This window comes from Pseudophryne corroboree, unplaced genomic scaffold, assembly GCF_028390025.1.
Source record: "Pseudophryne corroboree isolate aPseCor3 unplaced genomic scaffold, aPseCor3.hap2 scaffold_1399, whole genome shotgun sequence".
Taxonomy (NCBI): Eukaryota; Metazoa; Chordata; class Amphibia; order Anura; family Myobatrachidae; genus Pseudophryne; species Pseudophryne corroboree.
In genome coordinates this window covers 1-64648 of record NW_026968025.1, presented here as the reverse complement: position 1 = coordinate 64648, position 64648 = coordinate 1, and the positions used below count along the sequence as shown (strand labels likewise).

The window sequence follows — 64648 nt, the reverse complement described above, 5'->3', positions numbered from 1 at the left end:
CTAACTCTGATTACATCAGAGAAGGCCAGGTACCCTACACCATAAGAGGGGGTTTGCAATTTTGACTTGTCTACTTAAATATCACCAAAATCTGATCACAAGGTCAATTACGTCCCTGGGTGGGATTGAACCACCAACCTTTTGATTAATAGCTGAACACACTAACCGATTGCGCCACAGAGACACTTTGCAAAAAGTATATACTGACAAAGACTAATAAGCATTCATCTAGAACGTTTCCTAGAAAAACTTTAAAAAGTCAATAATCTGGAGAGTGTTTGTAAGATATTTCTTCCAGCAACCAATGAAGAAACACATTGGTACTTTCGCATGATGAGTGAGTGCTTCAGGATCTCTTGCACTTACATGTGCAGCAGAGTACTGCAATGGAAGCATGCTGGGTCCATAACCCAGAGGTAGGCAGATTGAAACTATCCTTTGCTATATGCATTTTTTTTTTGTTCATTAAAGTAATCCAAAACTGGGATTGATATTTTAGCTTTTATTTTTACTTAAAGTACAATAACTTTTACCATTTTAATTTGTTTTAATAGTATATTGACAGTATTGTTTTCTTTCAAAAATCCACTTAATTTTCTTTACCCTATTATTAAAATGGTAATTGACAAAAACAAACTACATTGTCACCAGAAGAGCAATACAAAATGTACAAGTGATATATTAAAATCATCTTTCCAGCTTGAATTTCAATGATGCATTGGGGCAACGATTTTGTGAGAAACATCTTCACCCTTAAATAAAGATTTTCTTAATTCCTTACCTGTGTGCTAATTAGATATCACCTTGTTTTCACATTAAACAGACTTCCACATGAGAAAGCAGCAAGGATGCAGTGGCGTTAATGTTTCCTGGTGTCAACCTGTATTATTTCAGTAGATATTGAAATGAGGATGCATCTTGCTGCCTTTCCAATGAAGCAAGTTTAATTTAGTAATAGGTGAAAAACCATCCCTACAAATATGTTAATCAGATACTTGGCTTTGTGGACACTTTTCAGAGAACAAATTAGTTAGCATAAAAATAAAGCCAGAAAATGAAGAGCTGTTTAATCACTCAATTGGATTTTTCTGCCAGCATATTTCTTTTTCTCTGCAACCCACTGCTAAATTGTGCTTCCTAGCTGTTTTTATAAAATCACTGAATCAAATCTAACTCTGATTACATCAGAGAAGGCCAGGTACCCTACACCATAACAGGGGGTTTGAAATTTTGACTTGTCTACTTAAAGATCACCAAAATCTGATAACAATGTCAATTAAGTCCCTGGGTGGGATTGAACCACCAACCTTTTGGTTAATAGCCTTACACACTAACTGATTGCGCCACAGTGACACTTTGCAAAAGTACATACTGACAAAGGCTAATAAGCATTCATCTAGAACGATTCCTAGAAACATTTTAAAAAGTCAATAATGTGGAGAGTTTTTGTATGATGTTTCTTCCATCAACCAATGAAGAAACACATTGGTACTTTCCCATGATGAGTGAGTGCTTCAGGATCTCTTGCACTTACATGTGCAGCAGAGTACTGTAATGGAAGCATGCTGGGTCCATAACCCAGAGGTAGGCAGATTGAAACTATCCTCTGCTATATGTATTTTTTTTTTGTTAATTAAAGTAATCCAAAACTGGGATTGATATTTTTGCTCTTTTATTTTTACTTAAAGTACAATAACTTTTACCATTTTAATTTGTTTTAATAGTATATTGACAGTATTGTTTTCTTTCAAAAATCCAATTAATTTTCTTTACCCGATTATTAAAATGGTAATTGACAAAAGCAAACTACATTGTCACCAGAAGAGCAATACAAAATGTACAAGTGATATATTAAAATCATCTTTCCAGCTTGAATTTCAATGATGCATTGGGGCAACGATTTTGTGAGAAACATCTTCACCCTTAAATAAAGATTTTCTTAATTCCTTACCTGTGTGCTAATTAGATATCACCTTGTTTTCACATTAAACAGACTTCCACATGAGAAAGCAGCAAGGATGCAGTGGCGTTAATGTTTCCTGGTGTCAACCTGTATTATTTCAGTAGATATTGAAATGAGGATGCATCTTGCTGCCTTTCCAATGAAGCAAGTTTAATTTAGTAATAGGTGAAAAACCATCCCTACAAAGATGTTAATCAGATACTTGGCTTTGTGGACACTTTTCAGAGAACAAATTTGTTAGCATAAAAATAAAGCCAGAAAATGAAGAGCTGTTTAATCAGTCAATTGGATTTTTTTGCCAGCATATTTCTTTTTCTCTGCAACCCACTGCTAAATTGTGCTTCCTAGCTGTTTTTATAAAATCACTGAATCAAATCTAACTCTGATTACATCAGAGAAGGCCAGGTACCCTACACCATAACAGGGGTTTTCGAAATTTTGACTTGTCTACTTAAATATCACCAAAATCTGATCACAAGGTCAATTACGTCCCTGGGTGGGATTGAACCACCAACCTTTTGATTAATAGCTGAACACACTAACCGATTGCGCCACAGAGACACTTTGCAAAAAGTACATACTGACAAAGACTAATAAGCATTCATCTAGAACGTTTCCTAGAAAAACTTTAAATAGTCAATAATCTGGAGAGTTTTTGTAAGATGTTTCTTCCATCAACCAATGAAGAAACACATTGGTACTTTCCCATGATGAGTGAGTGCTTCAGGATCTCTTGCACTTACATGTGCAGCAGAGTACTGTAATGGAAGCATGCTGGGTCCATAACCCAGAGGTAGGCAGATTGAAACTATCCTCTGCTATATGCATTTTTTTTTGTTAATTAAAGTAATCCAAAACTGGGATTGATATTTTTGCTCTTTTATTTTTACTTAAAGTACAATAACTTTTACCATTTTAATTTGTTTTAATAGTATATTGACAGTATTGTTTTCTTTCAAAAATCCAATTAATTTTCTTTACCCGATTATTAAAATGGTAATTGACAAAAACAAACTACATTGTCACCAGAAGAGCAATACAAAATGTACAAGTGATATATTAAAATCATCTTTCCAGCTTGAATTTCAATGATGCATTGGGGCAACGATTTTGTGAGAAACATCTTCACCCTTAAATAAAGATTTTCTTAATTCCTTACCTGTGTGCTAATTAGATATCACCTTGTTTTCACATTAAACAGACTTCCACATGAGAAAGCAGCAAGGATGCAGTGGCGTTAATGTTTCCTGGTGTCAACCTGTATTATTTCAGTAGATATTGAAATGAGGATGCATCTTGCTGCCTTTCCAATGAAGCAAGTTTAATTTAGTAATAGGTGAAAAACCATCCCTACAAATATGTTAATCAGATACTTGGCTTTGTGGACACTTTTCAGAGAACAAATTAGTTAGCATAAAAATAAAGCCAGAAAATGAAGAGCTGTTTAATCACTCAATTGGATTTTTCTGCCAGCATATTTCTTTTTCTCTGCAACCCACTGCTAAATTGTGCTTCCTAGCTGTTTTTATAAAATCACTGAATCAAATCTAACTCTGATTACATCAGAGAAGGCCAGGTACCCTACACCATAACAGGGGGTTTGAAATTTTGACTTGTCTACTTAAAGATCACCAAAATCTGATAACAAGGTCAATTAAGTCCCTGGGTGGGATTGAACCACCAACCTTTTGGTTAATAGCCTTACACACTAACTGATTGCGCCACAGCGACACTTTGCAAAAGTACATACTGACAAAGGCTAATAAGCATTCATCTAGAACGATTCCTAGAAACATTTTAAAAAGTCAATAATGTGGAGAGTTTTTGTATGATGTTTCTTCCATCAACCAATGAAGAAACACATTGGTACTTTCCCATGATGAGTGAGTGCTTCAGGATCTCTTGCACTTACATGTGCAGCAGAGTACTGTAATGGAAGCATGCTGGGTCCATAACCCAGAGGTAGGCAGATTGAAACTATCCTCTGCTATATGCATTTTTTTTTGTTAATTAAAGTAATCCAAAACTGGGATTGATATTTTTGCTCTTTTATTTTTACTTAAAGTACAATAACTTTTACCATTTTAATTTGTTTTAATAGTATATTGACAGTATTGTTTTCTTTCAAAAATCCAATTAATTTTCTTTACCCGATTATTAAAATGGTAATTGACAAAAGCAAACTACATTGTCACCAGAAGAGCAATACAAAATGTACAAGTGATATATTAAAATCATCTTTCCAGCTTGAATTTCAATGATGCATTGGGGCAACGATTTTGTGAGAAACATCTTCACCCTTAAATAAAGATTTTCTTAATTCCTTACCTGTGTGCTAATTAGATATCACCTTGTTTTCACATTAAACAGACTTCCACATGAGAAAGCAGCAAGGATGCAGTGGCGTTAATGTTTCCTGGTGTCAACCTGTATTATTTCAGTAGATATTGAAATGAGGATGCATCTTGCTGCCTTTCCAATGAAGCAAGTTTAATTTAGTAATAGGTGAAAAACCATCCCTACAAAGATGTTAATCAGATACTTGGCTTTGTGGACACTTTTCAGAGAACAAATTTGTTAGCATAAAAATAAAGCCAGAAAATGAAGAGCTGTTTAATCAGTCAATTGGATTTTTTTGCCAGCATATTTCTTTTTCTCTGCAACCCACTGCTAAATTGTGCTTCCTAGCTGTTTTTATAAAATCACTGAATCAAATCTAACTCTGATTACATCAGAGAAGGCCAGGTACCCTACACCATAACAGGGGTTTTCGAAATTTTGACTTGTCTACTTAAATATCACCAAAATCTGATCATAAGGTCAATTACGTCCCTGGGTGGGATTGAACCACCAACCTTTTGATTAATAGCTGAACACACTAACCGATTGCGCCACAGAGACACTTTGCAAAAAGTACATACTGACAAAGACTAATAAGCATTCATCTAGAACGTTTCCTAGAAAAACTTTAAATAGTCAATAATCTGGAGAGTTTTTGTAAGATGTTTCTTCCATCAACCAATGAAGAAACACATTGGTACTTTCCCATGATGAGTGAGTGCTTCAGGATCTCTTGCACTTACATGTGCAGCAGAGTACTGTAATGGAAGCATGCTGGGTCCATAACCCAGAGGTAGGCAGATTGAAACTATCCTCTGCTATATGCATTTTTTTTGTTAATTAAAGTAATCCAAAACTGGGATTGATATTTTTGCTCTTTTATTTTTACTTAAAGTACAATAACTTTTACCATTTTAATTTGTTTTAATAGTATATTGACAGTATTGTTTTCTTTCAAAAATCCAATTAATTTTCTTTACCCGATTATTAAAATGGTAATTGACAAAAACAAACTACATTGTCACCAGAAGAGCAATACAAAATGTACAAGTGATATATTAAAATCATCTTTCCAGCTTGAATTTCAATGATGCATTGGGGCAACGATTTTGTGAGAAACATCTTCACCCTTAAATAAAGATTTTCTTAATTCCTTACCTGTGTGCTAATTAGATATCACCTTGTTTTCACATTAAACAGACTTCCACATGAGAAAGCAGCAAGGATGCAGTGGCGTTAATGTTTCCTGGTGTCAACCTGTATTATTTCAGTAGATATTGAAATGAGGATGCATCTTGCTGCCTTTCCAATGAAGCAAGTTTAATTTAGTAATAGGTGAAAAACCATCCCTACAAATATGTTAATCAGATACTTGGCTTTGTGGACACTTTTCAGAGAACAAATTAGTTAGCATAAAAATAAAGCCAGAAAATGAAGAGCTGTTTAATCACTCAATTGGATTTTTCTGCCAGCATATTTCTTTTTCTCTGCAACCCACTGCTAAATTGTGCTTCCTAGCTTTTTTTATAAAATCACTGAATCAAATCTAACTCTGATTACATCAGAGAAGGCCAGGTACCCTACACCATAACAGGGGGTTTGAAATTTTGACTTGTCTACTTAAAGATCACCAAAATCTGATAACAAGGTCAATTAAGTCCCTGGGTGGGATTGAACCACCAACCTTTTGGTTAATAGCCTTACACACTAACTGATTGCGCCACAGCGACACTTTGCAAAAGTACATACTGACAAAGGCTAATAAGCATTCATCTAGAACGATTCCTAGAAACATTTTAAAAAGTCAATAATGTGGAGAGTTTTTGTATGATGTTTCTTCCATCAACCAATGAAGAAACACATTGGTACTTTCCCATGATTAATGAGTGCTTCAGGATCTCTTGCACTTACATGTGCAGCAGAGTACTGTAATGGAAGCATGCTGGGTCCATAACCCAGAGGTAGGCAGATTGAAACTATCCTCTGCTATATGCATTTTTTTTTGTTAATTAAAGTAATCCAAAACTGGGATTGATATTTTTGCTCTTTTATTTTTACTTAAAGTACAATAACTTTTACCATTTTAATTTGTTTTAATAGTATATTGACAGTATTGTTTTCTTTCAAAAATCCAATTAATTTTCTTTACCCGATTATTAAAATGGTAATTGACAAAAGCAAACTACATTGTCACCAGAAGAGCAATACAAAATGTACAAGTGATATATTAAAATCATCTTTCCAGCTTGAATTTCAATGATGCATTGGGGCAACGATTTTGTGAGAAACATCTTCACCCTTAAATAAAGATTTTCTTAATTCCTTACCTGTGTGCTAATTAGATATCACCTTGTTTTCACATTAAACAGACTTCCACATGAGAAAGCAGCAAGGATGCAGTGGCGTTAATGTTTCCTGGTGTCAACCTGTATTATTTCAGTAGATATTGAAATGAGGATGCATCTTGCTGCCTTTCCAATGAAGCAAGTTTAATTTAGTAATAGGTGAAAAACCATCCCTACAAAGATGTTAATCAGATACTTGGCTTTGTGGACACTTTTCAGAGAACAAATTAGTTAGCATAAAAATAAAGCCAGAAAATGAAGAGCTGTTTAATCACTCAATTGGATTTTTCTGCCAGCATATTTCTTTTTCTCTGCAACCCACTGCTAAATTGTGCTTCCTAGCTGTTTTTATAAAATTACTGAATCAAATCTAACTCTGATTACATCAGAGAAGGCCAGGTACCCTACACCATAACAGGGGGTTTGAAATTTTGACTTGTCTACTTAAAGATCACCAAAATCTGATAACAAGGTCAATTAAGTCCCTGGGTGGGATTGAACCACCAACCTTTTGGTTAATAGCCTTACACACTAACTGATTGCGCCACAGCGACACTTTGCAAAAGTACATACTGACAAAGGCTAATAAGCATTCATCTAGAACGATTCCTAGAAACATTTTAAAAAGTCAATAATGTGGAGAGTTTTTGTAAGATGTTTCTTCCATCAACCAATGAAGAAACACATTGGTACTTTCCCATGATGAGTGAGTGCTTCAGGATCTCTTGCACTTACATGTGCAGCAGAGTACTGTAATGGAAGCATGCTGGGTCCATAACCCAGAGGTAGGCAGATTGAAACTATCCTCTGCTATATGCAATTTTTTTTGTTAATTAAAGTAATCCAAAACTGGGATTGATATTTTTGCTCTTTTATTTTTACTTAAAGTACAATAACTTTTACCATTTTAATTTGTTTTAATAGTATATTGACAGTATTGTTTTCTTTCAAAAATCCAATTAATTTTCTTTACCCGATTATTAAAATGGTAATTGACAAAAACAAACTACATTGTCACCAGAAGAGCAATACAAAATGTACAAGTGATATATTAAAATCATCTTTCCAGCTTGAATTTCAATGATGCATTGGGGCAACGATTTTGTGAGAAACATCTTCACCCTTAAATAAAGATTTTCTTAATTCCTTACCTGTGTGCTAATTAGATATCACCTTGTTTTCACATTAAACAGACTTCCACATGAGAAAACAGCAAAGATGCAGTGGCGTTAATGTTTCCTGGTGTCAACCTGTATTATTTCCGTAGATATTGAAATGAGGATGCATCTTGCTGCCTTTCCAATCAAGCAAGTTTAATTTAGTAATAGGTGAAAAACCATCCCTACAAAGATGTTAATCAGATACTTGGCTTTGTGGACACTTTTCAGAGAACAAATTTGTTATCATAAAAATAAAGCCAGAAAATGAAGAGCTGTTTAATCACTCAATTGGATTTTTCTGCCAGCATTTTTCTTTTTCTCTGCAACCCACTGCTAAATTGTGCTTCCTAGCTGATTTTTTATAAAATCAATTAAACAAATCTAACTCTGATTACATCAGAGAAGGCCAGGTACCCTACACCATAAGAGGGGGTTTGCAATTTTGACTTGTCTACTTAAATATCACCAAAATCTGATCACAAGGTCAATTACGTCCCTGGGTGGGATTGAACCACCAACCTTTTGATTAATAGCTGAACACACTAACCGATTGCGCCACAGAGACACTTTGCAAAAAGTACATACTGACAAAGACTAATAAGCATTCATCTAGAACGTTTCCTAGAAAAACTTTAAAAAGTCAATAATCTGGAGAGTTTTTGTAAGATGTTTCTTCCAGCAACCAATGAAGAAACACATTGGTACTTTCGCATGATGAGTGAGTGCTTCAGGATCTCTTGCACTTACATGTGCAGCAGAGTACTGCAATGGAAGCATGCTGGGCCTATAACCCAGAGGTAGGCAGATTGAAACTATCCTTTGCTATATGCATTTTTTTTGTTCATTAAAGTAATCCAAAACTGGGATTGATATTTTAGCTTTTATTTTTACTTAAAGTACAATAACTTTTACCATTTTAATTTGTTTTAATAGTATATTGACAGTATTGTTTTCTTTCAAAAATCAACTTAATTTTCTTTACCCTATTATTAAAATGGTAATTGACAAAAACAAACTACATTGTCACCAGAAGAGCAATACAAAATGTACAAGTGATATATTAAAATCATCTTTCCAGCTTGAATTTCAATGATGCATTGGGGCAACGATTTTGTGAGAAACATCTTCACCCTTAAATAAAGATTTTCTTAATTCCTTACCTGTGTGCTAATTAGATATCACCTTGTTTTCACATTAAACAGACTTCCACATGAGAAAGCAGCAAGGATGCAGTAGCGTTAATGTTTCCTGGTGTCAACCTGTATTATTTCAGTAGATATTGAAATGAGGATGCATCTTGCTGCCTTTCCAATGAAGCAAGTTTAATTTAGTAATAGGTGAAAAACCATCCCTACAAATATGTTAATCAGATACTTGGCTTTGTGGACTCTTTTCAGAGAACAAATTAGTTAGCATAAAAATAAAGCCAGAAAATGAAGAGCTGTTTAATCACTCAATTGGATTTTTCTGCCAGCATATTTCTTTTTCTCTGCAACCCACTGCTAAATTGTGCTTCCTAGCTGTTTTTATAAAATCACTGAATCAAATCTAACTCTGATTACATCAGAGAAGGCCAGGTACCCTACACCATAACAGGGGGTTTGAAATTTTGACTTGTCTACTTAAAGATCACCAAAATCTGATAACAAGGTCAATTAAGTCCCTGGGTGGGATTGAACCACCAACCTTTTGGTTAATAGCCTTACACACTAACTGATTGCGCCACAGCGACACTTTGCAAAAGTATATACTGACAAAGGCTAATAAGCATTCATCTAGAACGATTCCTAGAAACATTTTAAAAAGTCAATAATGTGGAGAGTTTTTGTAAGATGTTTCTTCCATCAACCAATGAAGAAACACATTGGTACTTTCCCATGATGAGTGAGTGCTTCAGGATCTCTTGCACTTACATGTGCAGCAGAGTACTGTAATGGAAGCATGCTGGGTCCATAACCCAGAGGTAGGCAGATTGAAACTATCCTCTGCTATATGCATTTTTTTTGTTAATTAAAGTAATCCAAAACTGGGATTGATATTTTTGCTCTTTTATTTTTACTTAAAGTACAATAACTTTTACCATTTTAATTTGTTTTAATAGTATATTGACAGTATTGTTTTCTTTCAAAAATCCAATTAATTTTCTTTACCCGATTATTAAAATGGTAATTGACAAAAACAAACTACATTGTCACCAGAAGAGCAATACAAAATGTACAAGTGATATATTAAAATCATCTTTCCAGCTTGAATTTCAATGATGCATTGGGGCAACGATTTTGTGAGAAACATCTTCACCCTTAAATAAAGATTTTCTTAATTCCTTACCTGTGTGCTAATTAGATATCACCTTGTTTTCACATTAAACAGACTTCCACATGAGAAAACAGCAAAGATGCAGTGGCGTTAATGTTTCCTGGTGTCAACCTGTATTATTTCCGTAGATATTGAAATGAGGATGCATCTTGCTGCCTTTCCAATGAAGCAAGTTTAATTTAGTAATAGGTGAAAAACAATCCCTACAAAGATGTTAATCAGATACTTGGCTTTGTGGACACTTTTCAGAGAACAAATTTGTTATCATAAAAATAAAGCCAGAAAATGAAGAGCTGTTTAATCACTCAATTGGATTTTTCTGCCAGCATTTTTCTTTTTCTCTGCAACCCACTGCTAAATTGTGCTTCCTAGCTGTTTTTTTTATAAAATCACTTAATCAAATCTAACTCTGATTACATCAGAGAAGGCCAGGTACCCTACACCATAAGAGGGGGTTTGCAATTTTGACTTGTCTACTTAAATATCACCAAAATCTGATCACAAGGTCAATTACGTCCCTGGGTGGGATTGAACCACCAACCTTTTGATTAATAGCTGAACACACTAACCGATTGCGCCACAGAGACACTTTGCAAAAAGTATATACTGACAAAGACTAATAAGCATTCATCTAGAACGTTTCCTAGAAAAACTTTAAAAAGTCAATAATCTGGAGAGTGTTTGTAAGATATTTCTTCCAGCAACCAATGAAGAAACACATTGGTACTTTCGCATGATGAGTGAGTGCTTCAGGATCTCTTGCACTTACATGTGCAGCAGAGTACTGCAATGGAAGCATGCTGGGTCCATAACCCAGAGGTAGGCAGATTGAAACTATCCTTTGCTATATGCATTTTTTTTTTGTTCATTAAAGTAATCCAAAACTGGGATTGATATTTTAGCTTTTATTTTTACTTAAAGTACAATAACTTTTACCATTTTAATTTGTTTTAATAGTATATTGACAGTATTGTTTTCTTTCAAAAATCCACTTAATTTTCTTTACCCTATTATTAAAATGGTAATTGACAAAAACAAACTACATTGTCACCAGAAGAGCAATACAAAATGTACAAGTGATATATTAAAATCATCTTTCCAGCTTGAATTTCAATGATGCATTGGGGCAACGATTTTGTGAGAAACATCTTCACCCTTAAATAAAGATTTTCTTAATTCCTTACCTGTGTGCTAATTAGATATCACCTTGTTTTCACATTAAACAGACTTCCACATGAGAAAGCAGCAAGGATGCAGTGGCGTTAATGTTTCCTGGTGTCAACCTGTATTATTTCAGTAGATATTGAAATGAGGATGCATCTTGCTGCCTTTCCAATGAAGCAAGTTTAATTTAGTAATAGGTGAAAAACCATCCCTACAAATATGTTAATCAGATACTTGGCTTTGTGGACACTTTTCAGAGAACAAATTAGTTAGCATAAAAATAAAGCCAGAAAATGAAGAGCTGTTTAATCACTCAATTGGATTTTTCTGCCAGCATATTTCTTTTTCTCTGCAACCCACTGCTAAATTGTGCTTCCTAGCTGTTTTTATAAAATCACTGAATCAAATCTAACTCTGATTACATCAGAGAAGGCCAGGTACCCTACACCATAACAGGGGGTTTGAAATTTTGACTTGTCTACTTAAAGATCACCAAAATCTGATAACAATGTCAATTAAGTCCCTGGGTGGGATTGAACCACCAACCTTTTGGTTAATAGCCTTACACACTAACTGATTGCGCCACAGTGACACTTTGCAAAAGTACATACTGACAAAGGCTAATAAGCATTCATCTAGAACGATTCCTAGAAACATTTTAAAAAGTCAATAATGTGGAGAGTTTTTGTATGATGTTTCTTCCATCAACCAATGAAGAAACACATTGGTACTTTCCCATGATGAGTGAGTGCTTCAGGATCTCTTGCACTTACATGTGCAGCAGAGTACTGTAATGGAAGCATGCTGGGTCCATAACCCAGAGGTAGGCAGATTGAAACTATCCTCTGCTATATGTATTTTTTTTTTGTTAATTAAAGTAATCCAAAACTGGGATTGATATTTTTGCTCTTTTATTTTTACTTAAAGTACAATAACTTTTACCATTTTAATTTGTTTTAATAGTATATTGACAGTATTGTTTTCTTTCAAAAATCCAATTAATTTTCTTTACCCGATTATTAAAATGGTAATTGACAAAAGCAAACTACATTGTCACCAGAAGAGCAATACAAAATGTACAAGTGATATATTAAAATCATCTTTCCAGCTTGAATTTCAATGATGCATTGGGGCAACGATTTTGTGAGAAACATCTTCACCCTTAAATAAAGATTTTCTTAATTCCTTACCTGTGTGCTAATTAGATATCACCTTGTTTTCACATTAAACAGACTTCCACATGAGAAAGCAGCAAGGATGCAGTGGCGTTAATGTTTCCTGGTGTCAACCTGTATTATTTCAGTAGATATTGAAATGAGGATGCATCTTGCTGCCTTTCCAATGAAGCAAGTTTAATTTAGTAATAGGTGAAAAACCATCCCTACAAAGATGTTAATCAGATACTTGGCTTTGTGGACACTTTTCAGAGAACAAATTTGTTAGCATAAAAATAAAGCCAGAAAATGAAGAGCTGTTTAATCAGTCAATTGGATTTTTTTGCCAGCATATTTCTTTTTCTCTGCAACCCACTGCTAAATTGTGCTTCCTAGCTGTTTTTATAAAATCACTGAATCAAATCTAACTCTGATTACATCAGAGAAGGCCAGGTACCCTACACCATAACAGGGGTTTTCGAAATTTTGACTTGTCTACTTAAATATCACCAAAATCTGATCACAAGGTCAATTACGTCCCTGGGTGGGATTGAACCACCAACCTTTTGATTAATAGCTGAACACACTAACCGATTGCGCCACAGAGACACTTTGCAAAAAGTACATACTGACAAAGACTAATAAGCATTCATCTAGAACGTTTCCTAGAAAAACTTTAAATAGTCAATAATCTGGAGAGTTTTTGTAAGATGTTTCTTCCATCAACCAATGAAGAAACACATTGGTACTTTCCCATGATGAGTGAGTGCTTCAGGATCTCTTGCACTTACATGTGCAGCAGAGTACTGTAATGGAAGCATGCTGGGTCCATAACCCAGAGGTAGGCAGATTGAAACTATCCTCTGCTATATGCATTTTTTTTTGTTAATTAAAGTAATCCAAAACTGGGATTGATATTTTTGCTCTTTTATTTTTACTTAAAGTACAATAACTTTTACCATTTTAATTTGTTTTAATAGTATATTGACAGTATTGTTTTCTTTCAAAAATCCAATTAATTTTCTTTACCCGATTATTAAAATGGTAATTGACAAAAACAAACTACATTGTCACCAGAAGAGCAATACAAAATGTACAAGTGATATATTAAAATCATCTTTCCAGCTTGAATTTCAATGATGCATTGGGGCAACGATTTTGTGAGAAACATCTTCACCCTTAAATAAAGATTTTCTTAATTCCTTACCTGTGTGCTAATTAGATATCACCTTGTTTTCACATTAAACAGACTTCCACATGAGAAAGCAGCAAGGATGCAGTGGCGTTAATGTTTCCTGGTGTCAACCTGTATTATTTCAGTAGATATTGAAATGAGGATGCATCTTGCTGCCTTTCCAATGAAGCACGTTTAATTTAGTAATAGGTGAAAAACCATCCCTACAAATATGTTAATCAGATACTTGGCTTTGTGGACACTTTTCAGAGAACAAATTAGTTAGCATAAAAATAAAGCCAGAAAATGAAGAGCTGTTTAATCACTCAATTGGATTTTTCTGCCAGCATATTTCTTTTTCTCTGCAACCCACTGCTAAATTGTGCTTCCTAGCTGTTTTTATAAAATCACTGAATCAAATCTAACTCTGATTACATCAGAGAAGGCCAGGTACCCTACACCATAACAGGGGGTTTGAAATTTTGACTTGTCTACTTAAAGATCACCAAAATCTGATAACAAGGTCAATTAAGTCCCTGGGTGGGATTGAACCACCAACCTTTTGGTTAATAGCCTTACACACTAACTGATTGCGCCACAGCGACACTTTGCAAAAGTACATACTGACAAAGGCTAATAAGCATTCATCTAGAACGATTCCTAGAAACATTTTAAAAAGTCAATAATGTGGAGAGTTTTTGTATGATGTTTCTTCCATCAACCAATGAAGAAACACATTGGTACTTTCCCATGATGAGTGAGTGCTTCAGGATCTCTTGCACTTACATGTGCAGCAGAGTACTGTAATGGAAGCATGCTGGGTCCATAACCCAGAGGTAGGCAGATTGAAACTATCCTCTGCTATATGCATTTTTTTTTGTTAATTAAAGTAATCCAAAACTGGGATTGATATTTTTGCTCTTTTATTTTTACTTAAAGTACAATAACTTTTACCATTTTAATTTGTTTTAATAGTATATTGACAGTATTGTTTTCTTTCAAAAATCCAATTAATTTTCTTTACCCGATTATTAAAATGGTAATTGACAAAAGCAAACTACATTGTCACCAGAAGAGCAATACAAAATGTACAAGTGATATATTAAAATCATCTTTCCAGCTTGAATTTCAATGATGCATTGGGGCAACGATTTTGTGAGAAACATCTTCACCCTTAAATAAAGATTTTCTTAATTCCTTACCTGTGTGCTAATTAGATATCACCTTGTTTTCACATTAAACAGACTTCCACATGAGAAAGCAGCAAGGATGCAGTGGCGTTAATGTTTCCTGGTGTCAACCTGTATTATTTCAGTAGATATTGAAATGAGGATGCATCTTGCTGCCTTTCCAATGAAGCAAGTTTAATTTAGTAATAGGTGAAAAACCATCCCTACAAAGATGTTAATCAGATACTTGGCTTTGTGGACACTTTTCAGAGAACAAATTTGTTAGCATAAAAATAAAGCCAGAAAATGAAGAGCTGTTTAATCAGTCAATTGGATTTTTTTGCCAGCATATTTCTTTTTCTCTGCAACCCACTGCTAAATTGTGCTTCCTAGCTGTTTTTATAAAATCACTGAATCAAATCTAACTCTGATTACATCAGAGAAGGCCAGGTACCCTACACCATAACAGGGGTTTTCGAAATTTTGACTTGTCTACTTAAATATCACCAAAATCTGATCATAAGGTCAATTACGTCCCTGGGTGGGATTGAACCACCAACCTTTTGATTAATAGCTGAACACACTAACCGATTGCGCCACAGAGACACTTTGCAAAAAGTACATACTGACAAAGACTAATAAGCATTCATCTAGAACGTTTCCTAGAAAAACTTTAAATAGTCAATAATCTGGAGAGTTTTTGTAAGATGTTTCTTCCATCAACCAATGAAGAAACACATTGGTACTTTCCCATGATGAGTGAGTGCTTCAGGATCTCTTGCACTTACATGTGCAGCAGAGTACTGTAATGGAAGCATGCTGGGTCCATAACCCAGAGGTAGGCAGATTGAAACTATCCTCTGCTATATGCATTTTTTTTGTTAATTAAAGTAATCCAAAACTGGGATTGATATTTTTGCTCTTTTATTTTTACTTAAAGTACAATAACTTTTACCATTTTAATTTGTTTTAATAGTATATTGACAGTATTGTTTTCTTTCAAAAATCCAATTAATTTTCTTTACCCGATTATTAAAATGGTAATTGACAAAAGCAAACTACATTGTCACCAGAAGAGCAATACAAAATGTACAAGTGATATATTAAAATCATCTTTCCAGCTTGAATTTCAATGATGCATTGGGGCAACGATTTTGTGAGAAACATCTTCACCCTTAAATAAAGATTTTCTTAATTCCTTACCTGTGTGCTAATTAGATATCACCTTGTTTTCACATTAAACAGACTTCCACATGAGAAAGCAGCAAGGATGCAGTGGCGTTAATGTTTCCTGGTGTCAACCTGTATTATTTCAGTAGATATTGAAATGAGGATGCATCTTGCTGCCTTTCCAATGAAGCAAGTTTAATTTAGTAATAGGTGAAAAACCATCCCTACAAAGATGTTAATCAGATACTTGGCTTTGTGGACACTTTTCAGAGAACAAATTAGTTAGCATAAAAATAAAGCCAGAAAATGAAGAGCTGTTTAATCACTCAATTGGATTTTTCTGCCAGCATATTTCTTTTTCTCTGCAACCCACTGCTAAATTGTGCTTCCTAGCTGTTTTTATAAAATTACTGAATCAAATCTAACTCTGATTACATCAGAGAAGGCCAGGTACCCTACACCATAACAGGGGGTTTGAAATTTTGACTTGTCTACTTAAAGATCACCAAAATCTGATAACAAGGTCAATTAAGTCCCTGGGTGGGATTGAACCACCAACCTTTTGGTTAATAGCCTTACACACTAACTGATTGCGCCACAGCGACACTTTGCAAAAGTACATACTGACAAAGGCTAATAAGCATTCATCTAGAACGATTCCTAGAAACATTTTAAAAAGTCAATAATGTGGAGAGTTTTTGTAAGATGTTTCTTCCATCAACCAATGAAGAAACACATTGGTACTTTCCCATGATGAGTGAGTGCTTCAGGATCTCTTGCACTTACATGTGCAGCAGAGTACTGTAATGGAAGCATGCTGGGTCCATAACCCAGAGGTAGGCAGATTGAAACTATCCTCTGCTATATGCAATTTTTTTTGTTAATTAAAGTAATCCAAAACTGGGATTGATATTTTTGCTCTTTTATTTTTACTTAAAGTACAATAACTTTTACCATTTTAATTTGTTTTAATAGTATATTGACAGTATTGTTTTCTTTCAAAAATCCAATTAATTTTCTTTACCCGATTATTAAAATGGTAATTGACAAAAACAAACTACATTGTCACCAGAAGAGCAATACAAAATGTACAAGTGATATATTAAAATCATCTTTCCAGCTTGAATTTCAATGATGCATTGGGGCAACGATTTTGTGAGAAACATCTTCACCCTTAAATAAAGATTTTCTTAATTCCTTACCTGTGTGCTAATTAGATATCACCTTGTTTTCACATTAAACAGACTTCCACATGAGAAAACAGCAAAGATGCAGTGGCGTTAATGTTTCCTGGTGTCAACCTGTATTATTTCCGTAGATATTGAAATGAGGATGCATCTTGCTGCCTTTCCAATCAAGCAAGTTTAATTTAGTAATAGGTGAAAAACCATCCCTACAAAGATGTTAATCAGATACTTGGCTTTGTGGACACTTTTCAGAGAACAAATTTGTTATCATAAAAATAAAGCCAGAAAATGAAGAGCTGTTTAATCACTCAATTGGATTTTTCTGCCAGCATTTTTCTTTTTCTCTGCAACCCACTGCTAAATTGTGCTTCCTAGCTGATTTTTTATAAAATCAATTAAACAAATCTAACTCTGATTACATCAGAGAAGGCCAGGTACCCTACACCATAAGAGGGGGTTTGCAATTTTGACTTGTCTACTTAAATATCACCAAAATCTGATCACAAGGTCAATTACGTCCCTGGGTGGGATTGAACCACCAACCTTTTGATTAATAGCTGAACACACTAACCGATTGCGCCACAGAGACACTTTGCAAAAAGTACATACTGACAAAGACTAATAAGCATTCATCTAGAACGTTTCCTAGAAAAACTTTAAAAAGTCAATAATCTGGAGAGTTTTTGTAAGATGTTTCTTCCAGCAACCAATGAAGAAACACATTGGTACTTTCGCATGATGAGTGAGTGCTTCAGGATCTCTTGCACTTACATGTGCAGCAGAGTACTGCAATGGAAGCATGCTGGGCCTATAACCCAGAGGTAGGCAGATTGAAACTATCCTTTGCTATATGCATTTTTTTTGTTCATTAAAGTAATCCAAAACTGGGATTGATATTTTAGCTTTTATTTTTACTTAAAGTACAATAACTTTTACCATTTTAATTTGTTTTAATAGTATATTGACAGTATTGTTTTCTTTCAAAAATCAACTTAATTTTCTTTACCCTATTATTAAAATGGTAATTGACAAAAACAAACTACATTGTCACCAGAAGAGCAATACAAAATGTACAAGTGATATATTAAAATCATCTTTCCAGCTTGAATTTCAATGATGCATTGGGGCAACGATTTTGTGAGAAACATCTTCACCCTTAAATAAAGATTTTCTTAATTCCTTACCTGTGTGCTAATTAGATATCACCTTGTTTTCACATTAAACAGACTTCCACATGAGAAAGCAGCAAGGATGCAGTAGCGTTAATGTTTCCTGGTGTCAACCTGTATTATTTCAGTAGATATTGAAATGAGGATGCATCTTGCTGCCTTTCCAATGAAGCAAGTTTAATTTAGTAATAGGTGAAAAACCATCCCTACAAATATGTTAATCAGATACTTGGCTTTGTGGACTCTTTTCAGAGAACAAATTAGTTAGCATAAAAATAAAGCCAGAAAATGAAGAGCTGTTTAATCACTCAATTGGATTTTTCTGCCAGCATATTTCTTTTTCTCTGCAACCCACTGCTAAATTGTGCTTCCTAGCTGTTTTTATAAAATCACTGAATCAAATCTAACTCTGATTACATCAGAGAAGGCCAGGTACCCTACACCATAACAGGGGGTTTGAAATTTTGACTTGTCTACTTAAAGATCACCAAAATCTGATAACAAGGTCAATTAAGTCCCTGGGTGGGATTGAACCACCAACCTTTTGGTTAATAGCCTTACACACTAACTGATTGCGCCACAGCGACACTTTGCAAAAGTATATACTGACAAAGGCTAATAAGCATTCATCTAGAACGATTCCTAGAAACATTTTAAAAAGTCAATAATGTGGAGAGTTTTTGTAAGATGTTTCTTCCATCAACCAATGAAGAAACACATTGGTACTTTCCCATGATGAGTGAGTGCTTCAGGATCTCTTGCACTTACATGTGCAGCAGAGTACTGTAATGGAAGCATGCTGGGTCCATAACCCAGAGGTAGGCAGATTGAAACTATCCTCTGCTATATGCATTTTTTTTGTTAATTAAAGTAATCCAAAACTGGGATTGATATTTTTGCTCTTTTATTTTTACTTAAAGTACAATAACTTTTACCATTTTAATTTGTTTTAATAGTATATTGACAGTATTGTTTTCTTTCAAAAATCCAATTAATTTTCTTTACCCGATTATTAAAATGGTAATTGACAAAAACAAACTACATTGTCACCAGAAGAGCAATACAAAATGTACAAGTGATATATTAAAATCATCTTTCCAGCTTGAATTTCAATGATGCATTGGGGCAACGATTTTGTGAGAAACATCTTCACCCTTAAATAAAGATTTTCTTAATTCCTTACCTGTGTGCTAATTAGATATCACCTTGTTTTCACATTAAACAGACTTCCACATGAGAAAACAGCAAAAATGCAGTGGCGTTAATGTTTCCTGGTGTCAACCTGTATTATTTCCGTAGATATTGAAATGAGGATGCATCTTGCTGCCTTTCCAATGAAGCAAGTTTAATTTAGTAATAGGTGAAAAACCATCCCTACAAAGATGTTAATCAGATACTTGGCTTTGTGGACACTTTTCAGAGTACAAATTTGTTATCATAAAAATAAAGCCAGAAAATGAAGAGCTGTTTAATCACTCAATTGGATTTTTCTGCCAGCATTTTTCTTTTTCTCTGCAACCCACTGCTAAATTGTGCTTCCTAGCTGATTTTTTATAAAATCACTTAATCAAATCTAACTCTGATTACATCAGAGAAGGCCAGGTACCCTACACCATAAGAGGGGGTTTGCAATTTTGACTTGTCTACTTAAATATCACCAAAATCTGATCACAAGGTCAATTACGTCCCTGGGTGGGATTGAACCACCAACGTTTTGATTAATAGCTGAACACACTAACCGATTGCGCCACAGAGACACTTTGCAAAAAGTCCATACTGACAAAGACTAATAAGCATTCATTAGAACGTTTCCTAGAAAAACTTTAAAAAGTCAATAATCTGGAGAGTTTTTGTAAGATGTTTCTTCCAGCAACCAATGAAGAAACACATTGGTACTTTTGCATGATGAGTGAGTGCTTCAGGATCTCTTGCACTTACATGTGCAGCAGAGTACTGCAATGGAAGCATGCTGGGCCCATAACCCAGAGGTAGGCAGATTGAAACTATCCTTTGCTATATGCATTTTTTTTTTGTTCATTAAAGTAATCCAAAACTGGGATTGATATTTTAGCTTTTATTTTTACTTAAAGTACAATAACTTTTACCATTTTAATTTGTTTTAATAGTATATTGACAGTATTGTTTTCTTTCAAAAATCCACTTAATTTTCTTTACCCTATTATTAAAATGGTAATTGACAAAAACAAACTACATTGTCACCAGAAGAGCAATACAAAATGTACAAGTGATATATTAAAATCATCTTTCCAGCTTGAATTTCAATGATGCATTGGGGCAACGATTTTGTGAGAAACATCTTCACCCTTAAATAAAGATTTTCTTAATTCCTTACCTGTGTGCTAATTAGATATCACCTTGTTTTCACATTAAACAGACTTCCACATGAGAAAACAGCAAAGATGCAGTGGCGTTAATGTTTCCTGGTGTCAACCTGTGTTATTTCCGTAGATATTGAAATGAGGATGCATCTTGCTGCCTTTCCAATGAAGCAAGTTTAATTTAGTAATAGGTGAAAAAACATCCCTACAAAGATGTTAATCAGATACTTGGCTTTGTGGACACTTTTCAGAGAACAAATTTGTTATCATAAAAATAAAGCCAGAAAATGAAGAGCTGTTTAATCACTCAATTGGATTTTTCTGCCAGCATTTTTCTTTTTCTCTGCAACCCACTGCTAAATTGTGCTTCCTAGCTGTTTTTTTATAAAATCACTTAATCAAATCTGATTACATCAGAGAAGGCCAGGTACCCTACACCATAAGAGGGGGTTTGCAATTTTGACTTGTCTACTTAAATATCACCAAAATCTGATTACAAGGTCAATTACGTCCCTGGGTGGGATTGAACCACCAACCTTTTGATTCATAGCTGAACACACTATCCGATTGCGCCACAGAGACACTTTGCGAAAAGTACATACTGACAAAGATTAATAAGCATTCATCTAGAACGTTTCCTAGAAAAACTTTAAAAAGTCAATAATCTGGAGAGTTTTTGTAAGATGTTTCTTCCAGCAACCAATGAAGAAACACATTGGTACTTTCGCATGATGAGTGAGTGCTTCAGGATCTCTTGCACTTACATGTGCAGCAGAGTACTGCAATGGAAGCATGCTGGGCCCATAACCCAGAGGTAGGCAGATTGAAACTATCCTTTGCTATATGCATTTTTTTTTTGTTCATTAAAGTAATCCAAAACTGGGGTTGATATTTTAGCTTTTATTTTTACTTAAAGTACAATAACTTTTACCATTTTAATTTGTTTTAGTGCAAATGGCATATCAGCAGTCAGCACTAACTGGTGACATGCCATTTGTACAAGTAAGCCATGTGTGACTAATATATAAACATACTTTATTAAATAACACCTCAAACTATCATACCCAGGATTCAAACCTATAACCTGTTGAATTCTAATCAAACACCCTACCCATGGAGCTACTTGATCCTGCATCTTTTCTAACCTCCAAAAACAGATTCAGTTGCATTTTCCAGCGTGTTTTGTTTGCGCCTTTGCAAATGTCTTACATCGACAAACTTATTTAGTACTATTTTGCAAATAGGGTTACATTGTCGCAACATTGTGTTCCCTAATTGCTTGATTTTTTAAATGCAACAATGCAGACACCTGATAATTGCTCTGTGGAGTCTTATTTTGTGTTTTGTGTTTAGTCTTTAGATCTGAATTTGAATGTACTTGTGATCTAACTTAATTTCCTACTTCTAAATTCATTCCTAAATTCACTACTTACATGAATCCTGTAGTTGGGCATTTTGGGACTTCGATTGTGGGCATTGTTTTGTGTCCAGACCAGCAGCAGGTGGTGTGCATTTGCTGGAAAGGCATCGAAGACCTCCGATATGCTGCATCTCCTGATGTGTGTCTCCCTCAAGTGGCTGTCAGCAAATGCCTGCTAGACACCCCATTCCAAGCTGATTGTGACATCATGGAACATGCATCATAGAACAGGCATGCTAAAACATGGGTCTTCAACCTGCGACCCTCCAGCTGCTGTGGAACTACACATCCCAGCATGCCCTGCCTCAGTTTTAGCATACCTTAATAGCAAAACTGTGGCAGGGCATGCTGGGATGTGTAGTTTCACAGCAGCTGGAGGGCCACAGGATGAAGACCCATGTGCTAGAGCCAAGCCGCAGGTACATTGAATGCTAGCAAGCTGAATATTTAAATCCTTTTTGTTCCGCAGCATTCCAATGCGGAAGATTCCATGGAACCAGAGATCCTTCCATTGAGAAGGACATGCTGCCTGGATGACTACACTGTGCAAATTAAATCACGGAGCCAGTTGGCTTGTGGGTGGCTCTGGTGACTGGGTGGTTGGGTGGGTGGTGTGTCGGAAGTGGAGCGCATGCAAATGATTGTGTATCATCCAGCTAGTGAGAGAGAAAACTCATGCAGGAGTGTGCCTGCTTGTCAGTGGGTTATGCACCTTGCCAGACGTTAAATCTACATAGAGCAGCTGGAGGGGACAAGAGCAGGTTTGCAAAATATAGATAGAAGAGCATATATGCTGGCGCATTCTCCATGATTGTGTCAGCTTATGTTTTGGTGCACTGCACTTTCCTCCACTAAGTTTTAGCCATTTTTGTTAAGCTCAAGTGTAGTTGCTTCTCGGCCTTTTGGCTGTGATCTTGTATCGTGGTTGAAGGGTCTGCTGGAGGGAGGGATTGTTTTCTTCATTGGCGAAAGACCAAAGATATTCCAGGATGGAAGGCTTGGGAACACTATCTGTTTTTCAGTTGTGGAAGAGCACAGAGGTCGGATTGGACTACATTCTATAGTAAAGGATATCTTTCTATTTATTGACCCTCCCCTTATATGTGTCTGTGTTACAATAAAGCTTCGGTTTTGTGAATCCCTCACCCTCTTACACTCCACACCCATAGCCTTATTAACTGTTGTATTATTGTATAGTTTAAATGTATAGTGCAGTTCATGATTTATAGTGTAGACTGGCCTGTGCTGTAGTTCTTGAACTGTACTATACCGTCAGCATTTGTATTGTGTTTTGGCTGTGCTGCAACACTGTATTTATGTGTGCAATGTTTATGTATGTTTTTTTTATGTCAATAAAGACTGCTTTTTCAAGCCAATATCTGAAAACAATCAATGTTTATCTTTGATGGCAATAAAAGTGGTATGATATTTGATGCTTTTGAAATCCAATATCTGATATGTCCCCTATCTGGGAACCATATATTAAATGGCTTTTCAGAAAAGGGAGATGGGAGAAGAGCTTTCAGTACTTGTAGGACCGATGCACATAAAGAAGCAAAAAAACATACATAAACATTACACACATAAGTACCGCGTTGCGGCACAGCCAAAACACAATAGAAATGCTGATGGTATAGTACAGTTCAAGAACTACAGCACAGGCCAGCCTACACTATAAATCATGAACTGCACTATACATTTAAACTGTACAATAATACAACAGTTAATAAGGCTATGGGTGTGGAGTGTAAGAGGGTGAGGGAATCACAAGCCCGAAGCTTTATTGAAAGACTGACACATATAAGGGGAGGATTAATAAATAGAAAGACATCCTTTACTATAGAATGTAGTCCAATCCGGTCTTTCAACTCTTCCACAATTGAAAAACGGATAGTGTTCCCAAGCCTTCGATCCTGGAATATCTTTGGTCTTTCGCCAATGAAGAAAGCAATCCCTCCCTCCAGCAGACCCTTCAACCACAATACAAGATCACAGCCAAAAGGCCGAGAAGCAACTACACTTGAGCTTAACAAAAATGGCTAAAACTTAGTGGAGGAAAGTGCAGTGCACCAAAACATAAGCTGACACAATCATGGAGAATGCGCCAGCATATATGCTCTTCTATCTATATTTTGCAAACATGCTCTTGTCCCCTCCAGCTGCTCTATGTAGATTTAACGTCTGGCAAGGTGCATAACCCACTGACAAGCAGGCACACTCCTGCATGAGTTTTCACTCTCACTAGCTGGATGATACACAATCATTTGCATGTGCTCCACCTCCGACACACCACCCACCCAACCACCCAGTCACCAGAGCCACCCACAAACCAACTGGCTCCGTGATTTAATTTGCACAGTGTAGTCATCCAGGCAGCATGTCCTTCTCAATGGAAGGATCTCTGGTTCCATGGAATCTTCCGCATTGGAATGCTGCGGAACAAAAAGGATTTAAATATTCAGCTTGCTAGCATTCAATGTACCTGCGGCTTGGCTCTAGCACATGGGTCTTCATCCTGTGGCCCTCCAGCTGCTGTGAAACTACACATCCCAGCATGCCCTGCCACAGTTTTGCTATAAGGTATGCTAAAACTGAGGCAGGGCATGCTGGGATGTGTAGTTCCACAGCAGCTGGAGGGTCGCAGGTTGAAGACCCATATTTTAGCATGCCTGTTCTATGATGCATGTTCCGTGATGTCACAATCAGCTTGGAATGGGGTGTCTAGCAGGCATTTGCTGACAGCCACTTGAGGGAGACACACATCAGGAGATGCAGCATATCGGAGGTCTTCGATGCCTTTCCAGCAAATGCACACCACCTGCTGCTGGTCTGGACACAAAACAATGCCCACAATCGAAGTCCCAAAATGCCCAACTACAGGATTCATGTAAGTAGTGAATTTAGGAATGAATTTAGAAGTAGGAAATTAAGTTAGTTCACAAGTACATTCAAATTCAGATCTAAAGTCTAGGTAGGCCTCACGTCCTGGCAGCCGCCAGCATTTAAAAATGCCTTGATTAGAGGTACGGAATTAAATGTAGATAAGAAGTAGACACAAAATAAGACTCCGCAGAGCAGTTATCAGGTGTTTTTATCAATTGTTGCATTTAAAAAATCAAGCAATTAGGGAACACAATGTTGCAACAATGTAACCCTATTTGCAAAATAGTACTAAATAAGTTTGTCGATGTAAGACATTTGCAAAGGCGCATCCAAAACACGCTGGAAAATGCTACTGAATCTGTTTTTGGAGGCTAGAATAGGAAATGTGCATCGGTCCTACAAGTACTGAAAGCTCTTCTCCCATCTCCCTTTTCTGAAAAGCCATTTAATATATGGTTCCCAGATAGGGGACATATCAGATATTGCCTTTCAAAAGCAGCAAATATCATACCACTTCTATTGCCATCAAAGATAAACATTGATTGTTTTCAGATATTGGATTGAAAAAGCAGTCTTTATTGACATAAAGAAGCAAAAAAACATACATAAACATTACACACATAAGTACTGTGTTGCAGCACAGCCAAAACACAATACAAATGCTGTCGGTATAGTACAGTTCAAGAACTACAGCACAGGTCAGCCTACACTATAAATCATGAACTGCACTATACATTTAAACAATACAATAGTTAATAAGGCTATGGGTGTGGAGTGTAAGAGGGTGACGGAATCACAAGCCCAAAGCTTTATTGAAAGACAGACACATATAAAGGGAGGATTAATAAATACAAAGATACCCTTTACTATAGAATGTAGTCCAATCCGGTCTTTCAACTCTACCACAACTGAAAAACGGATAGTGTTCCCAAGCCTTCCATCCTGGAATATCTTCAGTCTCTCGCCAATGAAGAAAACAATCCCTCCAGCAGACTCTTCAACCACAATACAATATCACAGCCAAAAGAGCGAGAAGCAACTACACTTGCGTTTAAACAAAATGGCTAAAACTTAGTGAAAGTGCAGTGCACCAAAACATAAGCTGACACAATCATGGAGAATGCGCCAGCATATATGCTCTTCTGTCTATATTTTCCAAACCTGCTCTTGTCCCCTCCAGTTGCTCCATGTAGATTTGACGTCTGGCAAGGTGCATAACTCACTGACAAGCAGGCACACTCCTGCATGAGTTTTCTCTCTCACTAGCTGGATGATACACATTCATTTGCATGTGCTCCACCTCCGACACACCGCCCACCCAACCACCCAGTCACCAGAGCCACCCACAAGCCAACTGGCTCCGTGATTTAATTTGCACAGTGCAGTCATCCAGGCAGCATGTCCTTCTCAATGGAATAATCTCTGGTTCCATGGAATCTTCCGCATTGGAATGCTGCGGAACAAAAAGGATTTAAACATTCAGCTTGCTAGCATTCAATGTACCTGCGGTTTGGTTCTAGCACATGGGTCTTCATCCTGTTGCCCTCCAGCTGCTGTGAAACTACACATCCCAGCATGCCCTGCTACAGTTTTGCTTTTAAGGTATGCTAAAACTGAGGCAGGGCATGCTGGGATATGTAGTTCCACAGCAGCTGGAGGGTCGCAGGTTGAAGACCCATGTTCTAGCATGCCTGTTCTATGATGCATGTTCCGTGATGTCACAATCAGCTTGGAATGGGGTGTCTAGCATGCATTTGCTGACAGCCACTTGAGGCAGACACACATCAGGAGATGCAGCATATCGGAGGTCTTCGATGCCTTTCCAGCAAATGCACACCACCAGCTGCTGGTCTGGACACAAAACAATGCCCACAATTGAAGGCTCAAAATGCCCAACTACAGGATTAATGTAAGTAGTGAATTTAGGAATGAATTTAGAAGTAGGAAATTAAGTTAGTTCACAAGTACATTCAAATTCAGATCTAAAGGCTAGGTAGGCCTCACGTCCTGGCAGCACCCAGCATTTAAAAATGCCTTGATTATAGGTAGGGAATTAAATGTAGATAAGAAGTAGACACAAAAGAAGACTCCACAGAGCAATTATCAGGTGTCTTTATCAATTTTTGCATTTAAAAAATCAAGCAATTAGGGAACACAATGTTGCGACAATGTAACCCTATTTGCAAAATAGTACTAAATAAGTTTGTCGATGTAAGACATTTGCAAAGGCGCAAACAAAACACGCTGGAAAATGCAACTGAATCTGTTTTTGGAGGTTAGAATAGATGCAGGATCAAGTAGCTCAATGGGTAGGGTGTTTGATTAGAATTTAACAGGTTATAGGTTTGAATCCTGGGTATGATAGTTTGAGGTGTTATTTAATAAAGTATGTTTATATATTAGTCACACATGGCTTACTTGTACAAATGGCATGTCACCAGTTAGTGCTGACTGCTGATATGCCATTTACACAAACATGCCATGTGTGACTGTATATGCATTTAAGGAGGGCACCCCTGCAAAACCACAAACCATTGAGTGTCAAGTATACTAGATATATCTTCATATCTCATGTGCTTTCTCTGAGACCAATCTTGTTATGCCCCTTCCCCACAAGGCATGCGCCTTTTGTCCATATTGCAAAAATGGGGGGGAGGGCATATAATTCTCTGTCACAGGGCACCAAAAAGTCTAGTTATGGCTCTGGTATGCATTATGTAATCTGGCAGACCATCTCTCCAACACTGGCTGGTTGGAATAGAAATCCGGTTATCTATGTGAGCAAATGACCATCAACGATTTACTCTCAAACACTAAAAAATGGACAAAAATGGTCCCCTAAACAAATTGGTTAAATTTTGGGTTTAACCAATTTGTGTAATGACCATTTTTGACCACTTTTCTAGTGTTTGGGAGCAGATGGTTAATTGACATTTGCTCCTATACATTACCAGATTTTCATTCCATCCATCCAGACTGGATAGATAGCCTGACAGATAATTGTGTAGTGTACGCCCAGGATAACTGTTAGTCATGCTTTATTTTATGGCGGCACATAAATGGGTGGACAGATCCAGGGCAAGCACTGCCCACTCATGCATAGTTGTCAACTGATGTGAAGTTCCAGGGGGCAATCTCAGTTATAAAGAGAAGTATCTGGAAATTGTCCCTAGTTAAAAAAAAAAAATTTGATCAACTCCATTTATTTAGTATGATATCCCAGGTGATAGGATGCCGGCAGTCAGAACAACATACTTTATTAAATAACACATCTCAAACTACCATACCCAGGATTCAAACCTATAACCTGTTGAATTCTAATCAAACACCCTACCTATTGAGCTATTTGATCCTGCATAAAAATTGTGAACATTATATGAAGCTATTGGTACTTTGCAAAAAAAAAGAATCAGCATTACAACGCAGCAGATCCATGCAGTTTGCAGCCACACACTACATGTATCTGCTCAGCCACAATGCTGATTATTTCTTCACAAAGTACAAGGTGAGCTCCAAACAGAATTCTCTAGCTTAGAATTATACCTTTCTTTGCCAAACCTAGAAGTCGGGCCCCCCACCCTGGGATCCCCCAGAGGGAGGCCTGCACCGTCATGCGGCAGGCTTGTCCGTTTTGGAAGCAGGCTGATGGGCAGCCCAGGATTGCTTCAGTCTGGGCTTGGCAGGTCTGGAAACATGAGCTTGCTTTGGGTATGCCTGACCTTGGGTACGCTTTACCTGGAGGATGAAAGGGCCAAGAAAAGTACTTTTAGCCTTCTGCGTGGTAGGAGTCATACTAGGTAGGCAAGCTGTTTTAGCAGTAGCCAGATCAGCTACAATCTTATTGAGGTCTTCTCCAAAAGGAGATTCAACTGAGGCAGCACAAGGGAACTCTCATCTGGGGACAACAACTGCAGGGAGAACACATATTTTCAGATGAACATGGTAGGGCAGAAGGCTGCCTAATACTGAAGCACCCCCAAACAACAAATCAAATGCAACTTACTTGACAGAGATGTGCCTGAGCAACGGCCCTCCCCAGCCCTATCCCAAATCATACTTATTTTGCATAGGAGATACCATGGTCATGAAGATTGTTCTCCCAGGGTTAGGTTCATTCATTGCATTCTGGGTATGCTGACCCCTGTGATTTCCCCAAATGTGGGAAACTCGACTGCATTATTTGTGGTAGTGGGGGACTGTGTTTGTGCTTTCCTCTGGTCAGCTCTGGTAAAATTCAGATTTCTTTGTCTCAGATCTTCCTCTAGCCTTGTTCTTCTTTCGAGAGTTCCCTTGTGCTGCCTCAGTTGGATCTCCTTCACTTGACAGGGGGGTGCCCGAGCAGCGACCCTCCCCAGCTCTAGCCCAACTCCTACTTACCTGCCAGGTGAGATACTATGATCATGAAGTTGCTTCTCCCAGGGCAAGGCTCACCCATTGCACTCTGGGTGTGCTGCCCCTGCGATTTCCCCAAATGTGGGAAACTTGACTGCATAATTTGAGTTTTCCCTGGTCGGCTCTCATGTAATTCAGATCTCTTTGTCTCAGGTCTCTCTCCAGCCTAGTTTGCTGTCTGGTTCCACTTCTTTTTTCTTGAGCCCCTCCCTTCTATACCCTTGTGCACTATCCTGACTTCTCCTCCCGTCTGCTTACTTTGTGCCTCCCAATGCACAATGCAAACTACGGGTAGTGCTGCAGGGCCCACACCCTTTTACTTGCTTTACAGAGCAGCTCTGGAGCTGTTACAGTGCCCAGCTGCTGCAAGAAATCAGCTTGAATGCTTCAGGGGCTGGGGAATGGCCAACATGAGCCCCACACCGAAGGAGGGTGGGGGTGCTTAATGCGAACTAGGGGTCATCCAAGCACCACAAAAGGCCTCCATGCCCTGCACGCTCCTTTTCTCTTTTCATATGCAGACGAGGGTTGAAGCCAACTTTGACCCACTGCTTGGATGACATCACCATATTCAAATCCATCTGCTGCAGGCCATCCCCCAGGAATGCTTGCACTAGTTGTTGCATTTGGTTTGTTGTTTGGGGGTGCTTCAGTATTAGGCAGCCTTCTGCCACCCCATGTTCATCTGAAAATATGTGTTCTCCCTGCAGTTGTTGTCCCCAGATGAGAGTTCCCTTGTGCTGCCTCAGTTGAATCTCCTTTACTTGACAGAGATGTGCCTGAGCAGCGGCCCTCCCCAGCCCTATCCCAAATCATACTTATTTTGCATAGGAGATACTATTGTCATGAAGATTGTTTTCCCAGGGTGAGGTTCATTCATTGCATTCTGGGTATGCTGACCCCTGTGATTTCCCCAAATGTGGGAAACTCGACTGCATTATTTGTGGTAGTGGTGGACTGTGTTTGTGCTTTCCTCTGGTCAGCTCTGGTAAAGTCAGATTTCTTTGTCTCAGATCTTCCTCTAGCCTTGTTCTTCTTTTGAGAGTTCCCTTGTGCTGCCTCAGTTGGATCTCCTTCACTTGAAAGGTAGTGCCCGAGCAGCGACCCTCCCCAGCTCTAGCCCAACTCCTACTAACCTGCCAGGTGAGATACTATGATCATGACGGTGCTTCTCCCAGGGCAAGGCTCACCCATTGCACTCTGGGTGTGCTGCCCCTTGCGATTTCCCCAAATGTGGGAAACTTGACTGCATAATTTGTGTTTCCCCTGGACGGCTCTCGTATAATTCAGATCTCTTTGTCTCAGGTCTCTCTCCAGCCTAGTATGCTGTCTGTTTCCACTTCTCTTTTCTTGAGCCCCTCCCTTCTATAACCTTGTGCACTATCCTGACTTCTCCTCCCGTCTGCTTACTTTGTGCCTTCCAATGCACAATGCAAACTACAGGTAGTGCTGCAGGGCCCACACCCTTTTACTTGCCTTACAGAGCAGCTCTGGAGCTGTTACAGTACCCAGCTGCTGCAAGAAATCAGCTTGAATGCTTCAGGGGCTGGGGCATGGCCAACATGAGCCCCACACCGAAGGAGGGTGGGGGTGTTTAATGCGAACTAGGGGTCATCCAAGCGTCGCAAAAGGCCGCCATGCCCTGCATATCCCTTTTCTCTTTTCATAAGCAGACGAGGGTTGAAGCCAACTTTGACCCACTGCTTGGATGACATCACTTGCTGCCTTTCCAATGAAGCAAGTTTAATTTAGTAATAGGTGAAAAACCATCCCTACAAAGGTGTTAATCAGATACTTGGCTTTGTGGACACTTTTCAGAGAACAAATTAGTTAGCATAAAAATAAAGCCAGAAAATGAAGAGCTGTTTAATCACTCAATTGGATTTTTCTGCAAGCGTATTTCTTTTTCTCTGCAACCCACTGCTAAGTTGTGCTTCCTAGCTGTTCTTTTATAAAATCACTTAATCAAATCTAACTCTGATTACATCAGAGTAGGCCAGGTACCCTACACCATAAGAGGGGGTTTGAAATTTTGACTTGTCTACTTAAAGATCACCAAAATCTGATGACATGGTCAATAACATCCCTGGGTGGGATTGAACCACCAACCCTTTGGTTAAAAACCAAACACACTAACCGATTGCACCACCGAGACACTTTGCAAAAGTACATACTGACAAAGGCTAATAAGCATTCATCTAGAACGTTTCCTAGAAAACTTTAAAAAGTCAATAATCTGGAGAGTTTTTGTAAGATGTTTCTTCCATCAACCAATGAAGAAACGCATTGGTACTTTCCCATGATGAGTGAGTGCTTCAGGATCTCTTGCACTTACATGTGCAGCAGAGTACTGCAATGGAAGCATGCTGGGCCCCTTAACCCAGAGGTAGGCAGATTGAAACTATCCTCTGCTATATGCATTTTTTTTTTGTTAATTAAAGTAATCCAAAATTGGGATTGATATTTTTGCTCTTTTATTTTTACTTAAAGTACAATAGCTTTTACCATTTTAATTTGTTTTAATAGTATATTGACAGTATTGTTTTCTTTCAAAAATCCACTTAATTTTCTTTACCCTATTATTAAAATGGTAATTGACAAAAACAAACTACATTGTCACCAGAAGAGCAATACAAAATGTACAAGTGATATATTAAAATCATCTTTCCAGCTTGAATTTCAATGATGCATTGGGGCAACGATTTTGTGAGAAACATCTTCACCCTTAAATAAAGATTTTCTTAATTCCTTACCTGTGTGCTAATTAGATATCACCTTGTTTTCACATTAAACAGACTTCCACATGAGAAAGCAGCAAGGATGCAGTGGCGTTAATGTTTCCTGGTGTCAACCTGTATTATTTCAGGAGATATTGAAATGAGGATGCATCTTGCTGCCTTTCCAATGAAGCAAGTTTAATTTAGTAATAGGTGAAAAACCATCCCTACAAAGATGTTAATCAGATACTTGGCTTTGTGGACACTTTTCAGAGAACAAATTTGTTAGCATAAAAATAAAGCCAGAAAATGAAGAGCTGTTTAATCACTCAATTGGATTTTTTTGCCAGCATATTTCTTTTTCTCTGCAAACCACTGCTAAATTGTGCTTCCTAGCTGTTTTTATAAAATCACTGAATCAAATCTAACTCTGATTACATCAGAGAAGGCCAGGTACCCTACACCATAACAGGGGTTTTTGAAATTTTGACTTGTCTACTTAAAGATCACCAAAATCTGATAACAAGGTCAATTACATCCCTGGGTGGGATTGAACCACCAACCTTTTGGTTAATAGCCGTACACACTAACTGATTGCGCCACAGCGACACTTTGCAAAAGTATATACTGACAAAGGCTAATAAGCATTCATCTAGAACGTTTCCTTGAAAAACTTTAAATCGTCAATAATCTGGAGAGTTTTTGTAAGATGTTTCTTCCATCAACCAATGAAGAAACACATTGGTACTTTCCCATGATGAGTGAGTGCTTCAGGATCTCTTGCAATTACATGTGCAGCAGAGTACTGTAATGGAAGCATGCTGGGTCCATAGCACAGAGGTAGGCAGATTGAAACTATCTTCTGCTATATGCGTGTTTTTTTTTTTGTTAATTAAAGTAATCCAAAACTGGGATTGATATTTTTGCTCTTTTATTTTTACTTAAAGTACAATAACTTTTACCATTTTCATTTGTTTTAATAGTATATTGACAGTATTGTTTTCTTTCAAAAATCCACTTAATTTTCTTTACCCGATTATTAAAATGGTAATTGACAAAAACAAACTACATTGTCACCAGAAGAGCAATACAAAATGTACAAGTGATATATTAAAATCATCTTTCCAGCTTGAATTTCAATGATGCATTGGGGCAACGATTTTGTGAGAAACATCTTCACCCTTAAATAAAGATTTTCTTAATTCCTTACCTGTGTGCTAATTAGATATCACCTTGTTTTCACATTAAACAGACTTCCACATGAGAAAGCACAAAGGATGCAGTGGCGTTAATGTTTCCTGGTGTCAACCTGTATTATTTCAGTAGATATTGAAATGAGGATGCATCTTGCTGCCTTTCCAATGAAGCAAGTTTAATTTAGTAATAGGTTAAAAACCATCCCTACAAAGGTGTTAATCAGAAACTTGGCTTTGTGGACACTTTTCAGAGAACAAATTTGTTAGCATAAAAATAAAGCCAGAAAATGAAGAGCTGTTTAATCACTCAATTGGATTTTTTTGCCAGCATATTTCTTTTTCTCTGCAACCCACTGCTAAATTGTGCTTCCTAGCTGTTTTTATAAAATCACTGAATCAAATCTAACTCTGATTACATCAGAGAAGGCCAGGTACCCTACACCATAAGAGGGGGTTTGAAATTTTGACTTGTCTACATAAAGATCACCAAAATCTGATAACAAGGTCAATTACGTCCCTGGGTGGGATTGAACCACCAACCTTTTGGTTAATAGCCTTACACAGTAACTGATTGCGCCACAGCAACACTTTTTAAAAGTCCATACTGACAAAGGCTAATAAGCATTCATCTAGAACGATTCCTAGAAACATTTTAAAAAGTCAATAATGTGGAGAGTTTTTGTAAGATGTTTCTTCCATCAACCAATGAAGAAACACATTGGTACTTTCCCATGATGAGTGAGTGCTTCAGGATCTCTTGCACTTACATGTGCAGCAGAGTACTGTAATGGAAGCATGCTGGGTCCATAACCCAGAGGTAGGCAGATTGAAACTATCCTTTGCTATATGCATTTTTTTTTTGTTCATTAAAGTAATCCAAAACTGGGATTGATATTTTAGCTTTTATTTTTACTTAAAGTACAATAACTTTTACCATTTTAATTTGTTTTAGTGCAAATGGCATATCAGCAGTCAGCACTAACTGGTGACATGCCATTTGTACAAGTAAGCAATGTGTGACTAATATATAAACATGCTTTATTAAATAACATCTCAAACTATCATACCCAGGATTCAAACCTATAACCTGTTGAATTCTAATCAAACACCCTACCCATGGAGCTACTTGATCCTGCATCTATTCTAACCTCCAAAAACAGATTCAGTTGCATTTTCCAGCGTGTTTTGTTTGCGCCTTTGCAAATGTCTTACATCGACAAACTTATTTAGTACTATTTTGCAAATAGGGTTACATTGTCGCAACATTGTGTTCCCTAATTGCTTGATTTTTTAAATGCAACAATTGATAAAGACACCTGATAATTGCTCTGTGGAGTCTTATTTTGTGTTTTGTGTTTAGTCTTTAGATCTGAATTTGAATGTACTTGTGAACTAACTTAATTTCCTACTTCTAAATTCATTCCTAAATTCACTACTTACATGAATCCTGTAGTTGGGCATTTTGGGACTTCGATTGTGGGCATTGTTTTGTGTCCAGACCAGCAGCAGGTGGTGTGCATTTGCTGGAAAGGCATCGAAGACCTCCGATATGCTGCATCTCCTGATGTGTGTCTCCCTCAAGTGGCTGTCAGCAAATGCCTGCTAGACACCCCATTCCAAGCTGATTGTGACATCATGGAACATGCATCATAGAACAGGCATGCTAAAACATTGGTCTTCAACCTGCGACCCTCCAGCTGCTGTGGAACTACACATCCCAGCATGCCCTGCCTCAGTTTTAGCATACCTTAATAGCAAAACTGTGGCAGGGCATGCTGGGATGTGTAGTTTCACAGCAGCTGGAGGGCCACAGGATGAAGACCCATGTGCTAGAGCCAAGCCGCAGGTACATTGAATGCTAGCAAGCTGAATATTTAAATCCTTTTTGTTCCGCAGCATTCCAATGCGGAAGATTCCATGGAACCAGAGATCCTTCCATTGAGAAGGACATGCTGCCTGGATGACTACACTGTGCAAATTAAATCACGGAGCCAGTTGGCTTGTGGGTGGCTCTGGTGACTGGGTGGTTGGGTGGGTGGTGTGTCGGAAGTGGAGCGCATGCAAATGATTGTGTATCATCCAGCTAGTGAGAGAGAAAACTCATGCAGGAGTGTGCCTGCTTGTCAGTGGGTTATGCACCTTGCCAGACGTTAAATCTACATAGAGCAGCTGGAGGGGACAAGAGCAGGTTTGCAAAATATAGATAGAAGAGCATATATGCTGGCGCATTCTCCATGATTGTGTCAGCTTATGTTTTGGTGCACTGCACTTTCCTCCACTAAGTTTTAGCCATTTTTGTTAAGCTCAAGTGTAGTTGCTTCTCGGCCTTTTGGCTGTGATCTTGTATCGTGGTTGAAGGGTCTGCTGGAGGGAGGGATTGTTTTCTTCATTGGCGAAAAACCAAAGATATTCCAGGATGGAAGGCTTGGGAACACTATCTGTTTTTCAGTTGTGGAAGAGCACAGAGGTCGGATTGGACTACATTCTATAGTAAAGGATATCTTTCTATTTATTGACCCTCCCCTTATATGTGTCTGTGTTACAATAAAGCTTCGGTTTTGTGAATCCCTCACCCTCTTACACTCCACACCCATAGCCTTATTAACTGTTGTATTATTGTATAGTTTAAATGTATAGTGCAGTTCATGATTTATAGTGTAGACTGGCCTGTGCTGTAGTTCTTGAACTGTACTATACCGTCAGCATTTGTATTGTGTTTTGGCTGTGCTGCAACACTGTATTTATGTGTGCAATGTTTATGTATGTTTTTTTTTATGTCAATAAAGACTGCTTTTTCAAGCCAATATCTGAAAACAATCAATGTTTATCTTTGATGGCAATAAAAGTGGTATGATATTTGATGCTTTTGAAATCCAATATCTGATATGTCCCCTATCTGGGAACCATATATTAAATGGCTTTTCAGAAAAGGGAGATGGTAGAAGAGCTTTCAGTACTTGTAGGACCGATGCACATAAAGAAGCAAAAAAACATACATAAACATTACACACATAAGTACCGCGTTGCGGCACAGCCAAAACACAATAGAAATGCTGATGGTATAGTACAGTTCAAGAACTACAGCACAGGCCAGCCTACACTATAAATCATGAACTGCACTATACATTTAAACTGTACAATAATACAACAGTTAATAAGGCTATGGGTGTGGAGTGTAAGAGGGTGAGGGAATCACAAGCCCGAAGCTTTATTGAAAGACTGACACATATAAAGGGAGGATTAATAAATAGAAAGACATCCTTTACTATAGAATGTAGTCCAATCCGGTCTTTCAACTCTTCCACAATTGAAAAACGGATAGTGTTCCCAAGCCTTCCATCCTGGAATATCTTTGGTCTTTCGCCAATGAAGAAAGCAATCCCTCCCTCCAGCAGACCCTTCAACCACAATACAAGATCACAGCCAAAAGGCCGAGAAGCAACTACACTTGAGCTTAACAAAAATGGCTAAAACTTAGTGGAGGAAAGTGCAGTGCACCAAAACATAAGCTGACACAATCATGGAGAATGCGCCAGCATATATGCTCTTCTATCTATATTTTGCAAACATGCTCTTGTCCCCTCCAGCTGCTCTATGTAGATTTAACGTCTGGCAAGGTGCATAACCCACTGACAAGCAGGCACACTCCTGCATGAGTTTTCACTCTCACTAGCTGGATGATACACAATCATTTGCATGTGCTCCACCTCCGACACACCACCCACCCAACCACCCAGTCACCAGAGCCACCCACAAACCAACTGGCTCCGTGATTTAATTTGCACAGTGTAGTCATCCAGGCAGCATGTCCTTCTCAATGGAAGGATCTCTGGTTCCATGGAATCTTCCGCATTGGAATGCTGCGGAACAAAAAGGATTTAAATATTCAGCTTGCTAGCATTCAATGTACCTGCGGCTTGGCTCTAGCACATGGGTCTTCATCCTGTGGCCCTCCAGCTGCTGTGAAACTACACATCCCAGCACGCCCTGCCACAGTTTTGCTATAAGGTATGCTAAAACTGAGGCAGGGCATGCTGGGATGTGTAATTCTACAGCAGCTGGAGGGTCGCAGGTTGAAGACCCATGTTTTAGCATGCCTGTTCTATGATGCATGTTCCGTGATGTCACAATCAGCTTGGAATGGGGTGTCTAGCTGGCATTTGCTGACAGCCACTTGAGGGAGACACACATCAGGAGATGCAGCATATCGGAGGTCTTCGATGCCTTTCCAGCAAATGCACACCACCTGCTGCTGGTCTGGACACAAAACAATGCCCACAATCGAAGTCCCAAAATGCCCAACTACAGGATTCATGTAAGTAGTGAATTTAGGAATGAATTTAGAAGTAGGAAATTAAGTTAGTTCACAAGTACATTCAAATTCAGATCTAAAGTCTAGGTAGGCCTCACGTCCTGGCAGCCGCCAGCATTTAAAAATGCCTTGATTAGAGGTACGGAATTAAATGTAGATAAGAAGTAGACACAAAATAAGACTCCGCAGAGCAGTTATCAGGTGTTTTTATCAATTGTTGCATTTAAAAAATCAAGCAATTAGGGAACACAATGTTGCAACAATGTAACCCTATTTGCAAAATAGTACTAAATAAGTTTGTCGATGTAAGACATTTGCAAAGGCGCATCCAAAACACGCTGGAAAATGCAACTGAATCTGTTTTTGGAGGCTAGAATAGGAAATGTGCATCGGTCCTACAAGTACTGAAAGCTCTTCTCCCATCTCCCTTTTCTGAAAAGCCATTTAATATATGGTTCCCAGATAGGGGACATATCAGATATTGCCTTTCAAAAGCAGCAAATATCATACCACTTCTATTGCCATCAAAGATAAACATTGATTGTTTTCAGATATTGGATTGAAAAAGCAGTCTTTATTGACATAAAGAAGCAAAAAAACATATATAAACATTACACACATAAGTACTGTGTTGCAGCACAGCCAAATCACAATACAAATGCTGTCGGTATAGTACAGTTCAAGAACTACAGTACAGGTCAGCCTACACTATAAATCATGAACTGCACTATACATTTAAACAATACAATAGTTAATAAGGCTATGGGTGTGGAGTGTAAGAGGGTGACGGAATCACAAGCCCAAAGCTTTATTGAAAGACAGACACATATAAAGGGAGGATTAATAAATACAAAGATACCCTTTACTATAGAATGTAGTCCAATCCGGTCTTTCAACTCTTCCACAACTGAAAAACGGATAGTGTTCCCAAGCCTTCCATCCTGGAATATCTTCAGTCTCTCGCCAATGAAGAAAACAATCCCTCCAGCAGACTCTTCAACCACAATACAATATCACAGCCAAAAGAGCGAGAAGCAACTACACTTGCGTTTAAACAAAATGGCTAAAACTTAGTGGAGGAAAGTGCAGTGCACCAAAACATAAGCTGACACAATCATGGAGAATGCGCCAGCATATATGCTCTTCTGTCTATATTTTCCAAACCTGCTCTTGTCCCCTCCAGTTGCTCCATGTAGATTTGACGTCTGGCAAGGTGCATAACTCACTGACAAGCAGGCACACTCCTGCATGAGTTTTCTCTCTCACTAGCTGGATGATACACATTCATTTGCATGTGCTCCACCTCCGACACACCGCCCACCCAACCACCCAGTCACCAGAGCCACCCACAAGCCAACTGGCTCCGTGATTTAATTTGCACAGTGCAGTCATCCAGGCAGCATGTCCTTCTCAATGGAATAATCTCTGGTTCCATGGAATCTTCCGCATTGGAATGCTGCGGAACAAAAAGGATTTAAACATTCAGCTTGCTAGCATTCAATGTACCTGCGGTTTGGTTCTAGCACATGGGTCTTCATCCTGTGGCCCTCCAGCTGCTGTGAAACTACACATCCCAGCATGCCCTGCCACAGTTTTGCTATTAAGGTATGCTAAAACTGAGGCAGGGCATGCTGGGATATGTAGTTCCACAGCAGCTGGAGGGTCGCAGGTTGAAGACCCATGTTCTAGCATGCCTGTTCTATGATGCATGTTCCGTGATGTCACAATCAGCTTGGAATGGGGTGTCTAGCATGCATATGCTGACAGCCACTTGAGGCAGACACACATCAGGAGATGCAGCATATCGGAGGTCTTCGATGCCTTTCCAGCAAATGCACACCACCAGCTGCTGGTCTGGACACAAAACAATGCCCACAATTGAAGGCTCAAAATGCCCAACTACAGGATTAATGTAAGTAGTGAATTTAGGAATGAATTTAGAAGTAGGAAATTAAGTTAGTTCACAAGTACATTCAAATTCAGATCTAAAGACTAGGTAGGCCTCACGTCCTGGCAGCACCCAGCATTTAAAAATGCCTTGATTATAGGTAGGGAATTAAATGTAGATAAGAAGTAGACACAAAAGAAGACTCCACAGAGCAATTATCAGGTGTCTTTATCAATTTTTGCATTTAAAAAATCAAGCAATTAGGGAACACAATGTTGCGACAATGTAACCCTATTTGCAAAATAGTACTAAATAAGTTTGTCGATGTAAGACATTTGCAAAGGCGCAAACAAAACACGCTGGAAAATGCAACTGAATCTGTTATTGGAGGTTAGAATAGATGCAGGATCAAGTAGCTCAATGGGTAGGGTGTTTGATTAGAATTTAACAGGTTATAGGTTTGAATCCTGGGTATGATAGTTTGAGGTGTTATTTAATAAAGTATGTTTATATATTAGTCACACATGGCTTACTTGTACAAATGGCATGTCACCAGTTAGTGCTGACTGCTGATATGCCATTTACACAAACATGCCATGTGTGACTGTATATGCATTTAAGGAGGGCACCCCTGCAATACCACAAACCATTGAGTGTCAAGTATACTAGATATATCTTCATATCTCATGTGCTTTCTCTGAGACCAATCTTGTTATGCCCCTTCCCCACAAGGCATGCGCCTTTTGTCCATATTGCAAAAATGGGGGGGAGGGCATATAATTCTCTGTCACAGGGCACCAAAAAGTCTAGTTATGGCTCTGGTATGCATTATGTAATCTGGCAGACCATCTCTCCAACACTGGCTGGTTGGAATAGAAATCCGGTTATCTATGTGAGCAAATGACCATCAACGATTTACTCTCAAACACTAAAAAATGGACAAAAATGGTCCCCTAAACAAATTGGTTAAATTTTGGGTTTAACCAATTTGTGTAATGACCATTTTTGACCACTTTTCTAGTGTTTGGGAGCAAATGGTTAATTGACATTTGCTCCTATACATTACCAGATTTTCATTCCATCCATCCAGACTGGATAGATAGCCTGACAGATAATTGTGTAGTGTACGCCCAGGATAACTGTTAGTCATGCTTTATTTTATGGCGGCACATAAATGGGTGGACAGATCCAGGGCAAGCACTGCCCACTCATGCATAGTTGTCAACTGATGTGAAGTTCCAGGGGGCAATCTCAGTTATAAAGAGAAGTATCTGGAAATTGTCCCTAGTTAAAAAAAAAAAATTTGATCAACTCCATTTATTTAGTATGATATCCCAGGTGATAGGATGCCGGCAGTCAGAACAACATACTTTATTAAATAACACATCTCAAACTACCATACCCAGGATTCAAACCTATAATCTGTTGAATTCTAATCAAACACCCTACCTATTGAGCTATTTGATCCTGCATAAAAATTGTGAACATTATATGAAGCTATTGGTACTTTGCAAAAAAAAAGAATCAGCATTACAACGCAGCAGATCCATGCAGTTTGCAGCCACACACTACATGTATCTGCTCAGCCACAATGCTGATTATTTCTTCACAAAGTACAAGGTGAGCTCCAAACAGAATTCTCTAGCTTAGAATTATACCTTTCTTTGCCAAACCTAGAAGTCGGGCCCCCCACCCTGGGATCCCCCAGAGGGAGGCCTGCACCGTCATGCGGCAGGCTTGTCCGTTTTGGAAGCAGGCTGATGGGCAGCCCAGGATTGCTTCAGTCTGGGCTTGGCAGGTCTGGAAACATGAGCTTGCTTTGGGTATGCCTGACCTTGGGTACGCTTTACCTGGAGGATGAAAGGGCCAAGAAAAGTACTTTTAGCCTTCTGCGTGGTAGGAGTCATACTAGGTAGGCAAGCTGTTTTAGCAGTAGCCAGATCAGCTACAATCTTATTGAGGTCTTCTCCAAAAGGAGATTCAACTGAGGCAGCACAAGGGAACTCTCATCTGGGGACAACAACTGCAGGGAGAACACATATTTTCAGATGAACATGGTAGGGCAGAAGGCTGCCTAATACTGAAGCACCCCCAAACAACAAATCAAATGCAACTTACTTGACAGAGATGTGCCTGAGCAACGGCCCTCCCCAGCCCTATCCCAAATCATACTTATTTTGCATAGGAGATACCATGGTCATGAAGATTGTTCTCCCAGGGTGAGGTTCATTCATTGCATTCTGGGTATGCTGACCCCTGTGATTTCCCCAAATGTGGGAAACTCGACTGCATTATTTGTGGTAGTGGGGGACTGTGTTTGTGCTTTCCTCTGGTCAGCTCTGGTAAAAGTCAGATTTCTTTGTCTCAGATCTTCCTCTAGCCTTGTTCTTCTTTCGAGAGTTCCCTTGTGCTGCCTCAGTTGGATCTCCTTCACTTGACAGGGGGGTGCCCGAGCAGCGACCCTCCCCAGCTCTAGCCCAACTCCTACTTACCTGCCAGGTGAGATACTATGATCATGAAGGTGCTTCTCCCAGGGCAAGGCTCACCCATTGCACTCTGGGTGTGCTGCCCCTGCGATTTCCCCAAATGTGGGAAACTTGACTGCATAATTTGAGTTTTCCCTGGTCGGCTCTCATGTAATTCAGATCTCTTTGTCTCAGGTCTCTCTCCAGCCTAGTTTGCTGTCTGGTTCCACTTCTTTTTTCTTGAGCCCCTCCCTTCTATACCCTTGTGCACTATCCTGACTTCTCCTCCCGTCTGCTTACTTTGTGCCTCCCAATGCACAATGCAAACTACGGGTAGTGCTGCAGGGCCCACACCCTTTTACTTGCTTTACAGAGCAGCTCTGGAGCTGTTACAGTGCCCAGCTGCAGCAAGAAATCAGCTTGAATGCTTCAGGGGCTGGGGAATGGCCAACATGAGCCCCACACCGAAGGAGGGTGGGGGTGCTTAATGCGAACTAGGGGTCATCCAAGCACCACAAAAGGCCTCCATGCCCTGCACGCTCCTTTTCTCTTTTCATATGCAGACGAGGGTTGAAGCCAACTTTGACCCACTGCTTGGATGACATCACCATATTCAAATCCATCTGCTGCAGGCCATCCCCCAGGAATGCTTGCACTAGTTGTTGCATTTGGTTTGTTGTTTGGGGGTGCTTCAGTATTAGGCAGCCTTCTGCCACCCCATGTTCATCTGAAAATATGTGTTCTCCCTGCAGTTGTTGTCCCCAGATGAGAGTTCCCTTGTGCTGCCTCAGTTGAATCTCCTTTACTTGACAGAGATGTGCCTGAGCAGCGGCCCTCCCCAGCCCTATCCCAAATCATACTTATTTTGCATAGGAGATACTATTGTCATGAAGATTGTTCTCCCAGGGTGAGGTTCATTCATTGCATTCTGGGTATGCTGACCCCTGTGATTTCCCCAAATGTGGGAAACTCGACTGCATTATTTGTGGTAGTGGTGGACTGTGTTTGTGCTTTCCTCTGGTCAGCTCTGGTAAAAGTCAGATTTCTTTGTCTCAGATCTTCCTCTAGCCTTGTTCTTCTTTTGAGAGTTCCCTTGTGCTGCCTCAGTTGGATCTCCTTCACTTGAAAGGTAGTGCCCGAGCAGCGACCCTCCCCAGCTCTAGCCCAACTCCTACTAACCTGCCAGGTGAGATACTATGATCATGAAGGTGCTTCTCCCAGGGCAAGGCTCACCCATTGCACTCTGGGAGTGCTGTCCCTTGCGATTTCCCCAAATGTGGGAAACTTGACTGCATAATTTGTGTTTCCCCTGGACGGCTCTCGTATAATTCAGATCTCTTTGTCTCAGGTCTCTCTCCAGCCTAGTATGCTGTCTGTTTCCACTTCTCTTTTCTTGAGCCCCTCCCTTCTATAACCTTGTGAACTATCCTGACTTCTCCTCCCGTCTGCTTACTTCGTGCCTTCCAATGCACAATGCAAACTACAGGTAGTGCTGCAGGGCCCACACCCTTTTACTTGCCTTACAGAGCAGCTCTGGAGCTGTTACAGTACCCAGCTGCTGCAAGAAATCAGCTTGAATGCTTCAGGGGCTGGGGCATGGCCAACATGAGCCCCACACCGAAGGAGGGTGGGGGTGTTTAATGCGAACTAGGGGTCATCCAAGCGTCGCAAAAGGCCGCCATGCCCTGCATATCCCTTTTCTCTTTTCATAAGCAGACGAGGGTTGAAGCCAACTTTGACCCACTGCTTGGATGACATCACTTGCTGCCTTTCCAATGAAGCAAGTTTAATTTAGTAATAGGTGAAAAACCATCCCTACAAAGGTGTTAATCAGATACTTGGCTTTGTGGACACTTTTCAGAGAACAAATTTGTTAGCATAAAAATAAAGCCAGAAAATGAAGAGCTGTTTAATCACTCAATTGGATTTTTCTGCAAGCGTATTTCTTTTTCTCTGCAACCCACTGCTAAGTTGTGCTTCCTAGCTGTTCTTTTATAAAATCACTTAATCAAATCTAACTCTGATTACATCAGAGAAGGCCAGGTACCCTACACCATAAGAGGGGGTTTGAAATTTTGACTTGTCTACTTAAAGATCACCAAAATCTGATAACAAGGTAAATTACGTCCCTGGGTAGGATTGAACCACCAACCTTTTGGTTAATAACCGAACACGCTAACTGATTGCGCCACAGAGACACATTGCAAAAGTATATACTGACAAAGGCTAATAAGCATTCATCTAGAACGTTTCCTAGAAAAACTTTAAAAAGTCAATAATCTGGAGAGTTTTTGTAAGATGTTTCTTCCATCAACCAATGAAGAAACACATTGGTACTTTCCCATGATGAGTGAGTGCTTCAGGATCTCTTGCACTTACATGTGCAGCAGAGTACTGCAATGGAAGCATGCTGGGCCCATAACCCAGAGGTAGGCAGATTGAAACTATCCTCTGCTATATGCATTTTTTTTTGTTAATTAAAGTAATCCAAAACTGGGATTGATATTTTTGCTCTTTTATTTTTACTTAAAGTACAATAACTTTTATTATTTTAATTTGTTTTAATAGTATATTGACAGTATTGTTTTCTTTCAAAAATCCACTTAATTTTCTTTACCCTATTATTCAAATGGTAATTGACAAAAACAAACTACATTGTCACCAGAAGAGCAATACAAAATGTACAAGTGATATATTAAAATCATCTTTCCAGCTTGAATTTCAATGATGCATTGGGGCAACGATTTTGTGAGAAACCTCTTCACCCTTAAATAAAGATTTTCTTAATTCCTTACCTGTGTGCTAATTAGATATCACCTTGTTTTCACATTAAACAGACTTCCACATGAGAAAGCAGCAAGGATGCAGTGGCGTTAATGTTTCCTGGTGTCAACCTGTATTATTTCAGTAGATATTGAAATGAGGATGCATCTTGCTGCCTTTCCAATGAAGCATGTTTAATTTAGTAATAGGTGAAAAACCATCCCTACAAAGGTGTTAATCAGATACTTGGCTTTGTGGACTCTTTTCAGAGAACAAATTTGTTAGCATAAAAATAAAGCCAGAAAATGAAGAGCTGTTTAATCACTCAATTGGATTTTTCTGCCAGCATATTTCTTTTTCTCTGCAACCCACTGCTAAATTGTGCTTCCTAGCTGTTTTTTTTATAAAATCACTTAATCAAATCTAACTCTGATTACATCAGAGTAGGCCAGGTACCCTACACCATAAGAGAGGGTTTGAAATTTTGACTTGTCTACTTAAATATCACCAAAATCTGATCACAAGGTCAATTACGTCCCTGGGTGGGATTGAACCACCAACTTTTTGGTTAATAGCCGTACACACTAACTGATTGCGCTACAGCGACACTTTGCAAAAGTACATACTGACAAAGGCTAATAAGCATTCATCTAGAACGTTTCCTAGAAAAACTTTAAATAGTCAATAATCTGGAGAGTTTTTGTAAGATGTTTCTTCCATCAACCAATGAAGAAACACATTGGTACTTTCCCATGATGAGTGAGTGCTTCAGGATCTCTTGCACTTACATGTGCAGCAGAGTACTGTAATGGAAGCATGCTGGGTCCATAACCCAGAGGTAGGCAGATTGAAATTATCCTCTGCTATATGCATTTTTTTTTGTTAATTAAAGTAATCCAAAACTGGGATTGATATTTTTGCTCTTTTTATTTTACTTAAAGTACAATAACTTTTACCTTTTTAATTTGTTTTAATAGTATATAGACAGTATTGTTTTCTTTCAAAAATCCACTTAATTTTCTTTACCCGATTATTAAAATGGTAATTGACAAAAACAAACTACATTGTCACCAGAAGAGCAATACAAAATGTACAAGTGATATATTAAAATCATCTTTCCAGCTTGAATTTCAATGATGCATTGGGGCAACGATTTTGTGAGAAACATCTTACCATTAAATAAAGAATTTCTTAATTCCTTACCTGTGTGCTAATTAGATATCACCTTGTTTTCACATTAAACAGACTTCCACATGAGAAAGCAGCAAGGATGCAGTGGCGTTAATGTTTCCTGGTGTCAACCTGTATTATTTCAGTAGATCTTGAAATGAGGATGCATCTTGCTGCCTTTCCAATGAAGCATTTTTAATTTAGTAATAGGTGAAAAACCATCCCTACAAAGGTGTTAATCAGATACTTGTCTTTGTGGACTCTTTTCAGAGAACAAATTTGTTAGCATAAAAATAAAGTCAGAAAATGAAGAGCTGTTTAATCACTCAATTGGATTTTTCTGCCAGCATATTTCTTTTTCTCTGCAACCCACTGCTAAATTGTGCTTCCTAGCTGTTTTTTTTATAAAATCACTTAATCAAATCTAACTCTGATTACATCAGAGTAGGCCAGGTACCCTACACCATAAGAGAGGGTTTGAAATTTTGACTTGTCTACTTAAATATCACCAAAATCTGATCACAAGGTCAATTACGTCCCTGGGTGGGATTGAACCACCAACTTTTTGGTTAATAGCCGTACACACTAACTGATTGCGCTACAGCGACACTTTGCAAAAGTACATACTGACAAAGGCTAATAAGCATTCATCTAGAACGTTTCCTAGAAAAACTTTAAATAGTCAATAATCTGGAGAGTTTTTGTAAGATGTTTCTTCCATCAACCAATGAAGAAACACATTGGTACTTTCCCATGATGAGTGAGTGCTTCAGGATCTCTTGCACTTACATGTGCAGCAGAGTACTGTAATGGAAGCATGCTGGGTCCATAACCCAGAGGTAGGCAGATTGAAATTATCCTCTGCTATATGCATTTTTTTTTGTTAATTAAAGTAATCCAAAACTGGGATTGATATTTTTGCTCTTTTTATTTTACTTAAAGTACAATAACTTTTACCTTTTTAATTTGTTTTAATAGTATATAGACAGTATTGTTTTCTTTCAAAAATCCACTTAATTTTCTTTACCCGATTATTAAAATGGTAATTGACAAAAACAAACTACATTGTCACCAGAAGAGCAATACAAAATGTACAAGTGATATATTAAAATCATCTTTCCAGCTTGAATTTCAATGATGCATTGGGGCAACGATTTTGTGAGAAACATCTTACCCTTAAATAAAGATTTTCTTAATTCCTTACCTGTGTGCTAATTAGATATCACCTTGTTTTCACATTAAACAGACTTCCACATGAGAAAGCAGCAAGGATGCAGTGGCGTTAATGTTTCCTGGTGTCAACCTGTATTATTTCAGTAGATATTGAAATGAGGATGCATCTTGCTGCCTTTCCAATGAAGCAAGTTTAATTTAGTAATAGGTGAAAAACCATCCCTACAAAGATGTTAATCCGATACTTGGCTTTGTGGACACTTTTCAGAGAACAAATTAGTTAGCATAAAAATAAAGCCAGAAAATGAAGAGCTGTTTAATCACTCAATTGGATTTTTCTGCCAGCATATTTCATTTTCTCTGCAACCCACTGCTAAATTGTGCTTCCTAGCTGTTTTTTGATAAAATCACTTAATCAAATCTAACTCTGATTACATCAGAGTAGGCCAGGTACCCTACACCATAAGAGGGGGTTTGAAATTTTGACTTGTCTACTTAAAGATCACCAAAATCTGATGACAAGGTCAATAACATCCCTGGGTGGGATTGAACCACCAACCCTTTGGTTAATAACCAAACACACTAACCGATTGCACCACAGAGACACTTTGCAAAAGTACATACTGACAAAGGCTAATAAGCATTCATCTAGAACGTTTCCTAGAAAACTTTAAAAAGTCAATAATCTGGAGAGTTTTTGTAAGATGTTTCTTCCATCAACCAATGAAGAAACGCATTGGTACTTTCCCATGATGAGTGAGTGCTTCAGGATCTCTTGCACTTACATGTGCAGCAGAGTACTGCAATTGAAGCATGCTGGGCCCCTTAACCCAGAGGTAGGCAGATTGAAACTATCCTCTGCTATATGCATTTTTTTTTTGTTAATTAAAGTAATCCAAAACTGGGATTGATATTTTTGCTCTTTTATTTTTACTTAAAGTACAATAACTTTTACCATTTTAATTTGTTTTAATAGTATATTGACAGTATTGTTTTCTTTCAAAAATCCACTTAATTTTCTTTACCCTATTATTAAAATGGTAATTGACAAAAACAAACTACATTGTCACCAGAAGAGCAATACAAAATGTACAAGTGATATATTAAAATCATCTTTCCAGCTTGAATTTCAATGATGCATTGGGGCAACGATTTTGTGAGAAACATCTTCACCCTTAAATAAAGATTTTCTTAATTCCTTACCTGTGTGCTAATTAGATATCACCTTGTTTTCACATTAAACAGACTTCCACATGAGAAAGCAGCAAGGATGCAGTGGCGTTAATGTTTCCTGGTGTCAACCTGTATTATTTCAGTAGATATTGAAATGAGGATGCATCTTGCTGCCTTTCCAATGAAGCAAGTTTAATTTAGTAATAGGTGAAAAACCATCCCTACAAAGATGTTAATCAGATACTTGGCTTTGTGGACACTTTTCAGAGAACAAATTTGTTAGCATAAAAATAAAGCCAGAAAATGAAGAGCTGTTTAATCACTCAATTGGATTTTTTTGCCAGCATATTTCTTTTTCTCTGCAAACCACTGCTAAATTGTGCTTCCTAGCTGTTTTTATAAAATCACTGAATCAAATCTAACTCTGATTACATCAGAGAAGGCCAGGTACCCTACACCATAACAGGGGTTTTTGAAATTTTGACTTGTCTACTTAAAGATCACCAAAATCTGATAACAAGGTCAATTACATCCCTGGGTGGGATTGAACCACCAACCTTTTGGTTAATAGCCGTACACACTAACTGATTGCGCCACAGCGACACTTTGCAAAAGTACATACTGACAAAGGCTAATAAGCATTCATCTAGAACGTTTCCTAGAAAAACTTTAAATAGTCAATAATCTGGAGAGTTTTTGTAAGATGTTTCTTCCATCAACCAATGAAGAAACACATTGGTACTTTCCCATGATGAGTGAGTGCTTCAGGATCTCTTGCAATTACATGTGCAGCAGAGTACTGTAATGGAAGCATGCTGGGTCCATAGCCCAGAGGTAAGCAGATTGAAACTATCCTCTGCTATATGCGTTTTTTTTTGTTAATTCAAGTAATCCAAAACTGGGATTGATATTTTTGCTCTTTTATTTTTACTTAAAGTACAATAACTTTTACCATTTTCATTTGTTTTAGTGCAAATGGCATATCAGCAGTCAGCACTAACTGGTGACATGCCATTTGTACAAGTAAGCCATGTGTGACTAATATATAAACATGCTTTATTAAATAACACCTCAAACTATCATACCCAGGATTCAAACCTATAACCTGTTGAATTTTAATCAAACACCCTACCCATGGAGCTACTTGATCCTACATCTTTTCTAACCTCCAAAAACAGATTCAGTTGCATTTTCCAGCGTGTTTTGTTTGCGCCTTTGCAAATGTCTTACATCGACAAACTTATTTAGTACTATTTTGCAAATAGGGTTACATTGTCGCAACATTGTGTTCCCTAATTGCTTGATTTTTTAAATGCAACAATTGATAAAGACACCTGATAATTGCTCTGTGGAGTCTTATTTTGTGTTTTGTGTTTAGTCTTTAGATCTGAATTTGAATGTACTTGTGAACTAACTTAATTTCCTACTTCTAAATTCATTCCTAAATTCACTACTTACATGAATCCTGTAGTTGGGCATTTTGGGACTTCGATTGTGGGCATTGTTTTGTGTCCAGACCAGCAGCAGGTGGTGTGCATTTGCTGGAAAGGCATCGAAGACCTCCGATATGCTGCATCTCCTGATGTGTGTCTCCCTCAAGTGGCTGTCAGCAAATGCCTGCTAGACACCCCATTCCAAGCTGATTGTGACATCATGGAACATGCATCATAGAACAGGCATGCTAAAACATGGGTCTTCAACCTGCGACCCTCCAGCTGCTGTGGAACTATACATCCCAGCATGCCCTGCCTCAGTTTTAGCATACCTTAATAGCAAAACTGTGGCAGGGCATGCTGGGATGTGTAGTTTCACAGCAGCTGGAGGGCCACAGGATGAAGACCCATGTGCTAGAGCCAAGCCGCAGGTACATTGAATGCTAGCAAGCTGAATATTTAAATCCTTTTTGTTCCGCACCATTCCAATGCGGAAGATTCCATGGAACCAGAGATCCTTCCATTGAGAAGGACATGCTGCCTGGATGACTACACTGTGCAAATTAAATCACGGAGCCAGTTGGCTTGTGGGTGGCTCTGGTGACTGGGTGGTTGGGTGGGTGGTGTGTCGGAGGTGGAGCGCATGCAAATGATTGTGTATCATCCAGCTAGTGAGAGAGAAAACTCATGCAGGAGTGTGCCTGCTTGTCAGTGGGTTATGCACCTTGCCAGACGTTAAATCTACATAGAGCAGCTGGAGGGGACAAGAGCAGGTTTGCAAAATATAGATAGAAGAGCATATATGCTGGCGCATTCTCCATGATTGTGTCAGCTTATGTTTTGGTGCACTGCACTTTCCTCCACTAAGTTTTAGCCATTTTTGTTAAGCTCAAGTGTAGTTTCTTCTCGGCCTTTTGGCTGTGATCTTGTATCGTGGTTGAAGGGTCTGCTGGAGGGAGGGATTGTTTTCTTCATTGGCGAAAGACCAAAGATATTCCAGGATGGAAGGCTTGGGAACACTATCTGTTTTTCAGTTGTGGAAGAGCACAGAGGTCGGATTGGACTACATTCTATAGTAAAGGATATCTTTCTATTTATTGACCCTCCCCTTATATGTGTCTGTGTTACAATAAAGCTTCGGTTTTGTGAATCCCTCACCCTCTTACACTCCACACCCATAGCCTTATTAACTGTTGTATTATTGTATAGTTTAAATGTATAGTGCAGTTCATGATTTATAGTGTAGACTGGCCTGTGCTGTAGTTCTTGAACTGTACTATACCGTCAGCATTTGTATTGTGTTTTGGCTGTGCTGCAACACTGTATTTATGTGTGCAATGTTTATGTATGTTTTTTTTTATGTCAATAAAGACTGCTTTTTCAAGCCAATATCTGAAAACAATCAATGTTTATCTTTGATGGCAATAAAAGTGGTATGATATTTGATGCTTTTGAAATCCAATATCTGATATGTCCCCTATCTGGGAACCATATATTAAATGGCTTTTCAGAAAAGGGAGATGGGAGAAGAGCTTTCAGTACTTGTAGGACCGATGCACATAAAGAAGCAAAAAAACATACATAAACATTACACACATAAGTACCGCGTTGCGGCACAGCCAAAACACAATAGAAATGCTGACGGTATAGTACAGTTCAAGAACTACAGCACAGGCCAGCCTACACTATAAATCATGAACTGCACTATACATTTAAACTGTACAATAATACAACAGTTAATAAGGCTATGGGTGTGGAGTGTAAGAGGGTGAGGGAATCACAAGCCCGAAGCTTTATTGAAAGACTGACACATATAAGGGGAGGATTAATACATAGAAAGACATCCTTTACTATAGAATGTAGTTCAATCCGGTCTTTCAACTCTTCCACAATTGAAAAACGGATAGTGTTCCCAAGCCTTCCATCCTGGAATATCTTTGGTCTTTCGCCAATGAAGAAAGCAATCCCTCCCTCCAGCAGACCCTTCAACCACAATACAAGATCACAGCCAAAAGGCCGAGAAGCAACTACACTTGAGCTTAACAAAAATGGCTAAAACTTAGTGGAGGAAAGTGCAGTGCACCAAAACATAAGCTGACACAATCATGGAGAATGCGCCAGCATATATGCTCTTCTATCTATATTTTGCAAACCTGCTCTTGTCCCCTCCAGCTGCTCTATGTAGATTTAACGTCTGGCAAGGTGCATAACCCACTGACAAGCAGGCACACTCCTGCATGAGTTTTCACTCTCACTAGCTGGATGATACACAATCATTTGCATGTGCTCCACCTCCGACACACCACCCACCCAACCACCCAGTCACCAGAGCCACCCACAAACCAACTGGCTCCGTGATTTAATTTGCACAGTGTAGTCATCCAGGCAGCATGTCCTTCTCAATGGAAGGATCTCTGGTTCCATGGAATCTTCCGCATTGGAATGCTGCGGAACAAAAAGGATTTAAATATTCAGCTTGCTAGCATTCAATGTACCTGCGGCTTGGCTCTAGCACATGGGTCTTCATCCTGTGGCCCTCCAGCTGCTGTGAAACTACACATCCCAGCATGCCCTGCCACAGTTTTGCTATAAGGTATGCTAAAACTAAGGCAGGGCATGCTGTGATGTGTAGTTCCACAGCAGTTGGAGGGTCGCAGGTTGAAGACCCATGTTTTAGCATGCCTGTTCTATGATGCATGTTCCGTGATGTCACAATCAGCTTGGAATGGGGTGTCTAGCAGGCATTTGCTGACAGCCACTTGAGGGAGACACACATCAGGAGATGCACCATATCGGAGGTCTTCGATGCCTTTCCAGCAAATGCACACCACCTGCTGCTGGTCTGGACACAAAACAATGCCCACAATCGAAGTCCCAAAATGCCCAACTACAGGATTCATGTAAGTAGTGAATTTAGGAATGAATTTAGAAGTAGGAAATTAAGTTAGTTCACAAGTACATTCAAATTCAGATCTAAAGTCTAGGTAGGCCTCACGTCCTGGCAGCCGCCAGCATTTAAAAATGCCTTGATTAGAGGTTCGGAATTAAATGTAGATAAGAAGAAGACACAAAATAAGACTCCGCAGAGCAGTTATCAGGTGTTTTTATCAATTGTTGCATTTAAAAAATCAAGCAATTAGGGAACACAATGTTGCAACAATGTAACCCTATTTGCAAAATAGTACTAAATAAGTTTGTCGATGTAAGACATTTGCAAAGGCGCATCCAAAACACGCTGGAAAATGCAACTGAATCTGTGTTTGGAGGCTAGAATAGGAAATGTGCATCGGTCCTACAAGTACTGAAAGCTCTTCTCCCATCTCCCTTTTCTGAAAAGCCATTTAATATATGGTTCCCAGATAGGGGACATATCAGATATTGCCTTTCAAAAGCAGCAAATATCATACCACTTCTATTGCCATCAAAGATAAACATTGATTGTTTTCAGATATTGGATTGAAAAAGCAGTCTTTATTGACATAAAGAAGCCATAAAACATACATAAACATTACACACATAAGTACTGTGTTGCAGCACAGCCAAAACACAATACAAATGCTGTCGGTATAGTACAGTTCAAGAACTACAGCACAGGTCAGCCTACACTATAAATCATGAACTGCACTATACATTTAAACAATACAATAGTTAATAAGGCTATGGGTGTGGAGTGTAAGAGGGTGACGGAATCACAAGCCCAAAGCTTTATTGAAAGACAGACACATATAAAGGGAGGATTAATAAATACAAAGATACCCTTTACTATAGAATGTAGTCCAATCCGGTCTTTCAACTCTTCCACAACTGAAAAACGGATAGTGTTCCCAAGCCTTCCATCCTGGAATATCTTCAGTCTCTCGCCAATGAAGAAAACAATCCCTCCAGCAGACTCTTCAACCACAATACAATATCACAGCCAAAAGAGCGAGAAGCAACTACACTTGCGTTTAAACAAAATGGCTAAAACTTAGTGGAGGAAAGTGCAGTGCACCAAAACATAAGCTGACACAATCATGGAGAATGCGCAGCATATATGCTCTTCTGTCTATATTTTCCAAACCTGCTCTTGTCCCCTCCAGTTGCTCCATGTAGATTTGACGTCTGGCAAGGTGCATAACTCACTGACAAGCAGGCACACTCCTGCATGAGTTTTCTCTCTCACTAGCTGGATGATACACATTCATTTGCATGTGCTCCACCTCCGACACACCGCCCACCTAACCACCCAGTAACCAGAGCCACCCACAAGCCAACTGGCTCCGTGATTTAATTTGCACAGTGCAGTCATCCAGGCAGCATGTCCTTCTCAATGGAATAATCTCTGGTTCCATGGAATCTTCCACATTGGAATGCTGCGGAACAAAAAGGATTTAAACGTTCAGCTTGCTAGCATTCAATGTACCTGCGGTTTGGTTCTAGCACAAGGGTCTTCATCCTGTGGCCCTCCAGCTGCTGTGAAACTACACATCCCAGCATGCCCTGCCACAGTTTTGCTATTAAGGTATGCTAAAACTGAGGCAGGGCATGCTGGGATATGTAGTTCCACAGCAGCTGGAGGGTCGCAGGTTGAAGACCCATGTTCTAGCATGCCTGTTCTATGATGCATGTTCCGTGATGTCACAATCAGCTTGGAATGGGGTGTCTAGCATGCATTTGCTGACTGCCACTTGAGGCAGACACACATCAGGAGATGCAGCATATCGGAGGTCTTCGATGCCTTTCCAGCAAATGCACACCACCAGCTGCTGGTCTGGACACAAAACAATGCCCACAATTGAAGGCTCAAAATGCCCAACTACAGGATTAATGTAAGTAGTGAATTTAGGAATGAGATTAGAAGTAGGAAATTAAGTTAGTTCACAAGTACATTCAAATTCAGATCTAAAGACTAGGTAGGCCTCACGTCCTGGCAGCACCCAGCATTTAAAAATGCCTTGATTATAGGTAGGGAATTAAATGTAGATAAGAAGTAGACACAAAAGAAGACTCCACAGAGCAATTATCAGGTGTCTTTATCAATTTTTGCATTTAAAAAATCAAGCAATTAGGGAACACAATGTTGCGACAATGTAACCCTATTTGCAAAATAGTACTAAATAAGTTTGTCGATGTAAGACATTTGCAAAGGCGCAAACAAAACACGCTGGAAAATGCAACTGAATCTGTTTTTGGAGGTTAGAATAGATGCAGGATCAAGTAGCTCAATGGGTAGGGTGTTTGATTAGAATTTAACAGGTTATAGGTTTGAATCCTGGGTATGATAGTTTGAGGTGTTATTTAATAAAGTATGTTTATATATTAGTCACACATGGCTTACTTGTACAAATGGCATGTCACCAGTTAGTGCTGACTGCTGATATGCCATTTACACAAACATGCCATGTGTGACTGTATATGCATTTAAGGAGGGCACCCCTGCAATACCACAAACCATTGAGTGTCAAGTATACTAGATATATCTTCATATCTCATGTGCTTTCTCTGAGATCTATCTTGTTATGCCCCTTCCCCACAAGGCATGCGCCTTTTGTCCATATTGCAAAAATGGGGGGGAGGGCATATAATTCTCTGTCACAGGGCACCAAAAAGTCTAGTTATGGCTCTGGTATGCATTATGTAATCTGGCAGACCATCTCTCCAACACTGGCTGGTTGGAATAGAAATCCGGTTATCTATGTGAGCAAATGACCATCAACGATTTACTCTCAAACACTAAAAAATGGACAAAAATGGTCCCCTAAACAAATTGGTTAAATTTTGGGTTTAACCAATTTGTGTAATGACCATTTTTGACCACTTTTCTAGTGTTTGGGAGCAAATGGTTAATTGACATTTGCTCCTATACATTACCAGATTTTCATTCCATCCATCCAGACTGGATAGATAGCCTGACAGATAATTGTGTAGTGTACGCCCAGGATAACTGTTAGTCATGCTTTATTTTATGGCGGCACATAAATGGGTGGACAGATCCAGGGCAAGCACTGCCCACTCATGCATAGTTGTCAACTGATGTGAAGTTCCAGGGGGCAATCTCAGTTATAAAGAGAAGTATCTGGAAATTGTCCCTAGTTAAAAAAAAAAAAATTTGATCAACTCCATTTATTTAGTATGATATCCCAGGTGATAGGATGCCGGCAGTCAGAACAACATACTTTATTAAATAACACATCTCAAACTACCATACCCAGGATTCAAACCTATAACCTGTTGAATTCTAATCAAACACCCTACCTATTGAGCTATTTGATCCTGCATAAAAATTGTGAACATTATATGAAGCTATTGGTACTTTGCAAAAAAAAAGAATCAGCATTACAACGCAGCAGATCCATGCAGTTTGCAGCCACACACTACATGTATCTGCTCAGCCACAATGCTGATTATTTCTTCACAAAGTACAAGGTGAGCTCCAAACAGAATTCTCTAGCTTAGAATTATACCTTTCTTTGCCAAACCTAGAAGTCGGGCCCCCCACCCTGGGATCCCCCAGAGGGAGGCCTGCACCGTCATGCGGCAGGCTTGTCCGTTTTGGAAGCAGGCTGATGGGCAGCCCAGGATTGCTTCAGTCTGGGCTTGGCAGGTCTGGAAACATGAGCTTGCTTTGGGTATGCCTGACCTTGGGTACGCTTTACCTGGAGGATGAAAGGGCCAAGAAAAGTACTTTTAGCCTTCTGCGTGGTAGGAGTCATACTAGGTAGGCAAGCTGTTTTAGCAGTAGCCAGATCAGCTACAATCTTATTGAGGTCTTCTCCAAAAGGAGATTCAACTGAGGCAGCACAAGGGAACTCTCATCTGGGGACAACAACTGCAGGGAGAACACATATTTTCAGATGAACATGGTAGGGCAGAAGGCTGCCTAATACTGAAGCACCCCCAAACAACAAATCAAATGCAACTTACTTGACAGAGATGTGCCTGAGCAACGGCCCTCCCCAGCCCTATCCCAAATCATACTTATTTTGCATAGGAGATACCATGGTCATGAAGATTGTTCTCCCAGGGTTAGGTTCATTCATTGCATTCTGGGTATGCTGACCCCTGTGATTTCCCCAAATGTGGGAAACTCGACTGCATTATTTGTGGTAGTGGGGGACTGTGTTTGTGCTTTCCTCTGGTCAGCTCTGGTAAAAGTCAGATTTCTTTGTCTCAGATCTTCCTCTAGCCTTGTTCTTCTTTCGAGAGTTCCCTTGTGCTGCCTCAGTTGGATCTCCTTCACTTGACAGGGGGGTGCCCGAGCAGCGACCCTCCCCAGCTCTAGCCCAACTCCTACTTAGTTGCCAGGTGAGATACTATGATCATGAAGTTGCTTCTCCCAGGGCAAGGCTCACCCATTGCACTCTGGGTGTGCTGCCCCTGCGATTTCCCCAAATGTGGGAAACTTGACTGCATAATTTGAGTTTTCCCTGGTCGGCTCTCATGTAATTCAGATCTCTTTGTCTCAGGTCTCTCTCCAGCCTAGTTTGCTGTCTGGTTCTACTTCTTTTTTCTTGAGCCCCTCCCTTCTATACCCTTGTGCACTATCCTGACTTCTCCTCCCGTCTGCTTACTTTATGCCTCCCAATGCACAATGCAAACTACGGGTAGTGCTGCAGGGCCCACACCCTTTTACTTGCTTTACAGAGCAGCTCTGGAGCTGTTACAGTGCCCAGCTGCTGCAAGAAATCAGCTTGAATGCTTCAGGGGCTGGGGAATGGCCAACATGAGCCCCACACCGAAGGAGGGTGGGGGTGCTTAATGCGAACTAGGGGTCATCCAAGCACCACAAAAGGCCTCCATGCCCTGCACGCTCCTTTTCTCTTTTCATATGCAGACGAGGGTTGAAGCCAACTTTGACCCACTGCTTGGATGACATCACCATATTCAAATCCATCTGCTGCAGGCCATCCCCCAGGAATGCTTGCACTAGTTGTTGCATTTGGTTTGTTGTTTGGGGGTGCTTCAGTATTAGGCAGCCTTCTGCCACCCCATGTTCATCTGAAAATATGTGTTCTCCCTGCAGTTGTTGTCCCCAGATGAGAGTTCCCTTGTGCTGCCTCAGTTGAATCTCCTTTACATGACAGAGATGTGCCTGAGCAGCGGCCCTCCCCAGCCCTATCCCAAATCAAAAAAACACAAAAACTACCCACACAGGTGTGACCCTCTGTAGGAAATCAGTAGCGCTGTCCCCACCATTTATCGGAGATAATCAATAAATAATTAAAAAATGGCTAATTACTATTAAATTTTAAAACATATAAATCATATTTTATTAACATATATTGCTGCAGCAAAATTGACATACATAAAAATGCATATTGTGTATAGTGGATGCCTTTAATGTAAATGCTCCACATACACAAATGTATATACTTAATTACGTTTATTCTCTGAGGCTTGGATTTTAATAAGCTGACTTCAAAATGTCCACATAGATTAATGATAGACCAATGAGCTCGGCATTTACGGACACTGCTTGCATGAGTATGTCCTTAATTAATTAATGTCCCGAAAAAGATGTGTGCACACATATATCACTTTGAATGGATAGTTACCATGGGCGATAAGTTTTTCATTCACCTCTTTAGAACAGTCTGTTTAGGACCGTCCCAATTGGAAAGACTCCCTCTGCTGGTGCTTGTCCATTTACTGCAGAATATCTGGAGACAATATCCACGGGAATCCGTCCACAGTGCTCCGGCTCCCTCTGCTGGTGGCTAACCGCAATTGCAGGTGGACTGGCTGTTTTGTCGTAGCCAGAAGCCGGTGATCGTGTAAAACAAGCAGGAGGTGATAGTCACTGCCAGTAGGTCCTTCGAAAACGCGTTTCTCCGCCTTCCCAGTGCGTTCAGCGGCTTCCTCAGTTCGAATGACCATCATCCCAATGAACACTTTATATAGCCCCACTTATTTGAAATTCCCGCGGCCATTCGCGCATGCGCACTCAAACGTGCGTTCCAAGCCTCAGTCTCATTACAAACTTTAAATAGACTCCAGCGGCCATTTTAGCTGGTTAAAACACACGATCCAAGCCTCATTATCACACCCGGAAGTTGCATCCATCGTTCTTATTAACAATATCAGAATCAAGCCTCGTTTTAAAACATAATTATCTACAACTTCATATTCAATTATACTGAACTCTAATGCAATTTGCTCAACAAGATTACGTCACTTAGTTTAATCATAATTAATTTATCATGATTACAAGTAATCCATGTCTTATTTGACAACATCAGTACAAATATGACCGTATTTAAGAACAATATTAATACTAGTCAACACATCCTATTTTATTAGCACAGGTGATAAATATATTAAATATACTGCTCAACAGTATCATTACTCGGAAATAAAAGGGGACTAATTTTGATTATAATTTGTACTTTATAATTTATAATTTAGATCCCCACACGCCATCTTGTGGTTCAAATACATAATTTCATTAAGATCGAAAATGACATCATTATAACAAATACTTTTGTTAAGGAGGTAGATCAAAACCGATATTTACATTACAAAAGTAGTCATTTACAACGATGGAAGGATAATATACCGAAGGGCCAGTTCCTTCGGATAAAAAGGAATTGTTCCACCAAAGAAGGAGCAAGAGAACAAATGGAATCTCTCTATGGGGCGTTTCTTACGCAGGGGTATCCAATATCTGTTCTTGACCAGGCTTGGAAGGAGGTGGAAAATATGGAAAGAGACCATTTATTGGATACCACCAGCAAAAATACTAGAAAGAAAAATAACAAAATGACGGATAGGACAACAATGTTTGTAACTAAGTATAATACTAGTGCATACAAGATCAAGAGGATAATTAAGAAGAACTTTTCTATTCTCAAGTTGGATGAGATGTTGAACTCCAATGTAGTCCTTAGTGAACAGGTAATATTTCGGAAGTCAGATAGTCTGAAGTCCGCACTAGCTCCAAGTTTTTTTAGGAGACCTGGGGAAAAATCCATGGCTCCAGATGCCCAAGGGGGACAAATAGATACATGGATACCCAAACCGCCATTAGGGTTCCATAAGTGTGGTAGACTAAACTGTACAACATGCAAACACACAAAAAAGAAAACCACACAATTTGTCTCATCTGTATCGGGAGAGAAATTCAATATAAAAAGTTTTCTGAATTGTAGATCCATGTATGTTATCTACGTCTTACAGTGTGGTTGTGGAGCACAGTACGTGGGGCGCACCACTCGGGCACTTCACGTTAGGTTCATGGAGCATAAAAGACAGATAGATAAAAAAGTAGGAAACACCTACCTATACCGCCATATTTTGGAATGCAATGGAGGGAAAAGTGATAATCTACAAATCATGGCAATTGAACAAGTGGCGGTAACCAGTAGAGGAGGTGATAGGTATAAAAGGTTATGTAAGAAAGAGGCTTTCTGGATCTTTAGCCTAAAAACCTTGATCCCGCAGGGTCTGAATGATACGGTTGAGTTAAATAAAATCTAAGTTCAAATGTTTAATATTTATAATATAAATATTTGATTTTTATAAATATCATTCTTGACATATAATATATGGGGGGGTGGGATAGGATATGGTTCCTTATGATGCTGGATTAAGGAGATGGAGATAACAGGATTATGTATAACAATACGAAGGGGTGTAATTATGTATTTGAACCACAAGATGGCGTGTGGGGATCTAAATTATAAATTATAAAGTACAAATTATAATCAAAATTAGTCCCCTTTTATTTCCGAGTAATGATACTGTTGAGCAGTATATTTAATATATTTATCACCTGTGCTAATAAAATAGGATGTGTTGACTAGTATTAATATTGTTCTTAAATACGGTCATATTTGTACTGATGTTGTCAAATAAGACATGGATTACTTGTAATCATGATAAATTAATTATGATTAAACTAAGTGACGTAATCTTGTTGAGCAAATTGCATTAGAGTTCAGTATAATTGAATATGAAGTTGTAGATAATTATGTTTTAAAACGAGGCTTGATTCTGATATTGTTAATAAGAACGATGGATGCAACTTCCGGGTGTGATAATGAGGCTTGGATCGTGTGTTTTAACCAGCTAAAATGGCCGCTGGAGTCTATTTAAAGTTTGTAATGAGACTGAGGCTTGGAACGCACGTTTGAGTGCGCATGCGCGAATGGCCGCGGGAATTTCAAATAAGTGGGGCTATATAAAGTGTTCATTGGGATGATGGTCATTCGAACTGAGGAAGCCGCTGAACGCACTGGGAAGGCGGAGAAACGCGTTTTCGAAGGACCTACTGGCAGTGACTATCACCTCCTGCTTGTTTTACACGATCACCGGCTTCTGGCTACGACAAAACAGCCAGTCCACCTGCAATTGCGGTTAGCCACCAGCAGAGGGAGCCGGAGCACTGTGGACGGATTCCCGTGGATATTGTCTCCAGATATTCTGCAGTAAATGGACAAGCACCAGCAGAGGGAGTCTTTCCAATTGGGACGGTCCTAAACAGACTGTTCTAAAGAGGTGAATGAAAAACTTATCGCCCATGGTAACTATCCATTCAAAGTGATATATGTGTGCACACATCTTTTTCGGGACATTAATTAATTAAGGACATACTCATGCAAGCAGTGTCCGTAAATGCCGAGCTCATTGGTCTATCATTAATCTATGTGGACATTTTGAAGTCAGCTTATTAAAATCCAAGCCTCAGAGAATAAACGTAATTAAGTATATACATTTGTGTATGTGGAGCATTTACATTAAAGGCATCCACTATACACAATATGCATTTTTATGTATGTCAATTTTGCTGCAGCAATATATGTTAATAAAATATGATTTATATGTTTTAAAATTTAATAGTAATTAGCCATTTTTTAATTATTTATTGATTATCTCCGATAAATGGTGGGGACAGCGCTACTGATTTCCTACAGAGGGTCACACCTGTGTGGGTAGTTTTTGTGTTTTTTTGTTCAATATAGGGATTGCAATTATCCCTGTATCAGGAGCAGCAGTCTCCGCCATTGTCTAAAATCTCCTTGATCCAGCGGGTACTGGCGCCGGAGAGTGTATACTTCTGTCCACACAAGGTTGGTGTGTGGGCGGTTGTGTACACATCCAGTATCATTTATTCTTTGATTTGATTGTCTTAGGTAATTGCATCTCGGGCAGCAGGTAACTTGGGGAACCATTGATCTGGCAGCGCTTAAGTGCATAGCTGAACGATTGGAAAGACGCAATGTGTATTTAAGAGGGGGGGAAGATATACAAATTATGGAGAGGGATGAGAATTTGGAGGATATGCATGGTTTATTCAATAGACTAGAAAATCTATGTATAGAGGAAACAAGGCACTGGTGGGACCAGGTGTCCTTACAGAAATATTTAGATCAAGGTTTGATACCCAGGGGATTGAGGATTTTAAAGACCTCTACGTTTAAAGAGGACAAGCAGTTTTCAGAGGAATGGAATAAATTACTAGATAATTGTTCCATAAACCTTATGAAATTGCTTGTCAGATTTAGGGAAGACAAAGTTAGTGTGATACAGAAGGAAATTGAAAAGACCCAGGATTTGTTGAAATCTTTTTCTGAAGACAAAGGATTCAATGAAAGAGATCTGAGAGTAAATCGTAAGGTGGAGGATTTTGAAAAAACCTTAGTCTTCAGAAAAAACAACAAACTAAATCGGGATAAATTAGACTATCAAAAGGGAGAGGTTCACACTTACAATAGAAGGAGGGACAACATCTATGACCAAAAACCCTCTAAAAGGGAATTAGGACCCAGACAAAATCTTGAACATAGATTAGGTCATTACAGGGGACCAAGAACCCCAATTGATCGGAGAGATTCCAGGAGTTTTAGGAATCAGGATGAGGGGAATTGGGAACCAAATACCTATAGGAATAGGCATGATAATTTATTCCAACAAAATAGTGTCAAATCCCCAGCCCCATATTCCAAGTGGAGTAGAAGAGACTCTGGAAGGGATGATTGGGTAGATATGGGAGGGAAGAATAGGCAACAGTCGAACACCCATGGTGGCACAAATAATTTTTTGGAGGACAGCCACAGATTCCAAAACCGTCCACAAAGAAAGTACGAAGGAACAGGGTGGTCCGGAAAAAGGCAAAGAGAACAAGAGCCAGAGGAAAGAGAGGAAGAAAGAGTAGGTCAAGTAAAAAACATGAAATTAAAGTGAAGGGAAAAGGGGTTTTTAATTTGTCCTCAAAAAAGTTGGGTCCAGATCAACTGAGATTGCTTGAAAAGGGCTTAAACTTTGCTCCCGCCCAAAAACCCAACTTATTCGATCTATTCGTTGATCTTAATAGATATATCAGAACGCTAAGTAGAAAGCGATATTTCGCGATGAAAAATATGAAGAAAAAAGGTATTGAAGGTAATCCCATTATATTGGATCAGGATGACCAATTAATGGTTGATATATTAGAATCCTTGGCAGATGAATCAACGAATGAGTCGAATAAGGAGGACTATACTAAAATATTTGATGGTAATGGGACAAACAGATTTAAAAATAAGTCTGAGTTTTACCCGCTGACTTATAGAGGGCCCTATATTGAGAGCTTCTATAAGTCAACATTAGAACAATTTAGGGAGATGTGCCAAAAATCAGAGAAACAATCGTTAAAGGATAATTTGAGTACTAAGGAACGATCAGCACTTAAAATCTTGAGGGGGGATCCCTCCTTGACTATTAAACAAGCTGATAAAGGCGGTGGGATTGTGGTAATGGATACAGTGATGTACTTGGCGGAGGCCAATAGACAATTAAACAACGTCCACCTGTATTCAAGACTGACCCACAATCCCACCGCACAGTTTCAAAAGGAATTAAAAATCTTGCTAAATAGGGCAGTGGATTTAGGTGCTATATCCAGAGAAACTCAATGTTTTTTGTTTTCTGATAATCCGGTAATTCCCACGTATTATTGTCTTCCAAAAGTACATAAAACTTTAATTAACCCCCCGGGAAGACCCATTATTGCGGGGGTAGATTCATTGACCAGCAATTTATCTTTTTTTATAGACAGTTTTTTACAGGGTTATGTTGTCAAATTAAAATCACACATTAAGGACACTACACATTTTTTAAATTTAATTAAAAATATTAAATGGCAGTCAACTTATTGTTTTATCACATGTGATGTAGAATCATTATATTCTAACATTGAGCACCAGTTGGGGATTGAGGCAGTGGCATTTTATCTGTTAAGAGACCCTAATATAGGGGAAGAATTGCGGTGGTTGATTTTGGAGAGTATTAGATTTATACTCGAACATAATTATTTTATTTTTGATAAACGATATTATTTACAGACTAGGGGGACGGCCATGGGAACCAGGTTCGCTCCGAGTTTCGCCAACCTGTTTATGGGGCGGTTCGAGGAACAACATGTGTGGACCAGTGATCTCGGGGCGAGCCTGGTTCTTTATGGCCGTTTCATTGATGATTTATTTTTCATTTGGGAGGGGAGCACTGAATCAGCAGAAGAATTTGTTGCCAGTTTGAATTGCAATAATTATGGTTTGAAGTTTACGGGGTACTGCCACCCCACACAGGTCACTTTTTTGGATATAGCACTTAAGATCGAAAATGACATCATTATAACAAATACTTTTGTTAAGGAGGTAGATCAAAACCGATATTTACATTACAAAAGTAGTCATTTACAACGATGGAAGGATAATATACCGAAGGGCCAGTTCCTTCGGATAAAAAGGAATTGTTCCACCAAAGAAGGAGCAAGAGAACAAATGGAATCTCTCTATGGGGCGTTTCTTACGCAGGGGTATCCAATATCTGTTCTTGACCAGGCTTGGAAGGAGGTGGAAAATATGGAAAGAGACCATTTATTGGATACCACCAGCAAAAATACTAGAAAGAAAAATAACAAAATGACGGATAGGACAACAATGTTTGTAACTAAGTATAATACTAGTGCATACAAGATCAAGAGGATAATTAAGAAGAACTTTTCTATTCTCAAGTTGGATGAGATGTTGAACTCCAATGTAGTCCTTAGTGAACA

The 64648-nt window shown here is 38.9% G+C and overlaps 10 non-coding genes across 10 annotated transcripts; all 10 read left to right on the top strand.

Moving 5' to 3' along the window:
- The first annotated feature begins 29006 nt into the window (after nucleotides 1-29006).
- On the top strand, nucleotides 29007-29170 carry LOC134995583 (U1 spliceosomal RNA). The gene has a single exon (XR_010198331.1). It is a non-coding gene; the product is annotated as a U1 spliceosomal RNA (small nuclear RNA).
- A 152-nt stretch (nucleotides 29171-29322) lies between these two features.
- On the top strand, nucleotides 29323-29485 carry LOC134995562 (U1 spliceosomal RNA). Its single transcript, XR_010198314.1, has one exon. It is a non-coding gene; the product is annotated as a U1 spliceosomal RNA (small nuclear RNA).
- A 674-nt stretch (nucleotides 29486-30159) lies between these two features.
- Nucleotides 30160-30323, top strand: LOC134995588 (U1 spliceosomal RNA). Its single transcript, XR_010198336.1, has one exon. It is a non-coding gene; the product is annotated as a U1 spliceosomal RNA (small nuclear RNA).
- Nucleotides 30324-30473: 150 nt separating this feature from the next.
- LOC134995613 (U1 spliceosomal RNA) lies at nucleotides 30474-30637 on the top strand. The gene has a single exon (XR_010198360.1). It is a non-coding gene; the product is annotated as a U1 spliceosomal RNA (small nuclear RNA).
- A 10989-nt stretch (nucleotides 30638-41626) lies between these two features.
- LOC134995561 (U1 spliceosomal RNA) lies at nucleotides 41627-41790 on the top strand. The gene has a single exon (XR_010198313.1). It is a non-coding gene; the product is annotated as a U1 spliceosomal RNA (small nuclear RNA).
- Nucleotides 41791-41942: 152 nt separating this feature from the next.
- On the top strand, nucleotides 41943-42105 carry LOC134995610 (U1 spliceosomal RNA). The gene has a single exon (XR_010198357.1). It is a non-coding gene; the product is annotated as a U1 spliceosomal RNA (small nuclear RNA).
- A 674-nt stretch (nucleotides 42106-42779) lies between these two features.
- LOC134995587 (U1 spliceosomal RNA) lies at nucleotides 42780-42943 on the top strand. The gene has a single exon (XR_010198335.1). It is a non-coding gene; the product is annotated as a U1 spliceosomal RNA (small nuclear RNA).
- A 151-nt stretch (nucleotides 42944-43094) lies between these two features.
- Nucleotides 43095-43258, top strand: LOC134995611 (U1 spliceosomal RNA). Its single transcript, XR_010198358.1, has one exon. It is a non-coding gene; the product is annotated as a U1 spliceosomal RNA (small nuclear RNA).
- Nucleotides 43259-56588: 13330 nt separating this feature from the next.
- LOC134995582 (U1 spliceosomal RNA) lies at nucleotides 56589-56752 on the top strand. The gene has a single exon (XR_010198330.1). It is a non-coding gene; the product is annotated as a U1 spliceosomal RNA (small nuclear RNA).
- Nucleotides 56753-56904: 152 nt separating this feature from the next.
- On the top strand, nucleotides 56905-57067 carry LOC134995569 (U1 spliceosomal RNA). The gene has a single exon (XR_010198319.1). It is a non-coding gene; the product is annotated as a U1 spliceosomal RNA (small nuclear RNA).
- The last annotated feature ends 7581 nt before the right edge of the window (nucleotides 57068-64648 follow it).